We start from the raw sequence: 69,084 nt of genomic DNA on the forward strand, positions 1-69,084 counted from the left end.
CCCTGATAAGAATGGCTCGCTGAGTTTAAACTGTTTGTGCAAACAGTGTGGTTTACGCTGAACACTTGCTTTCCTTCTGGGACTCTGGAATTTTCGTACGTGCTAGGTAGAGGGTGCTTATGTGACCAGCCCCCAGTAAAAACTGTGGGCACTGAATCTCTACTGAGCTCCCTGGTTGACAACACCTCACATGTGTTTTCACAAGTTGTTGTTGGAGGAATGGAGTGCCTGCCACGTGACTTCACTCGGGAAGGCCAAGCTCACGCCTGGTCTTCTCTGGCCTTCGTCCCAGGTGTTTTCTGCTGATTTTGCTTTGTATTCTTTGGCTGTAATAGGTCATAGCTATAAGTAAGACTATATGCTGAGTTCTGTGAATCCTCCTGGTGAATCATTGAACCTGGGGATGGTCTTGGGACCCCTGACACAGGCCCTAATGCTGCAGCCAGGCCCAATGATGTACCTTGCCCAGGGCCCAGGGCATCTGGGACTTTCCTTTGTCTGAAGGGCTGGTTGAATGGTTCAGTTATTATTGCTATCTCATTCTCTAGGACGCAATGCAAATATCATCTCCTCTGTGAAGCCTGTGGTTTCACCTCCTTTCCCTCTGCCTCTACAGCTCTGGTCATATTTAAGAGCTTGTATGCAGGTAGCCTGTGAGGGAGGGATCGTCTCATTGTGGGTAGGAGTGTTTGGTAGAATCAATGGCAGGGAAGCCATAGAGATCTGCGTTCAAATCCAGACTCAGCATTTGCTAGCTGTGTGAACTTCTCCCTTTTAAGCCTTGTTTTTTGTCATCTGCAAAATGGGGCAGATAAGATTAGGTTTGCTTACACGGAACAGAAAACTCAAATAATGGATTAAAGAAATTAGACGTATATTTGTCTTACAAGAAAGAAAGTAGATAATACAGGAGTGCCTTCATAGAAGCCTAGTAATCAGGGATCCTGGCTTCTTCTAACTTTCTGCTTCTATCCTCAAGTTCTCCTCATGGTCCAAAGTGGCTGCCTGATCTCCAGCCATTGTGCCTGAATTTCAGATAGGAAGAAGGATGAAGATGGGAAGAGCTCCCCTTAAAGGGATCTTCCTGAGGCTCTTTCTGGCTTGAGGTCAGCCCTTCTTCCTGAAATGGGGCTCTGCTTCCTCCATGCACACTATATTGAGGTCTGCAGTTGGTGATGGGACAATACACAGCAGTCACCAAACATGGGGTCTGGGTGGTCCCTAAACTAATATCACTACCATTTTGGAGTGCCCACTACATGTCAGGCACTGTGCTAAGTGCTTGTACATCATCTCATTTCATCATTTACACAACCCAATGAAGTGTATTATCATCCTTGTTTTATAGATGTGGTAATTGAATTCAGAGAGGTTAAGTCACTTTCCTAAGTTCACACAGCCAGGAAGAGGCAAAGCTCAGATTCAAGCCCTCCACTCTCTGCCTTCATTTCCACTCTGAACTTGTGCAAGCATCAAACATTTAAGAAGTTCAGCGGCCTGCCCACCCCCAGGGGAGAGATAGGAAAGGTCCAGCTCTAGAATCTAACCATAGTAAAATCACACAGGTAGTACTTCCTACTTGCCCCCAAACTCAGACTTCCTCACCTGGACACAGTTGGCTTGAGGGCAAAACAGTTAGAAGGATCTTAGATGTGGTCTAATTCAATGACCTTGCTTACACATGGGGGAACTGAGACTTGGAGAGAGAGAGGACCTAGAGTAAGGGGAAAACATGACCTTGAGCCCATTTGAGCTGTGCGGTTAGAGTAATCCATCCATCTATCCATCTGTTCAGTTGATGATTATTAGAGGTGTACTACGTGCCATGTGCTGTTCTTGGCACTGGCGCAAGATTGACAATAATCCCACTACCCGTGGGGCACATGGTTGAATCAGCTGAGCTGGGTGGACACAGCAGGTGGTGGGCAGGGTGTGCGTGTGGAATGATTCACCTCTGAGGTCCGTTCCCTTCATAATTTTCTCTGATTTCTCATTTTTTTTTCTCATGACTTGGAACTGGAGACAGCTTCTGTCTGGCAGATGGAACATTTGTGCAACTTGGGACTGCTGGGGGTCTGGACTGTGAGACCCAAGCTGTAAGTGGGGCTTCAGAAGCCCAGGGGTTCCCCCAGACCTGTCACTCCTCATCCAGGCCTGGCCACAGACTTCCTGGGAGCACAGAGGGACAGAAGGAAGCTGGGCCCAGGGAAGGTCCATGATTCAGGAAGCCAAAGGCAGGGATGGGGGTCAAGGGCAGTGGAGCCTACTTTGATGTTCAAGTTCACATCTAGAAATTGCCCCTGAGGAGATATTTGCACACGGAGGCTCATCCCAGCATCACTGATAACTGGGAATTGGGGAAAGTCAAAATGCTCGTCAGCGCTGAATGGTTAATAAATTATGCTGCATACAGACTATGGGACAATGTGAGTCATTAAAGAGAATAATGAAGATACAGAATTGAAATCTTTCGGTTTTAAGTAAACATAACTCAGTCTAACTTAAACTGGCTCAGTTCCTGGAGAGTCAGGGATGGGGTTGGGGTTGGCCTTGGAGGTGTTCTTGTTCTCTCTCTCTGTCTCTATCGCACTCTCATTCTCTCAGTCTGTCTTAGCTGTTTCTTTGTGTGGCTTTAGATGGGTTTTCTCTATAGAGCAGCGAGTCTGGCCACAGGCAGCTCCAGGCTCACGTCAAATTACCTTTGACTTCAGAAAGTGGGCCTACCAAAAAAATTCTCAGGGAAAGATTTTGATTGACTAGGCCTGGGTCATGTGCCCATCTCTGGACCAATCACTGCCACAGTATGGGAGGAACACCATGATTGGTCAGGCCTGGGTCCCGTGCCCAGCCCCAGTGGTCAGAAGGGAGGTGAGGGATAGACATCCCCACCAGAACCACCAGGAGAAGGGCAGTTCCTTGAAGGAAGAAAAACTGAGCAGATAAAAACAGATGTTCACTCTTATTATTTTGGGGTAAATTTTTGTCTTTTCTATTTCTTTTGTTTTTATTATACAGATGACCCTAGACTATATTGATTGATATGGAAAATTATTCTCAACATCGAACTGAGTGTATGTGTCTATAGCAGAGGGGTCAGAGGCAGACTCTGGAGCCAGATTGCCTGGGTTATAATCCCAACATTGCCACTTATCATGGTCTTGGGCAATTGACATAATCTCCTGGAGCCACAGTTTCCTCATCTGTAAAATGGGCATAATAACAGTGCCTCCCTCATAGTGTTGCTATGAGAATTAAACGAGTTAACCCATATCAAGCATGTTTGAATGGTGTTTGGCATGGAGTGGCTTTTTGATAAATGTTAGCAATTATAGATGCCTACAGCAGAAGTTATCAACCTGAATTCTCACAGGGGTCAGGCAGGTAAGTAAAGGGAAGTGGAGACAAACAGGGAATGGTAGGGACTGTGGCAAAACACAGAGGCTTGTCCCATATGAAGTGGGCAGCTGGTCCTCAGCTTTAGCCGACTATTGCCATGAAGACACAGGAGCCCAGAATGGCCAGATCTCTGTTTTGCAAGAATAGCTGGATTTATCAATTTTTGTATGATATTAATAATCAATTCATTTTCTGTGTTTTTTATTGTAAAATGCTGAGCTGGAGAACAAGGTGAAAGCTAACAAAATGGGTGGATCGGCTTCTGGCTCACCGATTTGATGCTTGGGATGTAAACACACAATGGAAGAATGGTCACCAACATAACAGACATCGTCTCTGTGTGTGGGATTTAAGGTGACGTGAACTTTCCTTGTATTTGAATGTTTCATTCAACAACATCAACAACAGAAGAGCTGGCAGGAGCTGTAGGAGGCGGGACGACGAGCACGTGGGAAGAGAAGGTAAAGACGATAACGGCCAGATAGGTGTGCTTGGGGCAGCCCAGGAAGGGTCTCTGCCTCCTAATGGGAACCCGCCTTCATCATGACAGTGAAGTGGCGGAGCAGGGGGGGCCCAAAGCTGTACTCTCAATAATGGGGGCCCAGGAAGGTGAACTCTTGTCTTACTTGAGGAGCCCTGGACATGGGCTCAAATCCCAGTCCTACCTGTGTGGCCTGGGACCTTACCCTGTGAATCTGCTTCTTCACCTGCAAAAAGAAGCAAGAATACCTCCTTCTTTCCTCTGTGGCTGAGGTTACCAAAGCACAGCTGTGAGTACCGTAGTCCAGGAGGCCGGATCACAGATGTGCCGCCCACATCTGAGAATGTCTCCCTTCTGAGAATTTGCCCTTTTGTGCTGGAGATATGTGTGCTCTCCAGATCAGGAGTGCTTTTACCTGAGCATGGGACTTGCGTGGTGGGATTTCAAGGGGAGGGGAGATTTTAAGTGAGAGCTGTCATTTCACGCTGAGTGGACAGGCAGGAGTTCTTGAGTGCAAACTTTGTGCCAAGCCAGGTGCTGGGTGCTGGGGACAGAAAACTGAACAGCCACTGACAACACTCAGTGATAAACCCGAGGGGGCACAGGGTCTCTTAACCCATTCAGCGAGGGCTTCGCAGAGCAGGGTGACTACCTGGGGTCTTGGATATTTGCACAAGGAAGGAAAGACTCCTGTTGAAGGTCAAGCAAGAGTCTGTGCTTTGGAGAAGGAGAGGGGGAGGGTGTTCCAGGTTCAAGGAACAGCCCAAGCAAAGGCTCAGAGGCTTGAGATGGAATGGCGGCTGGGATTTGGGATGAATCCAGACCTGGATCTAGTTCTCCCTCCTCTGCCCCTCCTCCTCTTCCTGGGTCTCCACCCTGCACTCCGCTGTTCTCTGACTCCCACTTCCCCTTTCCAACCCAGGCGGCAGTAATTTCAGAACAGCAGTTTCTGCTAGGAACAGGAATACACCCTGGCACTTCAAGGGCATGTGTACACATCACATGCACGAGGAGGTGGCCCCAGGCTCTACCTCTCTCCCAAGCTCACTGGAGTAGGGGTCTGGGGGAAGCAGAAGGTCTCCAGGGGGCCCATGTGGCTAAGTCAGGGGGTGGGGCAGGGCTGAGGTCTGAGACAAACCAGAGGCAATGGCTCCCTCGTGGTCACCAGATATCTGCGCAATTCCAGGAGGAGTCTCATACCTACTTGACCACCTACACCTGGATGCAAGGGATCCCGGGAAATGATGCACCTGGTCTTTGCAGCATCTAAGTGGGAGGTGGAATGAAGGAAGCTGCAGGTAGGAACCAAGGCATAGGCCTACGGGGCCCTGAAGGCAGATTCCCCCCCAGGGGCCGAGGGGGAGCAGCCAGAGGTACAGGAGTGGTCAGAGACCCTAGATGAGGGGCCTTAGAGAAGTGGTCAGCGCGTCCCCTCTGTGGGGGAGGCGGAGGTCTCTGAGCATCCCGTGTACTAGCAGCCAGGCGCCTGGGGGTGGGAGTTGGTGAGGCAGGGGTATCAGGCAGGGGGCACTGAGGAGTGGAAGCAATGTGGCAAGGAGAGAGCAGAGCTGGGGTCCACCTGAGTGGAGGGGCAGGCTGAGGAGGGTGTTTTAAAGGAGAGAGTGACTTGTCAAAGCATCAGAGACCCAGGGAATATGTGACTGGAGAGGGTCGCTGGGAGAAGGAGAGGAGGGCCCAGAGTCGAGGGGCAGCCTGGGAGAAAGGCCCAAGGGCATCTCTGCTCCCCACTTCACAGACCAGGAAACCAAGGCCCAGAGGTCTGCGGCCGCTGTTCACAGGGGCTGCCCGCAGGCAGGGATCCGGCCTGGAGCTTGGTTCTGAGTTTCTCGCATTATTGTGGTTAAGGCTGACTCATCTTTCTGGGACATGAGTGCTTGTTATTTTGGAGGCCACTCCTCTAGAGTTTTGTCAGTCCTTCCAAAGACTGAAATCTGATACTTCAGTATTTAAACTTGTGTCAGGTTTGGTCTACTGTGGAATCTCATTTTTCGCTCAAAAGTGTAATTACAGAGTTTGAACAAAATAATCTTTTTCTATGTGTTGTCTTGGATACCTCTGGTCCCTTTTCTGTTATTTTGGTCTCATCTCTTCAGCTCCCATGTCCACATTCATGGGCCCTGCGGTATGTGGGAAGATGAGGGCTACCAGCTGGGGTTGCCATGCCATCCAGGATCACCCCCATCCCAGGGCCATGCTGGGGTTCCCTGGGACTTCCTGTTTTGGAAATCAACTGGTTAGAACCATGTCTGTGGGCTAAGAGGGCAGGGTTGGGCGTTTTTAAATGTTCCCTGAGATTTCGGTTTTATTCAGGTGTGGTGAGGCCAACTGAGCAGATGACTACCATGGAAAAGATAGTTTGTTCCTCACAGTTCCTGAGAGGAGAGGACGTGACAGCCTACGCTGGGCCACACAGGAGAGCACTAGGGTCTGTCAAGAGCAGAAGAGTGAGGGGAAAGCATGGACAAGAGCCTTTACTGTGCTTTTCCAGGGAATGAAAAGGCGAGGCAGAGTAAGCAGCTGAGCAGCTTTAGGATTGGCTAGTTGGAATAATTCGAGGCGGGAGCTCTGGGCCATAGGGGTGGTCCCCCGTTGCCTGGTATGTGGCCCTGGGATAACTAGGGCAGAGGAATATTGCCTCCTGGAGTGTAAAGCCAGACAGAGGAGGCAAGATGGGGGTATGGACCCAGAGTCGGTTGGTTTGCATATGAAACGTGTGCTGGCAGGCCAGTCATTGGCGACCTCTAGAAATTAGCTCGCCCTGCGAGGGGCAGCCACTCCCCGGCAGTGAGGCGCCTGATGTCTGAGCATCAAGAATACAGAAAATAAGGAAATATCGTTAATATATAGTTAAATATAGTTAATACGCTGGGTTGGTATGGTTCCCTGTTGTATCCCCGGCAGCTGGAAGAGATTGGCACACAGTAGGTGCTCAATACATGCTTCTTGAAGAAGTAAATATTACACTGTCACATGTGAGACTTGGGCTGTTTGTGAAAGGCTGATGTGTGTCACAGCCAGGGGCACCAGGCTCTTCTTGGTGTCAGCGTGTAGCTCAGTGGATCTTGGTGGGTCATCCTAGCTTTGAACCTCAGTGCCTGCACCCGTGAGCCGTGGCAGCATCCTCCCGGACTCAGCATTCTCATCTGTAAAATGGGGATACTGCGATGTGTCTCACCAGCTTGTGAAGATCAGAGGGCGTGGTGATGAAGCGTCTGGCCTGGAGAGGGCCTCAGTGGAGCCAGCCACTGCTCCCCCGTCAGTCCCTCCACTGCTTTTCTGGTTTTCAACGTGCTCCAGGGCCCCGGTGGACAGTAGGGCCTTGCTTTATTGTCTGTTTTCCTGAGGTTTAAGAAAGATGGTCTTAGGCAGGGGGCCCCAAACCTGGATGTGCACCCCCGTCACCCAGGGTGACTGTTAAGAGACAAACTGTCAGACTGCTTACTCCTGAGTCCGTTCGCTGATGGAGGGGCCTGATATCATTATTTTAAACATGTTCTTAGATGCCTGTGCCCTGAGCAAGGGAGATGTTGTCCTGTTTTCTCCATAAAAATGTCAGGATACGCTCTGGGCTTCAGAGCTCTGGGATCAGCCTTTAGCAAAGAAGTTAGTACAGGAAACAAGGAAACGACATCAGTGCTTGCTTGCTGTTGGAAGCATGAGGTCACTCAGCACCCCTTACACCAAGGGCACACAGAGCTTTCTTCTAGCTTGGTGGCAGGGAAATCCAACTCACCGGGGAACTGGCAAGGCTCCACTTTCCTAGTAAGGAGAACTGAGTCACTTGCTTTGTTTCTCTTTTTACTTCAGATGCCTGGAAACTTAGGCAAATTTGAAGCTTAATGATTGCAACCCATCATCTGGCATCTTTGCTTTCTTTTCTCCTTGGTCCTGATTTTCTACTTTCAGATTCCTAGCTTTTTGTGTGTATGTGTGCTGATCTGGGAGATATAAATTTCTCAATATAAAAGGAAGGAAGGAAAGAAGGAAGGAAGGAAGGAAGGAAGGAAGGAAGGAAGGAAGGAAGGAAGGAAAAATAAAAATCTGAGACAAAGTATTAGTGCAGTGGACAGGGAGACCAGACTTAAAGTTTTGGCCACCAGCCTGCTGTGTGCCCTTGGACCACTCACTCACACTCTCTGATTCCCTCCAACCTCCTGACCACTCCTCGGTCTCCTCTGCAAGCTCCCCTTTCTCTTCCTGCCCTGAAATGTTCATTCAATACATACTTATGAGTTGCCTTCCTGTTCTGCTGTTCCAAAAACTTCTTAGTGGATTAAACAACATGTATTTTGCTCACAGATCTGAAATCCAGGCAGGGCTCAGTGGGGACAGCTGGCCTCTGCTCCACTTGGTGTCAACTGGGGTGGCTCAAGGCTGGGCCTGGAATATCTGCAGGCTCACTCCCTCACATGGTTGGTGGCCGGTCTGGGAGGACTCTAACAGCTGGGGCTCCTCAGGCAGCTCTCTCTTGCTCTGTGTGACCTCTCCACCTGGTCCCTCCAGCATGGTGGCTCCAGGGTACCTGCTAGCCTTGGAAGCCAAGGTGCATGTCCTGAGACAGGTCCAGGGGGAAACCGTGTCACCTTTTGTGACTTGGCCTCAGAAGTCTCTCAGTGTCACTTCTACCAGAGTCACAGGGTCACACTGTAAGAAGAGCATGTGGGATGGCAGATGTTGATGCTGCCATCTTTGGAAAATACCTCCTGCCTCTGTCCCTCAATGCCAAGGAACGTGCCAGGCCCTGGGGACACGGACATCGTGGTGTGTAGGACGCTGGGGTTCCCCCAGGGGCTATCACGGGACCTCTTTCTTTATTGTTCAAGGCCTACATCGCCACACTGATGCCCCCACATCCTTCTTCTGCCCCGTGTTCTCTTCTGACTCCTGACCTACATTTACAGTTTCCTACTGAGAACACGTGAATGTCTCTGTAGCTCTCAGCTCAGTGGGTCCCAAACTGGCCTCTCATTTCTCTCCTGTGTCCTCCAGCTCAGCAAATGCAGCCCTGTCTCCCCAGTCACCCAAGAGGAGCCCCGGGGACTAATGTGGACTCCTCTCTCCTCCCTGCCTAGATAATTACTGTCTCCTAGTGTGTGATGTTTCAAATGACTCTCCAAACCATGGAATCCTCAGGCACCCTTGCTGCCACCTCCCTATTTGGGCCACCATCATCTTTCCTCTTGTGACAGCCCTGTTGGTCCTTTGACCTCCAGCTTTGCCCCCTTTCCACTCAGACTCTTTCCCCTCATAGTCCAGACAGATTTTTCTAAGACGTGAATCATCACTCTACTCTTCTGCTTAAAAACCTTCAGTGGCTCCCCATTGCCTTCAGGAAAGCATTGAGATTCCATAACATGACTCATGCGGCCCTCGGGAAGCTGACTGCTGCCTGCCGCTCTAGCCCTTTTCTCCCTCCCACTCTATGTTACAGCTCAGTGGGCCGTCTTTCTTTGCGTTGATCAGACCATGTTCTCTCATGCCCCAGGGCCTTTGCACATGCCACGCCTTCTACCTGCAGTGCTCTTTCTCCTTATCATCTCTGGCCAACTCCTGCTCAGGCTTCAGGTCTTGGCTTAATCTGTTTTCTCCGGGCAGTTTTTCCTAACCCACGTACTCCTGGCTCCTGGTATACCTTACCAGAATCCTAGGACGTATCACCTTAATTGCTTATCAAATATTTGTTTTCATTTTTTGGATGATAAACTCTATGAAGGATGGGGCCAGGACTATCTGGTTAGCCTCAGGACATGGTGATGCTAAGTATTTCTTGAATAAATAAATGGCTGGGGTGGGGGACAGGGTTTGACCAAACTGGCTCTGAGGACCTTTTGACCCCTGACTTACTATGCCCTACAACAGTAAAGTTCTGTCTAACCAAAAGGCAGATGACCAGCAGGTTCAGAATTTGGCATCTCTGCCCCACCCAGTAACCAGTTTAGGAGGTGGTAACATTCCCAACCTGGCCTGGGATAAAATGAGAGCTGAGGCCATCAGCCATTGTTACCCATTTTCTAGTGTTAAGCTTGGGTTTCTTACCCTCACTCTGACATTGGTCATCCCCATACACAGAGCACATGGCAACTCTGTTAACCAGAACCTTCAGTTATCCAAAAGCTGGGTTCCTTGGCCAGCCTGGTCCATGGAGTCGTGTCCAGGGATGGCGAAAGAGACCGACTTGTCACTGCAATGAGCTTGCAATCCCTGAACCCTGGAGCATTCTTCTGGAAGGGCTCATAGAGTGTCTGAGATCTCTCCCCTTATGGTTACAGGAGAGAAAACCATGGTGGGATGGGAGGTGTTCCCAAGCACCCCAAGTCCTGGTTTTCATTCTCTCCCTGTCTCTTTTTTTTTTTCTTCAAATAAATTTTATTGGGGAATATTGGGGAACAGTGTGTTTCTCCAGGGCCCATCAGCTCCAAGTTGTCCTTCACTCTAGTCGTGGAGGGCGCAGCTCAGCTCCAAGTCCAGTCGCCGTTTTCAATCTTTAGTTGCAGGGGGCACAGCCCACCATCCCATGCGGGAATTGAACCGGCAACCTTGTTGTTGAGAACTTGCGCTCTAACCAGTGGAGCCATCTGGCCGCCCCTCATTCTCTTTTCCTACTGTCCTTTCTATTCTCACTCGCCCTCAGGCTTTGCGATCCTGCCCATACCAGGCTGTCAGCATGCTGGGGAGGAGGCCACATCTGGTTCTCTGCCCAACCCCAGGCCCGCAAAGCCCTGAAATAGACCTGGCACAGACAGGGGTGCAGTTTGCCCTAAGTCAGCATTAGGGGGGAGGGACAAAGGGCTCCTGACTCCCACCTGCTCGAGTTTCCTCTCCGGCCTGACTGAGTCTGTCAGACCAAGGGGCCTCAGGTGGGAGTCACACGGGGTCGGCTAAGGACATGGAAGGTACAGACAGCCTGGGGCTTGGGCTCAGGCAGGCTCCGGCTTCCCCCACTGCCTCTGTCTCTCCCTGCTGTGTGACGGAGCTCAAGTACTCAGCCACTCTGGGCCTTGGTCTCCAACTATACAAAACGGGACTGGAGGCGCATTTCTTCCTGACACCTGCCCAGAATGCTCTCTGTGAGGCCCAGGGACCATGGAGACAGAAACAGAAGTGCAGACCTTTAGAGAGGTGCTTCCTCTCGCAGCCAGCTGCTGCCCACAGGGACTTTCTCTTTCTGGGCCTTGGTTTCCTTTTCTGCAAAAAATGGGATAATGACGGATGTGAAGGGTTTCCTGATCGAATCCATGTAAAGCAGCTGGCACAGACCTCGGCCACAGTCAAGGCTCAGAATCCCTCTGGCTGAGTAGGAGGGCTCCATCCGGGAAGACAGGGAGGCCCAGGATGGCCTGGCCCCTTCCCTCACCCCCTTCCAGCGTTTCCACAGAGACCAAAGCAGCCCGCGGGCTCCACCCTGTGGTGGCCTGAGGGGACACCGCTCATAGAAGCCACAACTTAAGGCTCCCCTGTGTACTGGGGTCCTCAGAGGGCCCTTCACCCGGACACCGAGGGATCTGTGGGTGGTGATCGTAGCCGGGGTCAGGGCTGGATGCTGGGAAGAGCTTGGCAGCTCCGTCTCCCTGTCTTCTTTCTTATTCTATCGCATCCTTCCTGACTCTCAGGTTCCGGGTGGGGTGGTGATGAAGTGGTGGGGTGGGGGCTATGAGTGGGTTGGTAGGGAGGTACTGGGGTGGTAGGTGGGGCCTGGACCAGGGTGAGGCGGATGAGATCATGCAAGTGCTGGGTTAGATCTGAGCTTCATTCAAATTTAAATAAGTAAATCTAACTTTATTTTTGATATTTTGTTCATCACTAATTTTGCATTAATTTTGATTTATAACGATATCACATAAAGTATTATTTGTCTTGATTAGTGAATTTTGGGCCTCCCCTTAGATTCTGTGCCCGAGGCGAGGTGAGTGCCTCGCTTGCCTCTCCCTAGCCCAGCCCTGTTTGGGGAGTAGGTAGGGAGTAGCTGGGCTACAGCTGGAGTACATGGAAAGCCCCTCAAGGAACCCTCCTGACTCCATCCAGTAACTGTTCATTTGTCCGTCCTCCCAACCTGCTGCCATCTTCCACTCTCCATTCTTCCATCTATCCTCCCTACCACGAGTCCATCTGCCCATAGCGTTATGGACTTGCGTTCTGCACTTGGAAGGCCTGAGTTTGCATCCTGCTGCCCTTCCTGGGTGACCGATGACGTCCATTCAGCACCCATACTTTCCATTTGATACGCTTCCACATTTTAAAGTTATTCATATAATACTTGAACACATTGTTTAGAAAATATTTACTGATCTCTAATCTCCACACATTCAGCGACATATATCTGAAGAACTAAGGCCCAGAGGGTAAAGTGTTTTGTCCAGGGTCCCACGGTCTATGAGTGTAGGGATGTGAGGCCCGGTGAGTGTGAGTCACAGGCCAGCCATGTCCATCTTTCCACGTCACTGCTTCTCCACAGGGTGAAGTGACGTTGGCCTGGGCTGCCTCTACCCGACACCTTGCTGAACAAGGCAGCAAACCCCTGCCTGTTGAAGCCCCTGCTGCTGGGTTTCTCGTACCTGCAGTGGAGTGGAGTCCGCTGACACACAGAGCCAGGCAAAGGAGCCCAAAGCAATGCAAGAGGCATGTTTAAGAAGTGCTTGAAAGGGGAGTGAGAGGCCACCAGGTAAGTGATGCGGAGAGGCTGGGAGACTGGGCCTGTGATGGAGCCATGGGTCAGCTCACTTAGCTTCCATTCCATCCGCCCTCTGCTGTGCTTCCTTGGACAGTGGAGCCTGGAAAGCTAAAAATACCGTTTCTCCCAGATCTGGTTCTGGATATAAATTGGATTCTGCCTGTGAGAACTGCTCATGTGAGGTTTGGAAGGTGGCTCTCTTCTTGCTGCTCCGGGTGGGTGTGGGTGTTGAGAGCAGCTAGCCGCAGCAGAGGAAACAGTGGCTGGACTCTGTGTCATAGCGTCCAGGCACCTGCTTTCTAAGGGGCGAGGGACGGGTGCAGTGGTGGCTGTAGCTTCCTGAGCCCTGGTGGCAGCCACAGAGGTGTGTTTGGGGCTGGCCTCTGCATCTTCATTGTTCTGACCGTAGCCTTGGCAGCAGCAACCTTGGTCAGTTCTGTGGCGTTCTGGGGACTCAGTCACTCAGCGTGTACTTCCTAGGATTTTGTAAGCGCCGAGTTCCCCATGTTAAATCCCTTTCTGCTTAAGGTACCTAGAGGGGGTGTTACTTCCTACAGTGAAGCATGCCTGACACAGGATCGAGATGGCCTTTGGATTTGGGGATCTGGAATTCACAAGTGACCCTTGAGAGAGTTGTTTCAGGGGAGTGGTGGGGAGGGCCCATCAATTTTGGAGTCTTACTGGCACCCTCTAAGAACTTGACCTAATTCACTCACAGAAGTGGGCTGAGCCCCAGAACTAGATTATATAGATTTAGCTCCCAAATGTATCCTTAGCTCTCTGGGGTCCCCGGTCCCCAGCCCTTCTTGGATCAGTCCCTGGATGCCCCATCTTTGTGTATTGATGTCTGGCTCTGGTCTTGCCATGAAGGAAAGCAGATTGCAGCAGGTGAGGGGTTTCCTGGGAGGCAAGGGTGAGGAGAGGGCACGGCTGGGAGGGGAGGATGCGTGAGTGGCACTGGGGTAACAGAGAGACCAAGTCCTGGGCTGTTTCTTTGTAAGATGTGCGAGACTCAATGTGGGAAGGAGTCGATGTGAGAAAGAAGATACCTGAGAAAGCAGAACAAAGTGCTAGAGAAGGGGAGCAGGCTAGAAGAGGCAAAGGGAAAAGCCAGCCCCATGACCACAGTAACCCCGACATGACCGGGTGTTTGCCTCTCTTTGGTCATGTTCTTGGTTCCTTACACGTATCACTCACTTGGCGCTCACCGCTCTCCAGTGAGAAGGTAAAGCTCTTGCTGAGGCCATGCGGCCAGCTAGTGGAGGAGGCGGGGTGTGAGCACACAGTTGACTACAGGATCCACGAGTGGGAGAGGAAGGAAGCTGGAGGAGGACCTGAGCCATCTTTAGACAGGTCTGGGTGGAATGGAAGCTGAGGTCACCTCCTGAAGGACAGGGTTAGTGGTTCCAGAATGGCGATGGCAGCGGGGAGGGGAGTGTTGAGAAAGCGCCCTCTAGGGGTCAGCAAGGGGTGGCTGAGAGCTCAGGCCTTGCTGAGCTGAAGGCGGAATTCACAGAAGTAGACAGGGTGGGTCTGGAAGTCTAGGTCCCAAAGAAGAAAGGAATTAAGAGTGCTTTGATTAACCTGTGCAGGAAGAGTGATCTGAGCATGGGCTGCTGGTTGGGGGTGCAGAGGGAGGGAGGGGATGGGGGGCCTGAGCATAGGGCCAAAGCGAGCGCAATGAAGCTGGGTAAGGGGTGGGGCTGAGAGCAGGGCCAGGAAAATCTGGAAAGGGAACGGATATGACCCCAGATATGCGGTAGGAAAGGGTTTCCTTGTCCCCTGTCCCTCCTCCCAGTTCCTGAGGCAGTCCTTCCCCGGTGACCTCCTGCCACTTTAAATCTCATCTACATCTGGACAACTCCATGCTTATGTCTGTACCCTAAGTCCTTCCCTTTCCTCCACACTCACCATCTAACCAAACACTTGACATCCCTATGTCCAAAAGGCTTCTCAATGGAAATGTCCAGAACAGAAGCCTCAGTATCCAACTGTGTAAACCCTCTCCTGCAGTCACCCACTTCCTGCCATCTCCCAAGTTGCTGGGAATGAAACTGGCACTATATTTGACTCCATTAGCAAATCCTACAGACTCTGCAAAGTATATCCTGGATCCAGCCACTTCTCACATCCTCCACCATCACCTCTCTGGTCTAAACCTCTGTCCCTTCTCCCTGGACACCTCAGTGACAGCGGGGTTTCTCAGATTCTGCCTTTGTCCCACTACGGTCTATTATTCCTTGCATGGCCATCAGAGGGCACCTTCTAGATTTGGATCTAGTAGTTTCCCTGCTCACAGATGAATGCAAAGTCCTACTGGTGCCTCCAGGCCCTCCCAGCCACTCTGCTGTGGGCACATCATTCAAGCCCCATGGGCCTCTTGCTGCCCCTGAAAGCACTCTGAGCTCCTTTCCACCTTTGCCCTTGGTGGGTCCCTCCACCTGCAGTGCTCTTCTCGTCTTTGCAGAGGCAGTCTGGTTTCTAAATCAACATTCTCCATCATTCTTCATCATTCTCTTGTCCTCAGCCTCCTTTGTTATTTTTTCGTGGCACTTTGCACCCCCTGTATCATCATTCTATTTATTATCTTGTTTATTGTCTGTGTCCCTGTTGAGACAGATGTGAGCTCTCTGGGGGCAGGAACTTCTCTTGGTCCACCACTTGGTCCACCGCCATTTCCCCAGGGCTGAGCGCCTAGGACCAGCTTATTAAGTATGTGTCGAGTGATGAATAGTGCATGCCAGCCTAACATGGCATAGGCGATTTTCAGGTAGGAGGCCATCCTCCCCATGCCCCAGCCAAGCCCCTCTGAAGGTGTCTTCCCCTCTCTGCTCAGCATCAGAAGCCCCTGGCCCAGCCAACATTGAAGAAGGCAGAGCCAGAGGATGGACACCCATGGCCAGGGCACAAGGAGAAAGGCAGGAGCGAAGGGGTTAAATGGCCTGGAGTGGGGTGGGGCTATGGAAGAGGGAGGGGATGTTGAGAGTCAAAACCAAGCCCCACCCAGTGGAGGAGATGGGGGAATGCACTGGATGGAGTGGGGAAGCTGCCCTGTGCTCCCCGCCTGTCTGGCTAGAGCAAAGGCATGTACACACGTTGGCTTGTTCTGTGCAGTTTGTGTGCGTGCGTGAAGGCGGACGGGCAGGCTGTGGTGGGATCTCTGCTCCTCTCCTTCCATGATAAGGATAGGGCTGGAATGAGGAGTGGGCAGGTGAGCGGACAGTTCTGGGGCCCCAGGGGGAACACCCAATACTGAATCTTGGAGGGAAAATGGGATGTGGTCAGGCAGTAAGGGAGGATGGGGACGTCTGTGTTGAGGGAATGGCAGATACAAGGACATACTAAGTGTGGCTTTCGAAGACCTTCCAGGGCTCTGGCCCCGAGCTGGGAGAAGGAAGCAAGAGATGCAGTGGGGAGGGTGGAGAGGGAAGAGCCCTGAATGAGAGGGGCCTTATCCCAGGGTAAACAGGGTCCCACTCACAGCCCTCCTCCCCCGGCACTGACACTTACATACTGTACATTCCTGGGGAGAAGTGGTGAGTTCTGAACCAAAACTGTGAAGTGGAAAGTGAGAGAAGGAGGTAAGCTCAAGAAACAATGAGGGAGAAACCATGGTGCCTGGGGGGCACCTGGGTGCTGGGACTGAACAGGGAAAATGCCAGGAATGCTGCCCCACCAGGAGTAACTTTTAATACAGCTGTGCATTTAGTATGAAATAAAGGTAGCTTCTCAGCCAGGGGGGAGAGAATACAGTATTAGGGCAAATGGTGTCAGTCGCTGGGTAGCCATTTGGAAAATAATAAAGTAAGACCTGTACCTCACCTTGTGCAAAGGGGTCAGATGAGAGGTATCAAATACCAAATGTAAAAAATTACGCCATAACACTACAAGGAGAAAACATAGAAGAATGCTTTAAAAATGTGATTTCAGAGTGGCGGAGGCCTACGAATCACAAAGAGGCTCGTAGCCGTAAAAGAAAAGACTGATGAACTAAACGACACAAATATGAAGAAGTCTGCATGCCTCAGGCCACTCTGAGTAAAGCCAGTGACAATCTGGGGAAACATGTTTGTAACTTGCGTGATATTCAAAAAGCTTATTTCCCTAATATGGAAATCAATGAACAAGACCAGCGCCAAATAAGAAAATGGGCAAAGGGTGAAAACACAATTCACAGAAAAGGGAAATGCAGATGGCTTTTAGCTCTCTGAAAAAAAGTGCTCACTCATACTAAAAGAAATGCAAATCAAAACTCCATTGCCGTATCATTTTTTTGCTTACTGGAATATCAAAAATAAAAGAGTTGTCTAAAAGACTGTGTTGGTAAAAAGGTGGGACATGAGCTTTCATGCATTGTTGGTGGGAGAATAAATGGGTGCAGCTGCCGTGGAGGGTTTTTGGCACAAATGTCTCACCCTATTACCCAGAAACCCTCCCAAAGGGAGGCAGCCTTCAGATACTCACCCCTGGGAAAAACAGTGCGTGTACCCCGTTACTCATGGCTGTGCAGTTGGAGGAGCAAAGGTGGGGAAGCACCTAACCTTCTCTTCAGTAGGAACTAACCAGATGAATTGTCAAAGGCCCGCACAATGGAATTCTGCTCAGCAGCAAACATGAATGAGGAACCTCTGTGTAAATGAATAAACTTCAAGGTAAATAGTAAATGAAAACCAGCGCTGGGCAGGACACCTGGCATCGTGTGTTCCCTTTTGGGGTGAGAGAAAGGAAACAAAGAATGCTTTCTTCTGCTGGAATATCCATGGTGGGACACAAGAAACTGGCACAGGAGATGGCCTCGTAGGAGGGGCCTGGGTGGCTGGGAGATGGGCTGGCAGGCGTACTTGTCATGACAGGCTCTTTTGTATGTTTTGAATTTTGGACCATGTGAATGTATTCTTTGTTCCAAGGTAATATGAAAATATTAAAATGTAATAAAAAAACTTTTAAAAAATGTTTGCTGTCTAGATCCCCGTTTAGAGGAGTGGGATGGTTGTATCGCATTAGGATGGGAGGTGGGGAAGACTGTTGATTTCAAGGGGCCAATGGGTGTTCCGGGTAGGGGTGGGGGCATCTCTAGCAGGTCAGGGATGGCGATGGGAGCCACGGTTGGCCGAGATGGCCCCTGAGGGTGTAAAGGGAAAGGCCAAGACCATGTCCGAGGAGCAGGTGTATGAAGGAGAGGAAGAGGAAGGTGCGCCTGCGTGGGGACCGGGAGGAGCAGCTCTTGTCAACCTGTCATTCAGAGGGTGGCCTGTGGGGGCTGCAGGGAGAGCTCCCTGGGGTCTGAAAGTGGGAGCCTTGTTGTGCTTGGTTTCTGGGTATGTCTGGGGCACAGAAGCTGACCCAGGGACAGAAGGAGAGCCCCTGTTGAAGACAGGGATGGGCACTCTGCATCCAGGGCTCCCTGGGGATCTCCATGGGGAAAACCCCCTCCCTGAGCCCTGCATTTGCCCCATGGAGCTTTTGGGCCCGAGTTTGCTCCTCTTGCAGGAAGGAGGGAGGTGACTGAAGTGAAGTGTGGCCTGAGGCCATCAGTCCAGGGTAGGGAATAATCATCAGGGGCTGTCTGAATCAGCCCCCCAGGAATTTGTCCCCAGAGCCTAGTCACTCTGGGAAGACCCTGCCAGGCTGGGGACCAGACTGCAGCCACTGAGGAGTGCCTGGAACTGACCACTCCTCTTCTGATACCTCTCTTGTTTGTGACATTGAGCATGGGACTGACCCAAAGCAGAGGGAACCTCTGCCCAAACCGGCTCTCAATCCACCTTCCCGGGGGCCTGCCAGAGACCCTGAGAGCACCCCCACACCCAGGGACTTTTTTTTTTCTTCAAAAAATCTCTTGTTTCTATAAAAATTTATTAAGTATCAGCTCTTTGCCAAATCTTAGAATATAGAAAGGCCATAAAAAACGTTGGCTGCTGTTTTAATAAAACGTTAAAATTTTTAGGAAGCTATAATAATTCTAAAGTTGTACCCTTTTAATGATAGAGCTTAAAGATTTATAAAGCAAAAATTAAAAGTGACTGAATTACAAGGAGAATTGACAAATTCACCATCATGATGGGAGAGTTAACAAACCTTTCTCAGTAGCTTACAGAGCAAGCGAGACAAGTGAAAACCATTTGTAATGATATAAAAGATTTGAGCAGAGTTAACATCTTTGATTTTATTAGACATTTACGGAACGCTGGCTATCTACACATTTATGAAAAAATGAACCCCATACTAGGTCATACATAAAACAAGTCTCAACAAATTTAGAGGAATCAGGCCAAATTTTCTGACCACAATATCATTAAAAAAACAGTAAAAAGATAACAATCCCGTTTCCCAACATTTGAAAATTAAAAACACACTTTCAAATAACTCATTGATCAAAAAAAATAATAATGAAAATTTAAAATACTTAGAATGAAAACATAATAAAATACTGCATATCAAAATTGTAAGTTGTGGTGAATTTTATGTTATGTATATATTTGCCACAATTTTTAAAAAGCTGTAGGTTGCAACTAAAGTAGTATTTGAGGAAAATTAATAGTGTTAAAACAAGGTTGAAAATTCATAAAGCTTAAGTATTCAAAACTGAGAAATAAAGTAAGAACAATGGAAGAAATCCAAAGAAAAAAGAAAAAAGGAAATAATAAAGATAAGAACAGAATTTAAATAAATGGAAACAATTGTATAGTAGAAAGGATTAACAAGGCCAAAATTGGTTCTTTGAAAAGATTATTATGATTAACAAGTTTGGGAAGCATGTAAAAACAAATGTTGGAGGCAAAAATAATTAATATAGGACGAAAAGGAGCAATATAACAAATTAAAAAAGAAGAAATTAAAAAAGAAGTATGATAATACTATGAATAGTTTTATATCAATGAATTAAAAAACCCAAGCAAAATAGAAAAAAATATAAAATATTTCTAGAAAACTATGGCTAAGAAGTAATAGAAATTCCAGGTTGTTTTATATCCATTAAAGAAGTTGAACTAATAGTTTAAAATCTACCTCTCCCTCCTTTCACATAATTCCAAAACCAGGCCCAGATGGCTTTATAAATGTTATAAAATACTCAAGGAAGAGATAATTCTATATTATCCAAACTTCTCTAAAAAATAGAAAAAGAGATAATATTGCCAAGTCTTTTAATGAAACTAGTATAACCTTGATACCTACCCGCCCTCCAAAAGAAAGAAAAAAAGGAAAGAAAGAAAGGAAAATTACTGGCCCGTCTCACCAATGACCATGGGAACCCCACCCCTACTCCACCCCCTATTTTGGCAATTTGAAGCCAGCAGTATATGAAAAGCAACCATGATGACTGCATTCATTAGGGCAGAATCTAAGTTGTTATAACAGAAAGACCCCATAACACAGTGTCTTCAAGAAGACAAAGTATATGTCTCTCTACCATCCAGAGGGGAGTGGTCCTGACCTTCCATCCTCCCGACACCCAGGATTTCTATTTCCTGGCCAGTAGGGAGAGGGAAGAAAGATGCACAGGATAAATGGCTTCGCATTCAAGGAGATGATATGCACATATCACTTGCATTCACCCCCTCTCTCCCAAACTTAGTCATACGGCTACACCCTGCTGTAAGGGATACAGAAATGTGGTCCATTACGTGGAGGAGCTGGCTGGCTACAAGTCTTGGAGCTCTTATTAAAAGAAGCGGAGAATGGCGACAGAGGGTTAGTCAGTAGCATTGCCCGGAGTGACTAAGTTAGGTTTCTGCAGGAATGCACGACATTAGAAAATGTGTGAACCTTATTCACAACATCTCTAGAGATATAGAAAAAAGCACTCAGCATTTTATGAATTTGACTCCAAAGGCAATGGAAGTAAAGCTAAAATAAACGAATGGGACTATTTGAAACTTAAATCTTCTGCACAGCAAAAGAAACCATCGACAAAATAAAGAGGCAACCAACTGAATGGGAGAAGATTTTTGCAAACAGTGCCACCGATAAGCGGCTAATATCCAAAATATACAAGGAACTCATGAAACTCAACAAAAAAACAAACCACCCAATTGAAAAATGGGCAGAGGACCTGAAGAGACATTTCTCCAAAGAGGACATACAAATGGCAAATAGACATATGAAAAAATGCTCAACATCACTAATCATCAGAGAAATGCAAATAAAAACCACAATGAGATATCACCTCACCCTAGTCAGAATGGCTATCATCAACAAGACAAATAGTAACAAGTGTTGGAGAGGCTGTGGAGAAAAAGGAACCCTCATACACTGTTGGTGGGAATGCAGACTGGTGCAGCCGTAATGGAAGGCAGTGTGGAGGTTCCTCAAAAAATTACGAATAGAATTACCATATGACCCAGCAATCCCTCTCCTGGGTATCTCCCCAAAAAATCTGAAAACATTTATACATAAAGACACGTGTGCTCCAATGTTCATTGCAGTTTTGTTTACGGTGGCCAAGATATGGAAACAACCAAAATGTCCTTCGATAGATGAATGGATAAAGAAGTTGTGGTATATATACACAATGGAATACTATTCGGCGGTAAGAAAAGATGATATAGGAACATTTGTGACAACATGGATGGATCCTGAGAGTATATATAATGCTAAGCGAAATAAGTCAGACAGAAAAAGCAGAGAACCATATGATTTCACTGATATGTGGTATATAAACCAAAAACAACAAAAGAATGAGACAAACAAATGAGAAACAGAAACTCATAGACACAGACAATAGTTTAGTGGTAAGGGGGTTGGGGGGTGGGATATGAGGGTAAGGGGGATCAAATATATGGTGATGGAAGGAGAACTGTCTCTGGGTGGTGAACACACAATGGTATTTATAGATGATGTAATACAGAATTGTACACCTGAAATCTATGTAATTTCACTAACAATTGTCACCCCAATAAATTAAAAAAGAAAAAAAGAAAAAAGCACTCAATAAAATCAAACACTTATGATAAAAATAAAAGCAAATCTGTGGTTACTAAGAATAGTGGGGAAACTTTTTAACTGATAATAATATCTGCCAAAGCCTACGTCATGTTCAATGCTGGAACACAGGCACACTCTTTTTTATTTATTTTTTTTGAGCATTGAAAGCTACATTTAAAAAATTTTATTGTTTTAGTTTCAGGTGTGCAATGTAATAGTTAGACATTTACACCCCTCACAAAGTGATAACCCCCCCAATCTCCTACCTCTCTGACATCAAATACAGCTGTTACAATTCCATTGACTATATTCCCTATGCTGTACTCCACATCCTGTATTTGACATTCCGTGTTATTCAGCTTCAGGTGTGTAGCACAGTGGTCAGGCACCTACACAGTCTATGTATGAAGTGGTCTCACTAATAAATCCAGTGCCCATCTGGCACCCTACATAGTCTTTACAACATTATTGATTATATTGATTATATTTCCCAAACTGTGTTTCATATCCCTGTGCAGACACACTCTTTTTAAAATCGGTGATAAGACAAAGATGCCCACCATCACTGATTCTATTCAAGTCAGCAGTAAAGGCTCCAGACAACCCAAGGAATTGAAGCTATAAAAATCAGGAAGGAGGAAATAAAACTGTCATTTTCCACAAATGATAAGACTATCGACAAAGACAGTCTCAGACTCGTTAGTAGCAAAATCTCTAGATAAATTATGATAAAAATTTCCACCTGCGTTGCCATATATAGAAGTCCAATATGCAAAATTTGACATTTTTCCCACATGTAAGCAACAAACAGAAAATGCAATTTAAAAAAGCATTTGTTACAATGACACTGAATGTAATATGGTATCGCGCAATAAATCTAATGAAAAAATGTGCATGACCTTCCTGGGGGGAAATTATAAAACTTGATTGAAAGATATAAAGAAGAAATAGAACACATTAATGGGTAGGCAGACTGAATTTACAAAGATGTCAGTTCTCCTCAAATTCCTCTATAAATTGAACAGAATTCTAATCAGAATCCTGGCATCGTTTTTCTTGGAACTTGACAAGCTTATTCTAAAATTTATATGAAAGAGCAAAGGGTCGGCGATAACTATAAGAATTTTGAAAACGTTTGAGAGAGGAGAATTTTCCCTGCTGGATATAAAGACCTGACACAGAACTTAGGTAATTAAGGCAGTATTGTTCTGGCTCCAGGGCAGGCAAATAGACCAATAGTCAGAGAAGCTAAGAATAGACTACACACAGAGACCCTGGCCATGCGACAGGCAGCTCACCCAAGATAGGGCATGCAGAGCTCCTCAATAAATGATGTCACAGCCATTGGTTATGGAGACAATGTCATTAAATCTACATCTCACAGCATTTGAAGAAGTCTGTATCTCACCACACCCTAACATCCAGCCGAAGTATGTTAAGACCTGATTATGAAAAGCAAAACTTGCAAAGCTTTGGAAGAAAATGTAGGAGCACATCTTTATGAAATTGGAAGTAGGAAAGGACTTCTTAGGCAGGACTCACTCCAAAAGCACAAGTCATTAGGGAAGACATTTAAATTAGACATTCAAATAAAAGTGCTGTTTATTAAAAGTCACAGATGATCAAAAGATAGCCCAAAGACTGGAAAAAAGATTTGCAGAGCAGGCACCAATTTAAGTTTGGAAATCAGAATATATAAAGAACTTCCCCAAATAAACATAAAAGAACAGGGAAATGGACAAAAGATATGAAAAGACATTTTATGGAACAGGAAACCCAAATGTCCAATACATACTTGCAAAGACGCTCAGCATCACTAGAAATCAGTCATGTAAATTAAAACCACAATGGGATTCCAATTCACACCCATGAGATTGGCCAAAGTATAAAGTCTCACAAGACCAAGTGTGGGCGAGGGTGTGGACTGGGAGGACCCCGCAAAATGACTTCTCACCCTCTATTGAGGTGACAGATGGGTGTGCCTACGGTTCTTCCAACCCCCTTCTGGAGAAACCTCACACACCAGCTCCAGGATGCCACGAGTGTTCATAGCAGAACTATTTGCAATGCAAAGATGGCCAGCCTCCTACATATCCATTAACAGGAGATTAGATAAATACATTTTGATAACATTCATTTCATGGAATATTATACCCCAGCAAAAATCACTAAACTACTGTATTTCCCCGAAAATAAGACCAAACTGGAAAATAAGCCCTAGCATGATTTTTCAGGATGACAGCCCCTGAACCAATGCATCTTTTGGAGCAAAAATTAATATAAGACCCGGTCTTATTTTCGAGTAGAGATATAAGTTAAACATTTATCGGCACGTTGCTGGGTGGAGGTTGTGCCTCCCGAATTCTTAGGCCTGAGGTGGGGAGGAAGAAGCCGAGTGGCCCTAGGGCAAGAACTAGGACCTCTGTGGGGACAGTCTAGGGAGGTGGATTTGGGCTGAAATGAAGAAGGGTTTTCTAACAGGCTCACTGTCCAAGGATGGAAGGATCTGGCTCCTAAGGGAATGAGTTCCTCATTATGTAAACAAGGGCTGGGCGGCTACTTCGTGGGCAGTGAACCAAGCATTGGATTCCAGTGGTGCAGGGCAGGCTGGTTCAAGATGGCCTTCACGGTCCCTCTACGCATGCCCAGGAACCCCGTGGTTCTGTGATTCAGTGAGTTTGCCAAGTGTGGTTAAAAGAGGACAGGACTGAGTGAATAACCACGCTGTGACTCATTCCCCTCGATGGATCACAGCTTACTAATAAGAGGGACGCGCCTGGCACATGCAACAACATGGATGAATCTCAAACACACATCGAGGGAAAGAAACTATGTGCAAGAAGCCACATACTGTGTGATTCCATTTATGTAAAATTCTAGAAAATACGAAGTGATCTATCATGACAGAAAGCAGGTCAGAGCTTCTGTATGTGGTGGGGGTGGGGGAATGGACTGCACAGAATGGGGGGGTGAGAGGAAACTTTCCATGGTGATGGAAATGTCCTGTGATCTTCTGTATCTTGGTTGTGGTTGAGGTTTCATGGGTGTGTATCTCTGTCAAAACGAATGGAATTGTACACTGTTCTGTTCTTCCAGGTTTTGTATCCACTGCAGTACCAAGCCCAGAGCTAGATATTCAGAGTGTCTAATCGATGCATGCAGAATGGAGGGAGTCAGATGGCCCTACGTCGGGGAGACGACTTCGCTTGGGCTTTTTTGGAGAGGTGATTGTCTCAGGATAGAGGGCAGGTGCAATTTTAGGGCTGCTATGGCCAGGTGTGGTGGGGCAGGTTGTTTACTGTATAAGGGAGCCCCACCCTGGGGGCGAATGGGGGTAAAACCCAGCACATACTCCCATTCCAAGTCATGTACTCATTGGCTGTGACTTCCCAAAGAGGTGATCATTCTGTTTTCTTTTCTTAAAAAATAAATAAATAAATAAACGTTTTATTTTGGAATGATTTTAGATTTATAGAAAAGTTGCAAAGATAGTAAGAGAATTCATGTACATTTGTCCCTCAGTTTCCCCTATGTTAACATCTTTCCCGTAACCGTGGTGCATTTGTCAAAACGGAGAAATTCACTTTGGTACAGTACCGATCACTGAATTTTGATTTGTTTTGGATTTCACTACTTTTTCCACAAATGTTCTTTTTCTACCCCAGGACCCAATCCAGGATAGACATTGCATTTAGCATACTGTTTTTTTGTTTGTTTGTTTTTAAGATTAACACAGAGTTTGCCCTACAGGATAGCAGTGGTTGGGAAAAGAATGTGGATATGGGGGAATAGCCAGAATAAAGTCCTCAGGCAGCCTTGGTGGGAGGGAGCCCAGGCTGGGTCCTGCGGGGCACACTGGGCCTTCCTGAGCCAGGCTGGGTGCCATGAAGTGCTTTTCACCCGCTCAGCTTGGCCTGTGCAAAGCACAGAGCAAAGACATTGAAGTTCATTGGCTGGTGTTAATACCATGTTTCCCCGAAAATAAGACCTAGCCAGACAATCAGCTCTAATGCGTCTTTTGGAGCAAAAATTAATATAAGACCGGGTCTATAATATAATATAATATAATATAATATAATATAATATAATATAATATAATATAATACCGGGTCTTATATTAATTTTTGCTCCAAAAGACACATTGGAGCTGATTGTCTGACTAGGTCTTATTTTCGGGGAGACACAGTAAGACACGGTCTTATTTTATATAATATAAGACCGGGTCTTTAATATAATATAATATAATATAATATAATATAATATAATATAATATAATATCATACCGGGTCTTATATTAATTTTTGCTCCAAAAGATGCATTAGAGCTGATCGTCTGGCTAGGTCTTATTTTGGGGGAAACACGGTAACTGACTGACCAAGTGTGGGAGCGGCTGCATTTCCCTTTCTGCAAAAGCCATTTGTGCCAACCCTGTAGCTTGTGTGGACAGTTCTGGAAGGGTTCAGCCTCTGGGTGCCTGGGGGAATCCTCAGCTCTGTCCTCACAGCGGGGAGTAGGAGGGAAGCTGTCGCCCAGCAGAACCCCCGCCCCCCTCAGCTCCACACTCTCCCCCAGTTTCCTGGTTTGTCGCGAGTGAGTCCAGGCTGGATGACCAGTGGCTCTGCCTATCTCCTCCCTACCCCTTGTGCCTGGAGCGGGAAGGTGCTGTGTGTGTGGAGCTGTGGCAATCAATATTATAGTAAGGACTAAGTGAACTTGGAGCCCATTGGGGAGTCCCAGTACTACTCAGATCTGAGTCTTCCACGGCTTAGGGGGAGCACTCCATTCAAGAGCTGCAGGACTCAGCCATTGTCCCCCCAGACAGCAGCTGGGGTGCCAGGAGAGTTTGGAGTCACCTGACTTCTCAGACCCTCTGTTTCTGCATCTTCAATGTGGGCCATGATTCCTAGTTCCAGGGTGCCTGGTCCCACAGGACTGTCCCTCCAGCCTAGGGCCTGGCTGGCGTGGGGCCCTGCCCGTCACTTCCCTCCTATTTCCCCTTCTCCATCAGCTGACCCTCGTCTTCCTTCCTTCCTCATCTTCCTCCTCCCATATCTCTCATCCTCCCACCCTCAGGGTTTCCCACTCTGCCCAGTTTGGAGGAGTGTCTATATCGTGCTCACGCAGTCGCTCACCCGGAGTGCCCCCTCTCTGACACCACATTTAAGTGCCGGCTTGAATGCCACCGTACAGGCCCCAGCTCTCCCTCTGTGTAACTCTAGGTCTCCTCCCTGTAGATTCCCTGTGACTCCATCACTTTCTGTCTTGTTTTATGGACAACCGTGATGAGGTCGTATCTTCCCCAGGGCCAAGCTATAGCCCTTGCATCCTGGACTCCCCGGTACCTGCCACTGTGGCTGGCACACAGTAGGTGCTTACTAAATGCTTATTGCTTAGAATTGAGGTGAACCGAATTCTTGGAAACCTCAAGTTCTTGGAGAACAACTCTGGCCATGCCCATGGAAGTGAGTCCCCAGCTGAGAGGGTCCCTAGGTCTCCAGCTGGTGCCCCAGAGCAGGGATGCTCACTGGGGCGGCCAGGACCCAGCCTAGTACCTGAGGCCCCCCCCCCGCCCCCCGCTGGTCTGCTAGACCGCATGCTCCGCCTTCTGCAAACGGCTGTGAGGGCAGCAGCTTAGGCAAGTTCCGCTTCCGCTTCCTCCTGCCTCCTGTCCCCCTGCTGCTGGGCTCTGGGTCCCTCACCAGGCTCTCCACACCCCCGGTGCCCGCAGAAACGCTCCACACCCTGAGCTGTCACCGCCGCCGCTCCCCAGGCCCCAGACACGATGCAGGCCATCAAGTGTGTGGTGGTGGGAGATGGGTAGGTACCTGGCTGAACTTGCTCACAGCCCCCTACCAGGAGCCCTGGTGTCCCTGGGGAAGCCCCCTGCCCCACAGGAGTCCCTGGGAGGCAACCAGGAGGAACTGTCCCTTCTTCTCCCAGGAACCAGAGGTAGCCCCCGGGGGTACTGAGGACAGCTTCACTCTCTCTGCCCACCTCACCCTGGAAACTTCCTGGGTGGAGGGTACAGGACGGTGGGTGGTGATGCCTGGGGTCCCTCACCTGCACTCAGAGAGCTGGGGCAGGTCTCCCATGGGACCTCAGTCTTCAACTCTGTGGATGCAGGTGGGGGTGGGGAGCCAAAAATCTGCCCTTTGTCCCCAGGCTGACCTGGACCCTAGTCACTGGCTTATTCCGCTGTGTGGCCTTGGGCAAGTCACAGCACATCTCTGAACCTCAGCTTGGCCATCTGGGAAAAGGCTCACGTCCTCAGGGTTGATGTGGGGTCACTTCAGGCATTTTCAGGGGCTGTCCTGCACATAGTGTGTGCTCAATAAATGTTAGCGTCCTCACCCCTCCCCCTCACAGCTGCCTGGTTGGGGAGGATGTGGGGGTGTGTGAGTGATGAGCAGAAGTAGAGGACATGAGAGAGAGAGGGAAGGAGGAGGGACGGAGAGATGGGGGTGACTGTGGGGGTCAACGTGGGACCGGCTAGGCTGAGACACCTTCTCAGCTGTCAGATTTAGTGACCTCAGGTTATCCTGTCACCCTGGAGGCCTCAGTTTCCTCATCTGTGAGATAACAGGTCTAAATGCCAATCTCTCATGCCTCCCAGCAACAATACCTCAGGGTCCAGCGCACGGGTCTGTCCTGGGATTTTCCATAGGTGCAAGCCAGGACATCCCAGCATGTTCTAGCTGGGCAGGCCTCTTGTCCACCTTTCCTGTTCTATAGATGGGTAGTCTGAGGCCTCAAGAGACTCAGATCCTTCCTGGCCTGGGTCCCTGTGGCCCCTGCTTACTTTGGCTCTCCTGGGTCGGTGGGGGTGGGCGGCTGATCAGGCCACTCTCAGCTGATGCTGATGCATGGCTGGCTGTTATCTGCCTGCCTGCCCACTTCTGCTTTGTATCTGATCTGAGTTGGGGAGGGCGGAAGCCAAGAAAAACGTTCCAGCATTCAAAGTTACCTTGATGGCAGGCCCTGGGGAGGGCAGGGTGGGGATGAGAGGCAGGCCAACTCCTCAGAACAGGAAGTGACGAAACAGTGGAGCAAGCAGGGAGGGCCAGGGCTGCCCCTTTGGCCTCCACCTGGGCCCCATCCCAGCCCAGCAGGCTGCGGGGAAGAAAGCACGAATAGCATGTGATCACAATTTATTTAGCACTTACTATGTGTCAGGCAATGGGCTTAGCCATCCTCTGTTTTATCCTCCTACCAATTAATACTAGGACCATTTTACAGGTGGGAAAACTGAAGCTCAAAGCAGTTAAGTAATTTAACCCAAGACCTTATGGGCTTTGAACCCCAGTCTCTCAGACTCCAGAGCTCCGAGCTCTTAACTGCTATGCTCTCTGGTGAGGTAGGATGGTAGAGGAGGGACAGGCTTTCCCTGACATCTGCTGGCGGCTATGCTGTGCCCAGTTCTTTTATGGACTTCATCTAATTTACTTCTCAGTACACCTCTCTGAGGATGGACTCACCTTATACCTATCTTCTAGACGGGGAAGTTGAGGCAAAGGGAAGTTAACTGGTTTGCCCCAAATCGTGCCACTGGCAGGTAGATCTGGTGTCTGAAGCTTAGGCCTATGGCGGCAGAGCCCCGGTCAGGCGCCAGGGGCCCTGCAGCATTGGCCAGTCCAGTAGGTCTCCTGGGTACCAACTGCCCTTTACCCTCTGTCCCACATCAGTGGCACCTGGGAAAGTTCTTTCAAAACAGATTTCCAGTTCGCCCCACACCCATGGATCAGCATCTCTGGGGTAGGACCTTAAGTCTGCTCTTTAACAAACACTCCAAATGACTCTATGGCCCTCAGGTTTGAAAACACTGCCACGGGGATCTTCAGATGGGGAAACTGAGGCCAAAAGGGTGGGCCTGGGTCTTCCCTGAGGGCTGGGCTAGGGAATGGGGCAGGTGCTCCGAAACCTTTCCGTATCTCGGACAGGGCCTGTGACAGCTGTCCTTTGGAATGTCTTGTCTTTCAGAGCCGTGGGCAAGACCTGCCTTCTCATCAGCTACACCACCAACGCCTTCCCGGGAGAGTACATCCCCACCGTGTGAGTATCATGGGCAGGTGGGGTGCTCGGAGGATGGCCGACATGCATCACCAAGCCCACCCTCTTTTCAGGCACTTCCTGTGTGGGCACGTGGGGGTCGGGCAACCAGGAGATGCCCCAGCCGGTCTGCCTGGCAGAGCTGCCTGATGATCTGGCCACGGAGGGAGGCCGAGATGAGATGTCAGGCTGAGGCCTGAGGGCTCCCCAAATGGAGAGAGAATGAGTCAGAGTGGGGTGGTGCCGAAGGGGAGCAGGTGGCCTTCAAGAGGGCCGCAAGGAAGAGGGAACTGGAGAAGGCTGGCCTGAGCAAGAGGAGCAGGGTGGGAAGAGGGGCTGGGTCAGAGAAGTAGAGGTGGGGGACAGGGTGGGTGGTGGAGGAGGCAATTCAGGCCTGGGTGACAGGAGCAGAGACATCAAGACATATGTGTTGTGGGGGAGACGTCAGTGCCATCTGAGGCCCCGTCCTCTTGTTGGATGTGGAGGCAAGGTTGTCAAACTCAGGAGGGAAGGATAAGGGGAGAAACACCAGCTCCTCCCCCCCCAGCCTCCAGTGACCCCCATCACTCACAGGACAACTCCCTAACTCTGTAGCGTAGCACTCAAGGCTGTACGTGGTCTTCTCTCAACCTTCCCTTTTAGCTTCATGGCCACCTTCTATTCACCAAACATTCCAGGAGCATTTCCAGCTCAGGACCTTTGCTTAAACCGTTCCCTCTGCCTGGAGTGCCTTCCTTTTCCACACCCACAGGTCTAAGACCTCCAGGCCCAGCTCCAGTGCCTCCTCCTCCAGGAAGCCTTCCTGATCTAGCGTGAAGGGGTCTCTCGCTCTCCAGAGTAACGTTATCTAACCTTTGAACATGGGCCTATGGAGGGCAGTGAAACTTATCCTGTTCATTTCAGGTCACTTCCTGGTCTTAGTGCGGTGTCTATGCACAGTTAAATCTACAGGTTGTCTTAGACACAAGATCTAGCATGTGTTTAGAGTTGACCTGCATTGAACTTCCTGGGGAGGTCCTACAAAGATTGATCATAGCTACCATCTTTTGAGGGCTGTGTGCTGGCCCCTGTGTGAAATGTCACGCATCTGTGATCTCACTTGATCCTCACGGGGAGCTGGGGGGCTCACAGCCACTAAAGGTTCTGCCCCCAAGCTCACCGATGCCCTGTGCTACCTCTACTGATTTTATTCCCTGCAACACTGACCTGGCCCAGGCATCCAGGAGAGGGCAGACAAACCTGGGTAGCAAACCTGGAAAACCAATTTCTACCCCGTCTTGGTCCCTAATTTCCCATATAGCTTGGTGTCAATACACACCCCTCTCCAGACCTCCTCTTACCTGCCCGTTTGCCATCAATCATCAAATGTTTATCAGTACTTCCTAGTGCCGAGGGAAGGCTGGCTCTAGATTTGAGCAGTGAGGCGGGTGTGGACTCAGGTGAGATAGCGCCTGCAGAAGACCCTTGGCACCAGGAGTGTGCTGGCCCTGCCTGTGTTCCTGAATCTTCCTGTCCCAGTTGGGCTGGAAGGCCCACTTGCTGAGGGACCTCAGACCAGTCACTGCCTCTCTCTGAGCCTCAGTTTCCCTTTCTATAGGAGGTGGGGGCTGAGTGGGAGATCCCAAGCTCACTGCCTGGGTGCCTCCCCTGTGCAGGAGAGGGTAGGTGTGTTCTCTGGTGCAAGATGGCGGGACCTACAGCCAGTTGTTCTCAGCACTTTGCAGAGACTGGGCCCTGGTAGACTTGGCTATCCTGGACAACCTTGCAGGAGGACAGACAGAATGGACCAGACAAGGTCTGCCTTCCCAGGATGCTCTGAGGAGTTGGATCAGAGACTAAGCTGGCTTCAGGGGTGTGCCGTCTTTGCAGCTGCACAGCGACCCGCGCTCAGAAGGGTCCTGGACTTGATTTAATGCTCTCATAGCCCCATCTTGAAATTCTTCATTTTTGAACAAGGGGCCCTGTGTTATTATTTTGCATTGGACCCTGTGAAGTGTGTGGCCAGTCCTGCCTGCCACCCTTGTCTTCTAGTACAAGGCTGCTCAGCTCTGGACAAGCCCCAGAGTGGCTCCTGCTACAATCTCTGCACCTCTGTGACCCGGAGGGGAAGATAAGCTGCACTGAGTCCTTGACATTGGAGGGTGGGGGCAGCTGGGGAGAGTGGAGTTGGGGCAGCCCAGATATCCCAGGAGAGCTTCTGGGGCTGGGGATGTTAGGGTTTGCTGGGCCTGGGAAGCACATGCTGCCAGTGCAGGATCAGATAAGCAGAGAGCAGAGCTCTGCTTACTGCCAGCCGATGGGGGTGGGTAAACAGCTCAAGGTCAAATCCCCGTTTCACAGATGGGGAGACCAAAGCCTGCTCTGTGGATGGTTCTATGCTGGGTGTTGCCGATACAAAGACACGGCAGAAAGGCCTTGCCCTCGGGTGCCTGTGGCATAGGGGTCTCCCCCTTCCAACAGTCCTTATAGCCATTTTCAAACGGAAGCCCAGGTGAGCTTTCAAACACGGAAATTAGATGGAGCCACATTGTAACTCAATCCCTTCCCTGGTTCCTCTTCATACTTAAATCCCACCTCCTAGCCTGGCATTTGTTCCAAGCCCTGAATGACATGGTCTCTTCCCCAACCATCCCAGACTCACTAGCTTCCCCCAAGCTTCTGCCCTCCCCCTTCCCCATCATTCAGTTCCCAGCTCAGGTATTATGTCCCTGACCCCCTGTCTAAAGGGTCCCCTCACTCCACCCAGGCCCCCACCATCCCACTACTCTACTTGAGGTAAGGTAGCCTGTCCTGATCTGACTTTCCCTGCCAGGATGGGAGCTCTGGGAGGACAGGACTGTGGTCTGTCCAGTTCACTGCTGTCGCACCAGCTTCTAGAACAGAACTAAGCATATTGCAGGCAAGGGATGCTCTGATCTGCCCCGAGAAGGTGCTAGAACTCGGGCACCCCTTTCACCGGCCCCGATTTTCCTCCTCCACTTTATTCCAGGGTCAGGGCTGGGTTTGCAGCCCTGGGGAATGCAGAAAGAGGCCGCCCAGACTCTGGGTGAAAACACGCCAGCTGTGTGACCTTGGGTCGGTCACTCCTAGTCTCTGATTCTTAGTTTCTTCATGTGTAAAATGGGAACAGTGGTAAAATCTACTTCCTGGGCCCACTGAAATGATCTAAGATTGAAGGACCTGAAATAGCACTTCACACCCCGGGTGCTCAGCAAATGTGAGCCCCCTGCCCTTCCCAGATTTCAGGGTCAGCCCCACACTCCAGCTCAAACTCCACTGAGTCTCCAGCCATGAAATCGTGGTGATGCTTACCACATGGGCTCTGGATTGGGTAACAGGATCTAATCCTGGCCCTGCCACCAACTGACTGTGAGATCTTAGGCAAGTCCCTTCCTGCTTGTGAGCCTCAGTTTCCTCACTTGGAATTTAGAGTGAAGGTGGCCCCCGTGGTAGTGTAAGGTCCTCTGGTCCTGGCTGCCTGTGGGACTCTGAAGAAAGGGAACCCCTGAGAGCTGCAGAGCACTGTGTCTCTACAGCAATCCCTCGGGCTCTGGCAGCTGGTCCTCTGGGGGGGGGGCAGTGTGTGGGGACATCAAACATGAGATCGCTCAGCTTCTCAGCATTTCCCTGTGGGGGGTGGCTTGAAAGTCTCTGTCTCTTTGGATCCTACTAGCGGCCCCTACAGATAGGGCTTTTCTTCACAGTGAAGAAAGTGAGGCTCAGGGAAGCAAGGTGACTTACCCAGGGTCACACAGTCAGGACGAGTCTTCACAGGAACTCTCTGTTCCCTCTCAACTCTGGGTGGCTGTCCCCAGGTTCATTTTCCCATTCGCTTGCTCACTAATGGGTGGCATGGAAGAAGCAGGGCTCAAATCCCAGCTCCTCTGCTTATGAGCTGGCTGGTCTTGGAAAAGTTACTTAACCTCTTGGGGCCTTGGTTTCCTCGTCTGTCTAATGGGAGTAACTTAAGGTCCTTTGGCCTGAGTCACATGGGACTTTAAGACCTAACGTATGAGGAACCGTAGCCTCTGCCTGGTCCCAGGGTAGATGCTCGGTGCTGCCATAAGTCCCAGGACACAGCTTTTTCCCCATGGCCACAGCCCATAAGGCCCTGGGAGTGGCTCAGAGAAGATAGTCACCTTTGGCTCAAGGAATTTTAGAGGCTTTTGGCACCAGAGTTTCAGACTGGACATTAGAGGAGAGAGTATTCCAGCACCCTAAGGTCATCCGAAAGGAGGGTTTCTGGCCAAAGTCAAAGACAACACAGATCCTTCTTTGCCCATCATGCCCAGTGGTGTCTCCCTGGACCTGAAATCCTACGGTGGTATGCGTGGTGCCCAGGGTAGGTGTACAGAGCACCTACTATATGCCAAATGCAGTGCTGGCCTCAGGGTGCAGTGAAGAACAAGCCAGGCTTGGTGCCTCCCTTTTGGGGTGCTGAATTGACCACAGATCGCTGGGTTGGGAACCCAACCTGGCTGGGCATCAGAGACTAAGCTGGAAAGGCTTCCCAGAGGAGATGACTTTGAGATGGGGCTGGAGGAAGGATTGAGGAAGAGTCGGTCTGGCAGTGGGAGGAACAAGAGTGGGAAGCTAGGGACGGGTATTTGCAGGGGCCTTCCAGGCAGGAACGAGCAGGGCCATCTACGGAACGGAGAGGTGACAAAGACACGCTCCAGGATGAACAAGAGCAGTGTGTTAAAAAAGTCAGGCTGCAGAGCTGAAGTGGGCACGGCCCTGCCCACATGGCGGGACAGGGGCACACTAAGTGTCTGCTCATGGTGAAGGTACAGCAGTTGCCTGAGGGACGGACTGATGAGCTCTCTCCTGGAGGTGGCCCAGAGGCTTCCCCACAAAGGAGGAACTGTCTGGGCAGGGTTTTGAAGCATCACTAGGGGACAAGGGTGAAAAGAGGAGGGAAGAGTATTCCAGAGAGAGGCACAGATAGGAGACTGTGGTGGACCGCATGATCAGGGTGGGTGGGAATGTTTGGATAAGGAGAGGTGGGGAGGGAATTCCAGGTGGGGGACACAGAGTGAACAGGTGCAGGGAGGCGGGCAGTGTGCTCAGGAAACGGCCTGGCTGGTGTGTGATGGGGAAGAGTACAGGGAGAAGCTGGAAGAGGCTGAAGTCTCAATGGGCCAGGTCAGGGGATGCAGGCCTAAGTGGGTGACCTCAATGAAGACAGACAAGGTGGTGTCCCTAGCCCCCAGGGACAGGGTGTGGGGGCATCTGAGGAAGCACAGCTATGGCACGGGGCAGTGAACACTCAATGTGGAATCAGATGGAAATGACTTCGCACCTAGTTTGGTCACTCATTGACTGTGTGGCCTTGGGAAAGTCACTATACCTCTCTGATCCCAGTTTTCTCTTCCACAGCATGAGAAACCAGAATCTTGCTCTCAGGGATGTCTGTAGTCAGAAATGCTGTTGGGCTGAATTTTTTAAAAATCTGGAAGCTCATTTGATGGCTCTGGAGGCCTCTCTGAGGGCAAGGAGATTTCAGCAGTCACTTAATGTCCCACCCTATTCCTTCCACATGTGTGTCCCTAGTGTGTGCTGGTGGTATTTCCTGAAGCTCCTGTGACTGACGGCTTTCAATGTGCACTCGGGGTGGGCTGGAAAACAAGAATTAACACCCAGGACATCCCTCTGCCAGTGGAAGATGGGGAAATAGCCCAGCTTCCTGCCCTCTATGGGGAGCACCCTGAGCATAGCCCACACTGTCTCTCAGGAGGCCCGCAGGCCGGAGCCCCAGTTGCCCACAGTAGCAAACGCTCACTGGCATGCCTTATGTTGGCTGCTGTCCCCTCTCTCCTCCTGTAGCTGTCAGGGCTCACTTCCCCAATAAACCACTTGTATCACCTCCTAATTGCATGGGGGACCCAACCTAAAACGGGGAGAAACACTTGTTCAGCAAATACTGGGTGACCAGCCTCAGTGTCCTGCATAGGAGGTGGGTACCTCTATTTTGATCAAGCTTTGGAAGGAATGTTACACTGCTTTGGAAAATCACCTCTCCCAAGGCTAGGTGAGGGCTGAAACCTAATCATCGAGGCAATGGTTTCCTTTTTATGCTTACCTGCATTTACAATTTTGTATGTGGTGAATCAGTAATGAAAAAATAAAATAAAAGGAAACCCAAGTGCATAGTGCTGTGTGACTTTGGTTCCATTGCAGACCCTCTCTGGGTCTCAGCATCTGCCATGAAACAACTCAGGCCTGGCCTGGAAGGGCCCGAGCTCTGGGTCTGGAGACTGACCCTTCCGTCTTGCCTGCTTCCCATAGGTTTGACAACTATTCAGCTAATGTGATGGTGGACAGCAAGCCGGTGAACCTGGGGCTGTGGGACACGGCCGGGCAGGAGGACTACGACCGCCTCCGGCCGCTCTCCTACCCGCAGACGGTGTGCAGCCCCCACCTGCCTTGTGGGCCTGGCCTCTGCTCGCCCTGTTCCCTCTGCATCGGGTGCCCTTGGACCAGCTTGGCTTGGTGCACCCTGACCCTCTCCTTCCGGTCCAGCTCGAGGACTCTGCCTTATCCTCCCTCCCTGGGCACAGCCAGGGACTCCTCCCGTGCCCGCAGCCCTCCCTCAGGCCCCAGTTATCTCTGCCTGTCTTCACAGGCCCCCACCTCATGGGCTCTGGCACCACCTGGCTCCCTGGGGGTGGGGCAAGGAGACCTGAAGCCTCAATAGGGAGCCCAGGCCAGTGAGCCCCTGGTGTGCTGGGTCAGGGGGGAAGAGATCGGGTAAGCCTGCAGGTGGCACTGGGGCTGTTGGGCACCTCTGGGTCCTTGGCTCACCCTCCAGGGCTGGGGCTGGTAACCAGACATTGGACCAGTGAGTGCCTGGTTAGGAGTATGGATTCTGGAGCTCCAGATGGCAAACCCCTTACCTTTGTAGCCTCAGTCTCCCCATCTGTGGAATGGGGGGTGACGGCAGCACTGCTGTAGGGTGCTGTGTGAGGACGAACCACTAAGGACAGGCCCTGGCCTCTGGGAGGTGCTGGATAAACTAACAGCAGCCTGGTGGAAGGGGAAGGCGGGCATCCCTGCTCTGACAGACCCTAACCTCAGCGTCCCCTGGGCTGCCCCACTGCTCAGTGCTGCCTGGTGTGGGAGGGGCCCAGGTGGGACGCCCTTGGGCTTCCCCTCATGGGTAACACTTGCCTGCTCTTTCCCCAGGATGTCTTCCTCATCTGCTTCTCCCTTGTCAGCCCAGCCTCCTATGAGAACGTCCGTGCCAAGGTGAGCTGGGCAGAGGCAGGCTTGAGGGGCCTGGGGAGTCGGGCGCAGGTGACCCTGAGAAACGTAGGGAGGGAAGGAAGGACCCATAACTTGAAGCCTATCTCTGGGGGCAGCAGAGGGTATGAGCAGAGAGGGTCCCCAGTGCCAACTCAGGCTGGGGGGACTCAGGGGATGAGACTCAAGGGAGTCTCAGGGGGGCCTGGGAGTGTCCACTTTACTCTGTGCCCTGTCTAACCTTGTTCTCTCGCCTCCCCGCACAACCTCGTGCCACCTCTTGTCTCTGTACAAAATCATGCCTCCTCTTTTCCTGCAACCATGTGCCTTCCCCTCGCTGCACAACCTCATGTCTCTCCTCCTCACACCTTCATGCCCACACCTTATTTTCTCACAACTCGGTGCCCCTCTTCTTCCCTGCTGTCATGCTCCCTCTGCTCCCCTCACAACCTCGTGTCCTCTCTCGTCCCTGCACAACCTGTCTTCCCCCCACCGCCTACCTGCCCAGTGGTTCCCCGAGGTGCGACACCACTGCCCCAGCACACCCATCATCCTGGTGGGGACAAAGCTGGACCTGCGGGATGACAAGGACACCATCGAGAAGCTGAAGGAGAAGAAGCTGGCGCCTATTACCTACCCACAGGGCCTGGCACTGGCCAAGGAGATAGGTACGGGGCTCGGGCTCAGAGAGGGGAGCTGGGTGCGGGGGTGGGGGTGGCGGTGGAGCCCTGACTCAGCCTCATGGTGATTGCAAACACGGGCTCCAGGCCAGGCTGTGCAGTTCAAACCCTGACTGTGTTGTGTACTAGCTCTGTGACCCTAGACCAAGGACTAAGCCTCTCTGTGCCTATGTTTCCTCATCAGTAAAACCTGGCAACAGTAATAGTTCTGGGCAGTTGGGAGAATTAAATGAATTAATACACATGAAGTTCTTAGAGCAGCACCTGGGAAGCAGTCTGTGTTAGTTATTGTTAGTAGTAGTATAATCCATAATCAGATCTTGAAATAAAGTGTTTTGCACAGACAGAAGCGTGGGATGTGCTGTGGCTGCTTGGAAGGTGAGCAACCAAGTCAAGTTTAGGTATTCCAGGAAGGCTTCCTAGAGGAGGTGCTTCTGCCTTGAGTTTGAAGGGTGAGGCCTTCACTTCTGTTTTCACCTCCTTCTCCTCACCCCCAAGGCTTCTCAGCCCAACTTCTCTTTGCCTCCTGATCACTGCACCAGAGAAGTAAAGTGACTTCTCAAGGTCACACAGCTAGTAGGTGGCAGAACTGGGATTTGAACACAGAACAGCAAATTGCTGGCTGGGGTCCTCCTCGTGGAGGATCGGGCCTGCCTGCACTAGGGAGGTGATGACTGATGGGTCTGGCCTCTCCCATGGCATTGGGACCTGCTGTCCCTGGTCAGGCCCTGACCTGCCTGCAGCCCATGGACGGTGCACTTGCCCAAGAGCCCGGGACTACCAGCAGGTTTGGCCGCTATGAGCAGTGACCCAGCTGCCCATTGTGCTCTGCCTCACTCCAGGGTCCTGCAGGCCCAAAGTTTGGCCCCCAAGTCTGTCGGACCTCCCCATCCTGTCCCTGCCTCAGCCCCACCACTCTTCCTTCCCCCGGAACTGGGAGGGCCCTGGGGACTCACATCTCTTCACAGGAAGAGAAACCGCAGCCACCACCTCCCCCTTCCCGTGACTAGCCTAGTGACAGGGCCATCTTCCCCACGGGACCTCAGGCTGCTGCTTAAGCTGAGAGTCCCATGCCCCATCCTGGGGGCTCAGGCTCACAGGCACACTGGGCTAGCCTCACAAATATCGGGGATTGCACCCCTGCTTTCTCTTCTTTCTCACCAGCCTGTCTCCCTGGACTCCTTCCACCCAACATGGACGCTCCAGCCTGCAGCTGACCCTTTCCCTTTTAAGGCACATATTTTGGGATAAGAACGGGTCTGAAACTCTGGAGTCTGGTCCTGGCTCCGGCAGGGACTGTCTGTGTGACCTTGAGCCAGTGGCTCCTCTTCGAGTCTTGGTCTCCCTATCCACACAAGCCAGCCTGCACAGTCCCTTACCATCCTTTCTCCTCTATAAGGAGGTGACTTGGGGGTCCTGTCTTGGCCTCTAGCCAATTCCTTCTGAGGCTGATCTCAGGCGGTAGTGGGGGCAGGGGCAGGGGCAGGGGCTTTGAACTTGTCTTGGACCAGCCCAGGTCAAGGGGGAGGAGGCCTGGTGGCCTTAGGCCTGCAGAGCCGATGAAGAAGACAGCAGCTGCTGCTGCCCACCTGAGCCTCTCCCAGCCCTGGGGTGACCAGTTGTGGAGGCAGCTCTGATCCCAGCTGGTAATCACAGCGGACAGATTGAGTACTTCCTGGGTGCTGGGCCCAGGCATTTTCCCTCTTCATTCTTAGAGCAACTATGAAGGAGGGACTCATTACCCTCACCTTACAGAGGAGGAAACTGAGGCTCAGGGCGTGAAATCACTGGCTCAAGGTCACCCAGCTAGGACATGGCAGAGACCAGATTCTAACATTGGATGCCTGGCTCCCTCGATCATGAAGATTAGGGTCGTTTGCTGTCCCCTGGCCTGTCCCCATGCCCTCTCTGCAGCTCCCCTGCCCCTTACCTCAGCTTGATAAGTTACCACATGTCACCATGTCCTGGACCGGTGGGCGACTGAGGCACAGAGAGGACTGACAAAATGTCCTAGACCAGACCAGAGGCAGAGCTGAAGCAAGCCCAGACCCTCCAGCACAGGATCCTTGCTTTGGATACCACTGAGCCGAGAAGAGCAAGAGGGTGGTGGGTGCCAAGGAGACAGTTGGGTGAAGACGAGGTAGACACTGGCTATGGTCCCTGGCAGAGAAACAGAAGCCAAATGCCCAGTAACGTGCTTCTAGGCACAGAAGGTTATGGTGACAAGACTCCTGGACCGATCTCAGGGTGCTCCGTTCCTGCCAGCCAAGCCCTGAGACCACTGCCTAGGCTCCCTGGGGGGAGTGTGCTCCCACGTGGGGGGGAAATCGAGTGTGTGACTCTGGGCAAGTGGTATCCTCCCTGAGCCTCAGTTTCCTCACCCCTGCCCCACCCTTTTGTTCTCCCCAGCCTTGGGCATTGGCGGGCTTCCTCTTTCTAGGGGCTGCCCCTCCTGAAATCCTGGCTCCCCTCCCCACTGCTGTATGTTTCTGGGCCTGTGGCTTCCCCTCTCTGGGCCTGTTTCCTCACCTGGAAGTGGGGAATCACAGCAAGTCTTCATAGGGTTTTTGGAAGCGCCTAGCTTGGTGCCTGGCACGGAGCAGGTCGACCATCAGTGTCTGTGTCCTTCCCTCTCCCCAGAAGAGCAGGCTCCCCCAGTGAGGAGGTGAAGTTCCCCCTTCCTGGTCCTCGCCTTCCTCTTGTTTCTGAAATTGACCTCAGGCCTCTCGAAGAAGAGGTTGGCAGTTCCTCCCTTCAGGGCAATAGTGGACACAGGTTCCTTTGGGTTATAGTGGACACAGAACGCACACAGGTTCCTTTCAGAGGTTATAAAACGCTGGCCCTGGGAGTGGGGGCTCGGCCTGCCCTTGTTGTTGTCTGTGCCCCAGGCCCAGCCCTGAGTAGTCACGTGGGAGGAGGCACGGCTCCTTATGAGAGAAAGAGGAGCTTTCCAAGTCCCATTCCTCTTGCTGAGGGCCCCCTGCTGCCCAGAGGTGGAGGACAAAGGTCCAGTGTGTGACCTTGGACAGGTGGCCTCCCCTCTAGGATCCTCAGTTTCCTCATCTCTAAAATGGGGTGATGCTAAGGAATGGTCAGATGACATTTGGAAGGTCCTGGTGAGTGGGCTGTGAGTGCCTCAGGCTCATAGGGGAAGCATGGAGGCAGGTATGTGGCTATTTTCTAGAAGAAACTAAGGTGTGCAGAGATTCGGTCACTAGCTTGAGCCCTTTTCTTCCCAGGAAAGTATAAAACTGCCTGCCTGCCTTCCGCAAATTAAGGGCTTATGTGTCCCAAAACAACAACACAGACTTGCTCTTGTGGGTCTTAACTCCTCCCACTGAATTCAAACTCCCCATTTCAGATATGAGGAAACTGAGGCACAGAGAGGTAAATTCCCTGCTCTGAGTGACAGAGCCCAGGTGGCCCCCACAGCCTGGTGCAGTTGTGTGGTTTTGAAAGGGGTTTTGCCCAGGACCCTCCCCTGACCTAGGCCTCTGCCCTTTTGCTGCCTCACCCCAGACTCAGTGAAATACCTGGAGTGCTCGGCCCTCACCCAGAGAGGCCTCAAAACCGTCTTTGACGAGGCGATCCGGGCCGTCCTGTGTCCCCAGCCCACGCGGCCGCAGAAGCGCCCCTGCAGCATCCTCTAGGGGTAAGAGCCCCTCCCCCATGGCTTTAAGACCCTGTCCACCCCACACCACCACCACACTGTAGGCTCCAGCCGGGAGGCGTCATCCAGCCACTGCTCAGTGGCTCTTGGTTTCACTGGGAGTGGCAGTTAGGACAGGAATGGGAAGTGAAGTGGCCTCAGTTTCCCCATTTGCCTGAGCCAGTCCAGCTCAGTGAGCCCAGTCCCCAGAAGGAAGGTCAAGGTCTGAGAAAACCCCAGGTTACTGAGCTCCCACTCTGCGGGCCCTGCAGGAAGGCGGGAGGAGGAGGGATGGAACGATGCCTCAGTCTCCATCCCTAGGAGGGCCCAGTCCAGCCAGGGAGACCTGACACCCGCATATAGGGGCAGAGGCAGGAAAGACTGAGTTGTGAGACTGTTGGAGCAGAAGGATGGAGAGTACTTGGTGTGGCGAGACTAGCGGGGGGCGGGGGGGGGGCAGTCCTAGGGGGAGGGACAACCTTGAGCAAAAGCCCGGAGGTGGGAATGAGCCGTCTGTCAGGAAAGCTGGCTAGAGATCTTGCCTTTCCCCAAATTCTCACCCCCTGCCTGTCTGCTTTCCAGGTTGCAACCAGTCCTCCCAGCCAGATGGTTCTGACCCTCCAAGGCCTCCACTCAAAGCCTGGTGGTACCCTGGCTGGCCATGCTGTCCCCTCCCTGTGGCATTTCTTAGCAAATGGTTGCAGAGCTTGGTTCATCATCTTCTCTGTGCTGGACGCCCCCTTGGGCCCAAAGGTGTGAGTTTGTAGGTGCCGCGTGCCCATCCCCTCATGCTACTGCCTTCCCAGGGGCAGGAGGGGAGCCCCAGGACTCAATAAGCCACCCTTGCATTACTGTGGTCAGTGCCACATGGCAGCGTTTACCCATTTACTCCTGTCTCACCTGACGCCTGAATCCCCTGCAGAAACCTTGGTCCAGATGGTTGTTGGCCACCATTTGTATAACTTCAGGAACGGGTCTCACTCCTACTGAGACAGTCTACTCCAATACTGATGGCCCAGCTTGTCTGGACGTTCTCCTACTGAGCTAAAATGAGGGTCTCAGAAGTTTGTCCCTCTGGTCTTAGTTCTTCTTTCGAGACAAGATCAAAACAAACCAGATTTTTCTCAATCTCTGTGGGCATCTGCCCAGCCAGTCAAAAGCCTGGGTCCAGCCTGACTCCTGCCGTCTCTCAAGTCTCTTCTCCACTCACAGGATCCTGAGCTGCATTTACCTGTGAGAGTCTTAAACTTTCAGACCCTGCCAGTCAGGACTTTGGCTACTGCAAACAAAAAACCCAATTCAACCTGCTTAAGCAGAAAATAAATGTATTGATTTAAGTTTGGAAATATCATGACTTTAGGTACAGCATAATCAGGGGGCTCAAATGATGTCAGCAGGGCTCGCTTTCCTGCACCTCTTTATTTTGTCTTCTGCTGTCTGGTTCATTCTCAGGAAGGTGACTCTCAGGACTCCACCCTTCCAGGTTCAAGTTCAACAACAACCAAAAAGAGCAAGTGTTTGCCCAGGCAAAGTTCTAATTAAGGTTTGCTCTGATTGGACCAGCTCAGGGTCTGATCGGACCCTTTCAACCAATCATATTTGGCAGCGAGATGCTGTGCCCTGATTGGCCAGGCCGGGATTACTTGTTAGCTAGAGCAAGGAGTGGGGACAACCCTGACAAATCACATACAGCAGGGTAGAGGCCTTGGTCTCCAAATGGAGACCCAGAGCCATGCTGGAATTTGGGAATATGGATGGTTGGCATCCAGAAATCCCCACCTCTACTCCTGGAGGTCACAGGAGAGTGTCCCAAAAGTGTAAGGAAGCATTGCCAGTTCCAGCAGGTACTAACTAAAGGTGAGTTTCTTTAGATGAAAGATGGGGCCATTGAAAAGATTTAAAAAGTTCATCCATAAAGCACAGTGGTTCCTGGTATGGAGTTGGTCGCCTTAGTGTTTCTCAATTTACCAATGCCAGACTCGCCACTCCAGTGTAGAATTACGCACCTCTTTCTAAATTTCATCCATTTATTCAACACACAATTATTGAGCACCTAGTCTGTGCCAGGTACTGTTCTAGGTGGGGGGCAGGTGGCACCCAGGTGTGGGGATTCAGTTCCTTACCTAGTGTGCTGACACTCTAGAGAGGCTAAAATAAAGGAATAAAAAAAGAGATACAAGACCTTGTCCCTTACAGCTCAGAAGTGCCCCTATGCCCAGCCAGTGAAATGCTTTGGGTTTCTGTTTTCTGCTCTCCCAGTGTCCCGGCCACCCCCACTGCCCCCAAAGTCCTGAAGTTCTGAGGCAGGACCTTCCAGCTCACTGACTCCCAGGAGCCTCACCCTCTTGAAAGGGCCCGGGTCGGGGGGTGAGGGTAGAACCCTACGGCCTTGATTACTTTTAGCTCAGATGAGTCTGTTATGTTTTAAAAGTTACTTCTATGAAACAAATAAAAAAACACATGAAAACCAACACATATATGACATAAACACAGATGTGGTGGGTCAGAGCCCACACCTGAATCCATTCAATGTTTAAAAGCCCTGAGGCGACCCCTCCAGTCAACTAGAGTCCAAGGGGAGTCTCTTTTTGCACCCTGCTCTTCTTGTGTCCTGTAACCCATGGCCTGAGAAGCCTGGCCACACGCCGCCCCCCTCTCTCCTCCTGCACTCACATCCCCATTGTCAGACTGAACTCTCATTTCCTCAAAGCCACATTCACCCTTCTTGCACTCTGAGGAGTTTGCACAGCTGTTCTGGTCCCCTTTCCTAGAAAAACTTTCTCTGCTCCTCGAACTTCCCTGCACGCCAAGGGTTGGCTTCTTCCCCCGAACCTACCCCAGTGGACACAGTCCTTGTTTTATTTCAATAATAACGTCAGTAAATACATTCTCTCACCATTGTGGGGGGCTCACCTAGCACATATTATCTCATTTAATCCCCCTAGTAGCCTTCCAAGGTAAGTATAAACAGCTCTTTTTTTTCAGAGAAGGAAATGGAGACACAGGAGGGCACAGGAGTTAGAGAGCTCAACCCACTAAGGCAACACTCTGCTTTTCCACCCTCTTCTACTACACCCATCCTCCTTGCTAGTAGACTCCTAGCTTCATGCAAAGCAGCAATGTATCTAGCCCCAGACAAAAATACTTGTTTTCCCAGCCTGCTTTGCAGCTGGGAGTTCTAAGATCGCACAGTTCTAGCCAACAGGACATAAGTGAAAGTCAGCTGGAGAGGTAACATCTGTGAAAGTTTTTGTTTTCTTCCATAAAAAATGATAGGCCCAGCTGAACTGCCCTTTGTTTTGTCCCCTTCCCTGTCTGGAATACTGATAAGATGTCTGGAGCTGTAGCAGCCATCTTGCAAACTTGAAGCACAACCATGAAGATACAAGCTAACATGCTAAGAATAGAGGAACAGAAAGATAAAAGGAGCCTGGATCTTTGACAATTTTGGTGCGCAGCTGAACCAAAGCCAATGGCTGCCTTATTATGGGAACAAAATGAAAATGAAACTATTAATACCTATTTGTTTACTCGCTGTTGGTCAGGACTTCTGTTACTGTCAGCTGATGGCATTTGTCACAGGTCTTAGGACTCCTAGCCTTGTGCTCTTTCCAACGTATCACTATGCCCAGCGGTTACTGGTTACGGGGTGAGTCACTTGTTTCTGCTCTACAAATTGGCTGAGGACCAGAGGCTCTTTCGATAGGAAAGAGTAAACTGTTTTGAAACAGGAAGAACTGTTGGTTGTGGGCAGGAGCTGACAACATGGTGATTCGACAGCAACCACTCCCGAGCACCCACCCACCCAGTCCAACGTGGCCCCTTGCCATGCAATCATCACCTGGCAGGCGGGAAGGCACTGGCCAGATAAGACTACTTCATTTAGGGCTCTCCATCACGGAGCCTGGCTTCTCCTTGTTTCTTCTTCCAAAGCAGAGGTCTGGGGGTCCCCCTGGCTCCTCCCATTCCTTCAACCCCACACTCACTGGTCACCAAACGTGGACAAGTCTGCCTCTTCAAATCTGTTAAACGCATCTCCTTATCAGGCCCACCACTGCTGCTGCCTGCTCTAGGCCTTGCATCTCGTCTCTGGACAGTAGTTACAGCCTCCTTTCTGGCCTCCTGCCTCCACTCCCTCTGCTGATACTCCAGCCTCCACTAGGCAACTGGGGGATCTTCCTCATTAACAAACACATTTGCCACTCAGATGCCGCAATGGACTCCTGTTGCCCTCAAAAATGCTTATACAGCATTGATTCATTCGATCATGTAATCATTCAGCAAACAGGTATTGAGACTATGTGCTAAACACAGGGTTTGAGGGTGGGTTAAGCGTGGGTCTGCTCTTAGGAGCTCACAGCCCAATGGGGAGCTGCCAAGTCTTCAGAGAGCCCAGAAAAATGTCCCTTCTGCTTGGATGGCTCACCATGACCCTAGCAAGTACGTGATACATGCTGTATAAATGTTTGTTGTTAATGTAAATGAATAAGCAGATGAAAGGATGGACTTTAATGGAGAGAGAGAACCAACCCTTCCAGTGACCCCGCTGAGCCCAACCTTCCCGCCATCCTTGCCAAGGCACCAGTCGTGGGCATGAGCCATCTTGGATGTGCTAGCCCAGTCGAGTCCGAGAATGAATGCAGCCTCAGCCAACGTCATGTGGAGCCGAAGAGCCACCCAGCTGAGCCCAGCCTCCCACAGTCGTGAGAGATGATAAAATGGTATACCGAAACAATTTTCCAACAACAGTTTTTTTCTGACTTTTGGGGGCCTAAGTTCCTGCTGTCTTTTCCTTTGATCTTTTACCTCTCCTTCTTATCCTCTTCATTCCCACACGGCCCAAGAAATGTTCACCTGTGGGGTCATTTGACTTCAGCCGGGCTTCATTGGTTGTGGGAAGCAGGGCACGGTAGGCTCAGTGGAGGGAGATAGAGATCTAGGATTGTTCTAGAAGACTTCTGAAAGCCTCCAGGGAGGTGACACAATGAGCAGTCATCTGTATAATCTGAAGTTCAACTCAGTTACCATGTACTAACCATGCTCTGTGTCAAACTGTGCCAGCAGCTGGAGGTAAAGAGAGGGGTGAGACCCAGCCCTCTGCTCCCCAGGGGCTCAGAGGCCGGTGGGAGAGACAGACGTGTAAGTCAACACCCGCCATGTGGTGTGATCCACATACCACAGAAGTGTATTCAGTATAGAAAGGAAGAGACTCTGGCCTCACGGTGCCGAGGTAGAGAGGTTTCCGCTCCCTCCACCTTGCTGAAAAGCAGCCACCACGATAAGCAGAACATGAAACAGAAACACAAACTCTCGTCTTTAAAGAAACCAGGCGACACCTGTGAGCCCAAACCACAGCACCCAAGCAGAAGAGCAGATGGAGGTGTGGTAAATGATTTAACAGAGCCTCTGCAAGGCAAACGGAACTGCCTGCTGTTCCGTGACGAGGTGGGTGGGGAGGTTTGGAGATGGAAGAGATGCAAATCAACTGGCCTTGCAGAACCCCAGGGAGTCTCCCGGGTTGGGGACCCAGACACCCCAGGTGCCAAGGTAGGAGGCTGAAAGCAGGGGCTTTGTTTGGAAGGCTGTTTAAGGAGCTGTTAGATTCCAGGTCTTCCCCTCTGCACTTTGAAGCTGTGGGACCATTCCTTTCCAACGCGGGCAGGAAAAATCCAGCCAGAGAGCTCTGGACCCAAGGCCACTGGCTACTGAGTGGGCGGGGGTGAGGCTCTAGACTGATTATTGGGGGTGTCGCAGATTTGATGATGCTTAGCAGGTATTACTCCCTCCCAATAAACACTCACCAGGGGAGGAGCGTACTTCTGTTCTCCAATGATGCTGGCCTTGGTCATGTGACTTGCTTTTGGCCAGTGGGTTGTTAGCATATGTATCACAAGGAGAGACCTGAGTGTGTCTGTGCCCTTGGGCATGCTCTCTTGTGCTGACAAAAGTACATGCCCTGATAAGCCTGCTGGCTCAGAGAGTATAAGAGTAGTACCCCTGGGAACTGCTGCTGTAGAAGGAAATTAACTAATTCCATTCTTGCAGCAACCCTATGTAGTAGGTATTTAAAATGGGGGACTAAGGCTCAGAGAGGTTAAGTCACAGATCCAAGGTCACACAGCAATAAATGGCAAAGCTGAGGTTTAACCCCAGTAGGGACTGACCCAGCAGGGACTGATGAACCAGAGGACACCCTTAAAGGGGACTCCAGTGACAAAGCCCCAGGAGCTGGGCTGAGAACACATTTTGGCTCATCTCATCTTATTTGAGAGGACAGACCACAGCATCTGTAGTGGAGGCCTCCATCCTGCATTGTGGTTGGCTCTGGCATAAGCACTGCAGGGCAGAGGAGGCTCTGTCCTGGCTTTCAGGGACGGGAGGAGCCTGAGTCCCAGCTCCTGGAAAACCACCTGTCTGATGGTGGAGGCCCACTTTCTGCACTTGGGGTGACTTCCAGTCTGAGGGTGGAGACATGGCCCTAGTTTTGAGGAAGCCAAGGTGTGATGGGAGAGACATAGCATTGTCCTATCTTGGGGAGTCAGGCCAGGAAGCCCCTCCAGGTTACAAGGCAGACATGACAACACTGAAGTGCCGGGTTCAGGCCTGAGGTTAGAGGCACTCACACTCCAGGAACTCAATGCCGAGCAGGGCTGGGCCACCCCACGGTTCCCAGACACCCAGCATCCCCTGATCCCCAAAGCTCACAGGTATAAAGTTGCACTTCCTCTTTCTGCCCTGCCACTCCCAGGAGGAGGGGCTGGTCAGGGTCACTTCTGCTCTTGGACAGCCCCTGGGTGGGAGTTGTGTTGGTGTCTAACTCAGGTCACACCTGCCCCCAGCCTGGTGCTCAGAACCCCTCCGGCCCCCAGCAGACGCTCAGTCTCCCCTCCTTTCCACCATCCTGCCCACTAACCATCTATCTCTCTTCTTTTCCTCATTAAACATGCAGCAAATGCCTACTGTGCCAGGCTGATGCCAGGCCTGGGGACAGAGTGAGGAACCACAGTCTTCCCCTCCAGAGCTCACAGACCAGCACAGAGGACGCAGGTCCCTGAGCTGAGTCTTGATGAGCTCAGATCAGAGGCCATATGGGGGTGAGAGCTCTGGGAAGTCTCAGGGAGGGGCCTAGTTAACCCAGGGCAGGGATGGCTCAGGAGGAGGCACCTGAAGAGGACTTGTCTTATATGTGGGGATGAGCTGGTGTGAGACACAGTGTGCGTGGGGGTCAGGTGTGGGGTGTGGAACAGCCTGTGCAAAGGCCCTGAAGAGAACACACACTCACTGGGTCCTGACTGCTGAGCCTTTGAAAAACATGCATCAGGTCACCAACTCCTCTGCTCACACCTTGGGAGGCTCCCAACCCAACCAGACTCAGACAACAGGCCCTACATGGTCTGACATGGTGGCCTCCCCTGCCTCCCTCCTTTCCAGCCATACCAGTCTCCTCTCTATCCTTCAAACACACAAGCTTGTCCCCACCTCCCCTTTCCTCTGCCTGGGGCTCTTCCCCACACATTTGCTCAGTCTCTTTCACTGCTTCAGAACGGCCTTCTGAACTCACCCATCTAATGGCGAATGAAAGACTGAATGACTGACTGAACGAACAAATGAATGAATGAATGAGGCTGGGTGTGCCTGGAGCATAGGTAGGCAAGGGAAATCAGCAGAGGAGGAGACAGGGGCAGGTGGCAAGGCTGGAATGGTATAAAGCCTGGTGGGTGAAGAGAAGCCACAGGAGGCCCTGGGCAGGGAAGGGGCAGTGCCACGGAACCCCTCCCTCACTCCCAGGAGCTGCCTCAGAGCTCTCATACTCCTCATGAACTTATACAGACAGAAGACTGAAGCCTGGAAGAAGAGCCTTGCCCTGGGCCCCCGGGGCGAGTGGAAGGACAGCGTCAAGGGGCTGGGGACTCCAGGCGCAAGCAGATGTGTCCTGGGTCCCATTGTGCGCTGCAGCAGCCAGGATGGCAGGCACTTCTGGAGGAATTGGATTCCTGGTTCTTTGAAGACCTGCTATATATCAGCCCTGGGGACCTAGTGACCAAGTAGGTGCAGCCCTGGTCCTGAGGAATGGGGCCTGGATGGTGCCTGGCACACAGCCGATGCTCAACACAGACTCATTTCCTTCCTCCTGCTCTTCCCTGACAGCTACCCGCTTGCCCTCCTGAGAAGGGGTCAGGCCGCTTGGTGGCAAGGTGCTTGGGAGTACACCTTTGGCACAGGCTGTTGGGTTTCTCCACTCCCTGGCTGTGTGATCTGAGTAAACTGCTCTCCCTCTCTGACCCCAGCTTCCTTATCTGTAAACTGGATGCACTAACTCTGCTTACCACGGTGGGTATGGCTGAGAATGTGCGTGAAGCAGCGGCTATAGTATTAACAAAAATAGCCTTCATTACTGATTGACCGTTAGGGGTTTGTAATGCTCCCATTGAGACAGGATCTTAGGATTGATTTAGTCTAACCTCCCGTGACCCAGATGAGGAAACTGAGACCTAGAGTGGGGACATCATGCCCAACGTCACGTGGCCAGTCAGCACAAGCCGGGTGCAGTGACAGGAGCAGCCAGGCCTGTGCTCAGGCCGCAGGCAGAGCATATTAAACCCAGGGGCCAAACCTGCCTGCCGCTTGTATGCAGCCTGCCAGGTAAGAATGGCTTTTACAGATGACCGCTTGCAACTGATTTGATGAGGGGAAAAACGAACTTTGAACTCCAAGAAAGCCAAATGTTATCCCCTGCAAAAGAATTCTATTCTTCTCAGCAGTAGACCTGTATTACAAAAGCTTGTTGTTGTCAATTATTATTATTCTATTTTGAATTTTGTCAGTTTACAAAGGATAGACATTTGTTTTCTCCTGTATCACGTCTTTGATTTTGCCTCCTGGACCTCAGAGCCTGCCGTGTTTATTCTTTACCTTGTCATTCCACGCCTCACCCTGCCTGGCGCCTTCCAGACTCAACCAGTCTCACGACTAACGACCCCCACCTGGCCTTCCTCTGTGGCTGGTGTCTAGCTTGTGGCTGCTGAATAGGACTTTGGACTCCCAGTTCAGTGCTCACCCCATACTCCCAGGCCTCTTGGTGACACTGCTCAACCCCACACCCACCTGGCCTCTGGACCCAGCTGTCACCCTGGGGGATGTGTGCCATGGTGGTCTCGGGGGGTTGCGTCTGGCCCCTGGCTCTCAGTCCCTAGCTCCCCTGAGCACCACACTTCTCTCAACCCCCCGTGGGAGCCAAGGCCAGCGTGGGTGGCTGAAATCTCCCCGGTAACAGGGCCTGCCCCCCACCCCCAGCCTCCTCCCCTACCCTGCTGTCCCTCCTCCCTCACCCCAGCACCTGCTCTCCAGCCCCTCAGCCCCTCCTCCCAGCCCCTCCCTCACCCCCATTCCTGCTCCCTCATTCCCTGGCTCTCCATGTCACCATCTGTGGCACAATCCTTCTCTGTCACTCTCCCTGCCACCCCCTCCTTCTCCTTCCTCGCTCTCTAGTCCTGCCTCTCTCCGCATCTCTCCCTCTCGCCCCTTCTCTCGCTCTCTTTCCTCCTCCTTCTCTTCTCCCTGTCACGCATTTCGCATCACTCCCCCTCATTCTGGCTTTCCACCCACTCACTGTTCTCTCTCTCTCTCTCTCTCTCTCTCTCTCTCTTCCTTTTTCTCTCTCTCTCTCTCTCCCCACCTCCGACTGACACCCCTTTTCCCTCTATCTCTATTGGCTCCTTAATAGTCCTCTGGTCCCCATTTTTCTTCTTTCCTTGGGAGGCTTCTTCCTCCACCCCGACCCCGGGCTCCTGCTTGCAGAACCCCCATCTGTGCCCCTACCCTCCAGGAGGAGTCCTGGAGATGGGGGGTGACGCACCAGGCGCTGGTGGGAAGTCACGGCCGGAGACCAGATGGGAGAGGCGCTGTGGGCAGACGTGGCTACCACAGGCCTAGGAGGGGGCCCGGGCCGCAAGCGGTATAGAAGTGGGCATTGTGTGGGGATCCCAGCTACGGGGTGCTCTGGGGGCACCTGGGGACTGGGCAGGGAGACGGGGCAGCAGAATGATAACCAGCTTGGCAGCAAGGAGGGGAGCCCTCACCCCACGGGCAGGTAAGGAGGCTGGGGCCGGGGTGGGGTCCTGGAGGGTGGGGTCCTGGAGTCCCCCCTCTGTCCAGAAAGAACTTGGGAGGTTGGAGCTGGGGGCTGGGAGAGGGTGGGAAGGCTCAGGGTAAAAGGCCCTCCTGTGACCTCTTGGTGGGCTGCAGGGGTTGGGGGGACATCCATCTTGGAATTTGATGCCATGATTCTAGAATCTTGGATTCACAGCACAGCAGTGTCAGAGCTGGAAGAAACCAGAAGCATCATGTTACTTGGCCCCCTTGGCTCACCTGCCAGGCTTCCTGACTGAGCTCCCTGTCTGTGCTGGGCACTGTGCTCAGCACATTCCCGCGTAATCTTTACAGCAAACCTGGGAGGTGGGTATGCTTGTCTTCATTTTAATAGGAGGAAATTTGAGGTCCAGAGGAGAGAAGTGACTTGCCCAAGGTCACACAGCAATTTGGCATGATCGCTCTGTGGCAGAGCCCAAGCCCCCAACCTAGGGCTTGTGGTGTGTCCCTTGGGGTCAGATTCCAGGCCTGGGATGGGAGGGAGGTCGTTGACATTGACTAGCACAATCTGGGCCTCTTGGGGGAAGGCCCAGGGGAGCAGAGGGCCAGCAGAGTGCAGAGTCGGCCAGCAGAGTGCAGAGTCGACCAGCAGCCTGCATTGTCCAGAGCTGCTCCAGTCCCTGATTCCTCTCAGCAGGGTCAGGAGTTACTGATGGTTTAGAAGGAGGCACAACTGGGTTTGAATGCTGGCCTCCCACTTACCAGCTGGGTGACCTTGTGCAACTTACTGAACCTCTCTGAGCTTCAACTTCCTCCTCTCGCAAAACCCTCCCTCGTGGGCTCTGTAAGGATTTCATGATGTGAGTTTGAGGCCTCTACCCAGGAGCAACACCTCAGCTCACTTGGAGCTCTACTCTCTGAACTTCTTGGTCTGTCCATGACTCTCAATGTTCTGGGTATTGAGCTAGGTGCTTGGGTTAAAGAAATAAATAGTTCAGGATCCCTGCACCTGAAGGCTAGCACTCTAGAGGGGCTGGGGGCAGACACAGGGAGAACCACTGGGGTGTCTGGTGTCCCTGAGGTGCCATCCTAAATTGCTGTGGGGCTCAGAGCAGCCACTCACCCTCTCTGGGCCTCCATCCTCTCCCTAACCATTCTTTGAGGAGTCCGCCCCCAGCTTTCAGGCAAGCTTGTGCCAAAGATAAACCAGACAGGGAGGAAGAGTCCTTCCTCCCCCAGGATGAACTAGATCATGCACAGTATGCCAGCTCCTTAAAGACAAGGTGGCACCAAAATTGCAGGTCTGGCTGTCGCCTACAGAAAAATGTCATTTCCCTGTTTTTGGCACCCTGGCCCTTTGAACCTCAACAGGGAAGATGAGCCCAGGTAAGGGTGGGGGCAGGGCATCCGTGGGGGAGTGCCGGGCTCCTGGAGGGGCTGGGACAAAGCCAGGGCCTGGTGGGTCTGCTGTCCCTCCTCCATCAGGGCCATGTGTGCTTGTGTGAGGGGGTACACATGTATGTGCTCGGTGGGAGGGGGGCCGTCCTCAGAGCTCACGTCCAGGCTTCCGTGGGGGAGGGTATCTGTCCGTACCGCCTGGCAATCAGGTTTGCCTGCTCACTGCTCCTCTCTTGGGAACGAGCACTCTCCTTCCTCCTCCAGCGCTGGGTTGGATTTGGCCACCCTGTGGGGATGCTATAAAGAGGATCTGTGCACAGGGAGACAATTGGATGGATGGGTGACTTAGGGCTCCCTGGCCAAGGAAGCCAGGATGCTAAGGTCCCCGAGTCTGCAATCCCAGGTCTAAAAAGGGCTAATTCCAGCATTTTGGAACTCTAATATTCCTTGATTCAAGGACACAGAGTCTAAAGATCTATGACTCTACAACTCAGTTCTAAGAATCTAAAATTCTATTTTTAGGTCTCCAAGTGTCTAGGGATTTGGGTCCCTGACTCTAATAGTTCAAGCAAGGAGAGCTCTGAACAGGCTGGTGGGAGAGCTGGATGCCAGCTGGGTGCCCTGAGCAGCTGTGACTCTTAGGCAAGTGCATTCCCAGGCCTGGCCTCGTTCTGCCGGCCTGTGAATTGGAGGGGGATGGGGAGAGGGCCCTCCCAGTGCTGCCCCTTCCTAGCTATTTGACCAGAGCATGTGGCCTCACCTTTGTTCCCTGTTTATGCAGTGGCGATGACAGACATTAGTGTCTTCCTTGTAAGACCCCATAAGATGCAGCACGTCGCCAGCTTAGTCTGGAACCTGGCAATCTGGATCAGTGACAGGGAGCTGGCGGCACTGTTACAATCCCATGAGCCCACTGTTCAGATAGCCTCTCTGTTAGTGCCGCTGTCCCCAGCTCAGGAGAGCTGACGAGGGTCTGAGTGATCAGCGGCTTGAGGACAGTCTGGGGGTCTCCCCCCAGGCTTAGAGTAACAGGAAATAGGGGTGCTCTGAGACCAGCCTGGGGTATCATTAGGATGAGCCACAGCCAAGGGTTTCTTTGCCATTCTTGGCATTGCTTGCCTGGTGCCCCAGGTCATTGGGCAGGGGCACCCAGGCACCCCTGCCCACCCTGAGCTGTTTGCTCTGAGTTAGGGTCCCACCCCTTTCCAGGAGCTTTGCATCTCAAGGTGATGTCCTTATAGGGCAATGCGGTCCCCAGTTCCCTCTGGAGGCATTTCAAGCCCAGTGTTGGGATGGCAGGAAGATATTGCGCATGGGGGGAGATTATTAGGAAGAAGTGGGAGGTCCAGGCGCAAAGAAGACACCAGATTTCAGCTCTAGTCTGTCACTGGGCCTCCTGAGAGCCAGGAAGTGCTGCGGAGGGAGGGTAGCAAATCCGGAGGTAGGGGGCCTTTCCCAGCGGGACCTGAATTTCCACTGTCAGCCGTTCATCCCCCTTTTGCATCAAGATTTGTCCACTCTGGTTCCTCTGATTCATTTCACGCCTCCAACACTGATGCGGAGCTTATTCTTGTGTGAAAGGGACAGGAAGGAGCCGGGAAAAGGTTCAAAGCTGAATAAGAGCGTCTCCATACTGCAGGAGAGTCGAGTTTAGCAGGGAAGGCAGGAGTCCTCTCGTGTGTGGGAGGCACGACAGGTGCTAACAAAGTAAGTGGGGATGCAGCTTCCCACGGCGCCATTGAGCAGCTCTTACTCACACTTCAAGACCCATCTGAAATGCCCTCTTCTCAGGGAAGCCTGGCCTGCTGGTGCAGGGGCAAGAGGCTATTCTTGTGCTTACTTCCAGTGTATTGTGAATTTCTCCACCACAAGTTTCCCTCTGTGGGGAGAAAGGGTCCCAGCCACTCAACCCCCAGCAGATTCACAGCCAATCATCCTGGGCAGGGCCTTTGCGGGCACACATTGGATGGGCCAGACTGAGAAGGTCCCCAAGGGCTTGGACCCCCAGGAGAGAGGATACCCCTGAACCTGTGGTTCTCAATCTGATGAAAGCTCTGGCCTCTGCCCAGAAAAGACGCGAACACGTTAACTTTCATCAGAGTTTTAGGGGGTCACGGATCCTCTGAAGTTCATCTAGAGACCTGGGTTCAAGGTTAAGGACCTGTAATCTGCAGCAGTATTTTCAGATGTGAGGGCTGAGACCTGTTGGTGGGTGTCTTAGTCTGTTCAGGCTGTTATAACAGATTACCACAGATCGGGGGATGTAAAAACAACAGAAATTTATTTCTCACAGTTCTGGAGGCTGGAAGTCCAAGATCAAGGTGCTGGCACATTTGGTGTCTGGTGAGGGCCTACTTCCTGGTTCATAGACGGCCATGTTCTCATTGTGTCCCTATAGGGCAGAAGGGGCAAGGGAGCCCTCGGGGGTCTCCTTTAAAAGGGCACTAATGCCATTCACAAGGGCTCCCCCTCATGATCTAATTACCTCCCAAAGTCCTACCTCCTAATACCATCACACTGGGGGTTAGGATTTCAACATGAATTTGGTGGGGGGACACATTCAGTCTATAGCAGTGGGTGATTCAGTTGGGCCTCAGCCAGCTGGGACCATCATATATAAAAAGGGCAAGTGAGATTTTATGAAACACTATGACTTCATTGGGTTGCCATGTAAAATGCACTGGCACCAAAAATATTTGAAAAACATGGGTGTACAGAAAAGGGCCTATGATGTCATCGGCCGACTGAATGATCAACTGATCCCTTTATTGGACATTTGTGGAGTACTCACATTGTGCACAGGCAAAGGGACACAGTGGGGCACAGGCCAGTGCTGGTCCCTGCCCTTTGGAGCCAGACAAGCTTACATCCCACACCACACCCTAGCTGTGTGATACAGGGCGGTCACTCCACCTCTCTGAGACTCAGTTCCCTCATCTGAGAAATGGGGTTACCTTGCCAGCCCGTGCACAGTGAATGAGCTGGTGCATGTCAAACTCTGTCCGGATGCACAATAAGCCACCAAGTTCAGTGTGATGGGGGAGGGGCAGCTGGGAAAAGCCATCCTCTGTTATGACCCTGTGGTTTCCTCCCTCCTCCAGGCTAATAGCTGGCTGCTGACTGCCCTCCCTTCAGCCATGGACACAGCCGGCTATCCTTCATTGGTGCCCACGACCTTGGAAACTGGGAATGCCTCTTCCGCCTGGCCCCTGGATGCCCCCTTGGGAAACATGTCCGTGGCCCCAAGTTCGGCTGGGCTGGCCGTCCGCGGTGTCCTGATCCCACTGGTCTACTTGGTGGTGTGCGTGGTGGGTCTGCTGGGCAACTCACTGGTTATCTATGTGGTCCTGCGGCACACAGCCAGCCTGTCAGTCACCAACGTCTACATCCTCAACCTGGCGCTGGCCGATGAGCTCTTCATGCTGGGGCTGCCCTTCCTGGCTGCCCAGAATGCCCTGTCCTACTGGCCCTTCGGCTCCCTCATGTGCCGCCTGGTCATGGCCGTGGACGGCATCAACCAGTTCACCAGCATCTTCTGTCTCACTGTCATGAGTGTGGATCGTTACTTGGCGGTGGTACATCCCACCCGCTCAGCCCGCTGGCGCACGACACCAGTGGCCCGCACCGTCAGCGCGGCTGTCTGGGTGGCCTCAGCAGTGGTGGTACTGCCCGTGGTGGTCTTCTCGGGCGTGCCCCGGGGCATGAGCACCTGCCACATGCAGTGGCCTGAGCCGGCGGCGGCCTGGAGAGCTGGCTTCATCATCTACACGGCTGCGCTGGGTTTCTTTGGGCCACTGCTGGTCATCTGTCTCTGCTACCTGCTCATTGTGGTCAAGGTGCGCTCAGCAGGAAGGCGGGTGTGGGCACCCTCGTGCCAGCGGCGGCGGCGCTCCGAGCGCAGGGTCACGCGCATGGTGGTGGCCGTGGTGGCGCTCTTCGTCCTCTGCTGGATGCCTTTCTATGTGCTCAACATCATCAACGTGGTGTGCCCGCTGCCCGAGGAGCCCGCCTTCTTCGGCCTCTACTTCCTGGTGGTGGCGCTGCCCTATGCCAACAGCTGTGCCAACCCCATCCTGTATGGCTTCCTCTCCTACCGCTTCAAGCAGGGCTTCCGCCGGGTCCTGCTGCGGCCTTCCCGCCGTGTACGCAGCCAGGAGCCCCCGGTGGGGCCTCCAGAGAAGACAGAGGAGGAGGATGAGGAGGAAGATGGGGAGGAGGGTGGGGAGCAGGGGGCGGGGAAGCAGGGGGAGGGGAAGGAGATGAATGGCTGGGTCAGCCAGATCACACAGCCTAGCACCAGTGGGCAGGAGCGGCCGCCCAGCCGGATGGCTGGCAAGGAGCAGCAGTTCCTACCCCAAGAGACCTCAGCTGGGGAAAAGTCGGGCACACTGCATATCAGCTGTCTGTAGGGGTCTGTGGAGGGCCAGCGTAGCTCGAGGACAGGGCAGAGGCTGTGGGTGCACCTAGGTGCCCCAGGTGCCAGGGGCCGTGATGGGATGTTCCGATCCCATTGCTACTGAGACTCACCACGTGATCTCGGATAGGCCATTTCCCTTCGCCGTTTCCCTTCTCTGAGCCTCGTGTTCTCCTCTGTGACTCAGGGATGGAAGCAATTGGCCTAGACGAGCTCTGCTGGATGAAAAGACTGGAGGAACGTCATGGCAGGGCTGACCTTCCTGAGCAGGGCCCAGATTAAGGCACAGGTGCAGACTGGCCATCCTCTTCAGCGACAGAGCATCCTCATGGATTGATCTGAATCTTGGCCCTCAGAGCGATAAACCGAGGCTGGGGTGTCCTGGGCTCAGAGTCAGGTTCATAGGAAAGGGACTGGGGCCCGGTTCACAGGGACCTGGACCAGGGCCCCAAATAGACGAAAGTCTTACCCCATGGGGAGGAGGGGTGTGAGATTTCTTAGGCCCCCATCAACTCTCCCCTACTTGCTACAAGGCTTTGAGCCAGCTCTTCTCTCTGGGCCACAGGCCTCACCTGCTGAGCAACCCAATATCCTCCAGGCCCTCTTGGCACAGTCAGGCCAGGACCCCTGTGCTCCTGGACATGAGGTGAGGAGGTGGGTTTTCCAGGAAGCTTATTAAGTCCAGGTGCAGGGTCCCTTACTGCCCTTTCCAAGGCCTGAGTCAAATTTTGTACTTGTAATTTTGTATTGCTTTTCTTAAAGAGGGACCCCAAACTGCATAAGCTTAGGCCACCCCAAGCCTAGCTCAGCCCCTTTGGAAGCCAGCCGACCAAACCCCAAAGCAGCTCACTTTGTGTCCTGTGGCGGGAGTAGGGTCGGGGAGGGGGTGGAGTAGAGGGGAGTGTGTTTCTGGGTCTTTGAGAGCTCTGGAAACCTCCTCAGAGAAGAAATCATCCCGGTTCCTCCCTTCACAGTGACCAGGGCAGGGACCTGGCCCAGGCAGACTGGCCTGGAAAGGCAGAGGGTCTAAACAGTGCGGAGAGGAGAAGGGGGAAGAGGAGAAAGAAGAGATAGAAGGCGGAGGAAGTGGAGGGAGGAGGAGGAAGATGGAAGACAGTTCTGTTCCTTGACATTGAGCTGTGCTTGGCCCCTCTGGGCTGAGCTCAGTTGCTGAATCGACGAAACTGAGTTGCCAATGCCAGGCCCAACCAGTGTCAAGGAAAGGATGACATCAGGGTAGAAAAGCAAATGCTCTAAAAGGTACAGGGCCAGCCCCCTTGAGGGCCTGCCAATGTTGGTCAGAAGCGCTTGGCTTTGACGGCAGCCGGAGGGTAGAGCTGAGACACAGGGTCTGACAGGTCCGGAGCAGGCCTCCTGTCTTCTAAGTTCTCCAGGGCTATAGGTTGGGAAGGCCCAGGGAAAACAAGACAAAAGGCGGCTGGAGTGGGACCACAGGCTAGGCCTGGACTAGCCTGGACTCCATCCCAGAGACGAACTCTTAGAGCAACAGTGAGACCGGCCCTAGGGAGAGTGGTACCTCTGGCTAAATCCCCCAACCCTCCACCCCACCAAGGGCAGAGGGTCCTCAGGGAAATCACATGAACCACAACTTGGGAAATCTACATCTTCAACTCACTTCTAGATCTTGGCTAGCCTTGACCTCTCTGGGCCTCAGTTTCCCTCTCATAAAAGGGAGGTGATAGTCCCAGCTTGCTTGCCTCCTGGGACTGAAGAAGGAAAATGGGTCATGCTGGATAAACTGCCGCGCACACTGCAATGGGTGGGGATAGGGTGTATCAGATTACAAAGTAGAGGTGGTCCTCTTGCCAAGCTTGACCTACACCCCCTTCTCCTTCACCAGGGACCTCTTTGTGTCTGGCCCTTGGGGATGAGAACACTTCAGGACATGACAAAGGGGGAGTTGGGGTGTCAGAAGCCAAGGATTAGGGAGGCAGGGCTTAGGAGAGTGTGCGGCCCCCTCAGGGGGAAGTAAGGTCACAAAACCAGATCTTGTGTGGAGGTTGGAGGCTAGAGGCCCAGCCCTCAGTCTGGGATTCCCCTGAGCAGGATCTGCGGGTCTGAGGGAAGAGGGCTCTCTGGCATTCCAGCACTCCCTGGGCAGCCCTGCCTTCCTGATTCCTGGGGCAGGTGAGCTTGTTCTGCAAGGGTGGCTGGGAGGCCCCTAGGGAAATCCTTTGCTGCTTCTACCCCTAGCTCTTGTCAATAAAGACAGTGACACCTGACAATAGCAATGGCCTGGGGCAATTCCTTTGTCAGGTGCTGTGTGTCTAGATCAGGGTGCATGAGTGGGCGTGTGTATGGCTGTCTACCTTTCTCAGGATGCTCCCTCTATCCATCTCTCAGCTCTGCGTGCCCAGGCCTCCCAGAGTCCCAGTCCTCCAGGTGACATGGAAGATACCCCTGACAAGCCTCAGCCTACAATCATAGGTCTTGATCCCAAAGAAGTAGATATACTCTCTTCCCTTGTCCAAACATCAAATTTCATGGAAGAAAGTTGATTGGCTCCAACTAGGTCACATGGTAGCCCCTTGGGTCAATCACCAAAGACAAGGTGATAGAGTGCCATGATTGGCCAGGTTTGAGTCATGTGACCATCCTTCCAGCCAGAGAGAAGGTGAGACACTGATGGACAGTCTGGTCTGACCAGTAGTGTGGGAGGTGGGTGGGGGACAGACGCCAATGGCAAAGGTTGGTGAGAAAGGCAGTAACAACAACAAACTGGAATGGGGGTGGGGTGGATTGTGAACACAGTGCAGGATACCTAGTAGGTACTCAGGACATCTCAAGCCATATCCATGAGCAAGTGTATGTTGGTGCATTAACACCAAGGGCCTGCTGTGCATGTGGCAGGGGTGAATGGGGTGGGAACAGAGGACTGCTGAGGGCTAAGGGCTGCATGGGAGTGTCCTGGGCCAGGGTCCGTCCCCCCCTCGCCCCGCTGATCCCCAGCCCCCAAGCTTCCCCGCCACACTGCACAGGCAGTGTGTCACCGCCTGTGCATGCTCATGTGTATGCACATGTGTGGGGGTCCTGATAGCCTTGTCCCTCCAGGCAGGGCCTTTGCCTGATGCATCTGTTTTTCCAAGGCCTGGCAGCACTACGGGACCTTCATGTGAGTATTTGGAATAAATGAATGAATGAGGAGAATTCTCGGGGGCAATTTGCACACTGTGACTCTAGCTTCCTTTGGATTTGTACAGCGTGGTGACTGCATAAACAGGGGGAAGAGCAAGCGGGATGGAAGGGCATTGGATGGGGGTTTGGGGCTGGAATCTGCGGGTTATGGGAACCTTAGGGGCTGTAGGGCGAGGGGAGGCTCTGGGGTTGTGAGGCTGAGCATGCAGGAAGGGGTGGTGATGACCCTCTCTGCCTGACTCCTCCTCTCCAGACATCCAAGTTGCTCAGACCCAAGACCTTCCCTTGAACTTGTCTCTCAGAGGCAGTTGCTAGGCAACAGCCTATGGCCACCAGGCTCTGGACCAGGACATGCATCAGTGTCAGCATCAGAGAGAGGAGTCAGGAGTCCGCAGGGCCTGGCGTAGGGGTGGCCCACAGTCCAGGTCCTCAAGCCCTCCTCATCTACAAGGAGGCCACTGTCCCACGGGGAAGTGACAGCCTGGTCTCCACAGGACTCCAGACACAGAAGAAAACACTCTAAAGGTGGCGAGCATGCCAGGCTGTGATGTGAGGGGCTCTCCCTGGAGTTATGCAAGACCACTGTCCCTTCAAGTTCTCAGGGTGCTCCCCTGTCACTGGAAGGCCCTGGTGAGACTCTTGGTGAGTCCACTGGAAGGCTGTGGGGGAACTGCATCTCCTAAAAGTCATGGGACCCAAAGTCAGGAGGCCTGGACCCTAGGCCCACTCTGCCACAAACCTGCTTTGTGGCTTTGAGCCATTTACCTCACCTCTCTGGGCATAGTTTAAGTTAATATTTTCCTAAACACTCACTGTATACAAGTCCCTGACACTGAGCTGGAATACAGTGGAGGAAAACAGACATGGGTCCTGTGTTCTTGGCGCTCACAGGTGGCCATACAAGTAAATGTATCACCATCCAGTGGGGAGGGAAATGAAGTTTGTTCTGGGGGAGCATAATTGGGGGGGTCAGTGGGGGGGCTGCACTGGGAGCAGAGGGTGGAGCATGAGCGTGCCAGCACAAAGACCTGTGTGTGCTAAGGTCTGGAGGCTGGAGGAATACAGTGAATGAAAACGAGAAAGGCAGAGGTGAAGCCCAATGCAGGGATAGAGATTGTGTCAGACAGGACCCCTAGGAGGTTAATTACTGTTGTGGGTTGACTTGTCTCGCTACACCCCTCTTCACAGTATATGTTGAAGTCCTAACCTCCAGTGCCTTGGAGGAAGTGACTTTATTTGGAAACAGGGTCGTGGCAGATGTAAGTAGTTAAGATGAGATCATACTGGAGTAGGGATAGAGATTCCCTAATCCAATAGGACCGATGTTCTTAAGATTTGGACACAGGTTCACACATAGGGAAAACGCTGGGGCGATGCTTCTACAAGCCAAGGAACACCAAAGATTGCCGCAAACTACCAGAAGCTGGGAGAGAAGCCTGGAACAGATCCCTCTCTCCACTCTCAGGAGGTAGCAACCCTACCTGACACCTTGATCTTGAACTTCCAGCCTCCAGAACTGACAATAAGTTTCTGTTGGTTAAGCCACCCAGTCTGTGGTGCTTTGTTACGGCAGCCTGAGCAAACTCATATTATAAGTTCCCACCTGCAAAACGGAGACAATGGTCCCTCCACTCCTGGTCTCCAGAAGAACGATGGACTAACTCCTCGCTCTTTCATTCAACCAGTATTTATCGGTCAGCTGCCAACCCCACCAAACTGAAGGCAGAGAAGCACACAGCCTGTCTTTCAGGAACCGAGATAGGAGATAATGAGGCAGCGATTAGGCTCTTGGATTCTGGAATTGCCTGGGTTTGAATCCCAGTTCATTCATTCACTGCTTGTTTGATCTTGAGCCAGTTAATTAAATTTTCGATGCCTCAGTTTCCTCCTCTCTAAGATGAGGATAGGAGCAGATGTCTCTATTGTTAGGAGGTTTACATTAGTTAATATTTATAAACAGCTTAGAATAGTGCCCAGTACATTGTAAGTGCCATGTGTTAAATAAATGTGAGAAGTGCTTTAACGATCAAGAACCCATCCACGGGTGGGGGTGGAAGTCTCCCCAGGAGGGGGTTATAGCCTAGCTGAGTGTAAAGAGGGACTTGAAGTTTGTGCACAGGGAAGGAGGCATGGGAAACCTTCAACGTCCTGAGAATAGCTATGATAGCCATTTTGCAGCTGAAGACAGGGAGGCCTGGGGTAGTCATGTGACTTGCCCAGTGTCACAGCACCAGAGGCAGGACCAAGAACCCTAGTTTCCTAGCCCCCAGTACAGGGTCTGTAGTTTTTCAGAACCACAAAAATGAGGGCTGAGGTGTGAGGAGTGATGCTAGGGGTAGAGCGAGTTCTGAGGCCACTGGTGCCAGCTTCTTAGTGGGTACTGGGCAGTGGCAGACAATGCCCTCAGGCAACACCAAACAGGCATGAGGGGCAGCCCAGGCCCCATTGGGGACCTTGGTTGCCTCCTAGAGGACCAGCCACCCTCCAGCGCCTTTGGCGGGCCAGGGCAGTGTGCACACAGGGGTGAATGACGGGCACACACTTCATGCGCATGTGTGTGCTTGGAGGGCAAGGTCAGCCTTCACTTTTTCACTGGCTCAAAGTAAGTGCCCAGGCCACACTTGGCATGTTCGAGGGTCCCAGACACCTCAGGACCTAGCTAGCTTGGGCACTTGGGGACACAGCCTGTAGGCAGCCAGGAGCTCATATACTCTAGAGCAGGGGTGTCCAAACTTTTTTCAACGTTTTTCACCAAGGGCCATATGCGGTAAAATACACAAACAGCCAGGCCACTCACTCGAGGTGAAGTACGTACTGCTTCACCTGGTTTATTTAAGTAAACTAAATATATTTTTGGAATTTGCTGCAGGCCAATTAAAAGTGGCCCACAGGCCGCAGTTTGGACACCCCTACTCTAGAGCCATCTTGTTAAAGCGGGGGAAAATTAGGCCTGTGGTCAGACATGGCCTCTCTGACCTGCTATCTGCTTTAATGACCAGGAAATATGTCAATATTTGCACATGAGAACTGCTGTCCCTGCCACACTTGGTCAACACGCCCAGATTCTGTTTGGTTTCTCCCCCTGTAAGAGGAAAGGTTGTCTCTGTGCTCTGGCCTTCTTTCTGCTTGTCAGACAGGGCGAGTCTTTCCTCTCTGGCCATAATAAATGGCAGCAATTAGGAGGAGGACAAAACAAACACAATGCCCACCACAGCGGCAGGAGCTCTTAGCCATAGTCAGGTTCAAACCCCAGCGCCACCACTTCTTAGCTCTGCATGCCTTTGGGCCAGCCTTGGAACCTCTTGGAGCCTGTTTCCTCAACCATAAAATGGGCTCCATACCCCCATGTCACAGGACTACTGCAGGATCAGGAGGCAGCGGATTGGCCACGGAGTGGCTGCGGCCCAGGCCAGCGTGTGCTCCGTGTCCGGCAGGGGGCGCCGGGAACCTCCCCCTCGCCGCGTGGCGCCTGTCTCGCTGCTTCGCTCGGCACTCAGCTCTAATCGGCCCCTTTCGGTCAGACTCGACTATGTTCGTCTGGACACGCTGGGCTCGGCCAGACTCGGCTCTGCTCGGCTCCTCGGCGGCACTCAGCTCTGCTTGGCCAAGATCGGCCTGATCCGGTTAGACTCGCTACGCTCGGCGCTGGACGCGCAAAGGCCCCTCCCCCGCGCCACAGCGGCTTCTCCCTCCCACCCGCTCATTGGGCTTCCGGGACTGAGGACTGGAGGCCGGAGCAGGAGCTGGGTGGGCTTTGTGCCGTAACGCCTGCTAATATTCCCGCAGCGGGGGCCCCGATTGGTGCCGAACGTGGCCACCACCGGTGGCAGTCGTTCCCCAGTAGTTGAGGCCGGAGCGGGTGGGGCTGGAGGGTCTCCCCGGGCCTAGGTGGAGGAGTCACTCCCCTTAATTTTGCCGATTGAGTTGGGGGGAGGAAAGGTTGGCTTTGGCCTCCCACGCGCTTTGGCGACTCCATCATCCTGGCTCTGCCACTAGTTGGCCGTGGGGAGGGAGCCAGTTGCTTCACCTGTTTCCCTGAGCCTCTGTTTCCCCCTGTGTAACAACAGGGTCCAGAGGGCCTGAGACAACACTGACTGTTTCCTTCTCTGGGCCTCTTGGGGCTTCGGTTTCTCCTTGAAGTGGGATAAATCCAACTCAGATTAACACTTTGGGTCATGGTTTGCGGAAAGCACAGGATGGAGAAACTGAGTCCAGGGAGCAAAATCCACCTAGCTAGTCAAAGGAGAGGCCCAGTGCAGCCTGGAAGCCCGAAAGACCGAGCTGCTCACAAGAGGGAGGGTCGGGTTGGATCCTCTGTCCACTTTGTGGAGAGTGAGATTTGGAGGAAGAAGTGAAGGAATTGGTGCCGCTAGGGCGTCTCAGTGGGCTCTTCTTTCTCCTTCCCCCTAGTTTCCTAAGAAGGGGATGGGACGGGTGGGGGCATCACAAACCGTGGGTGGGATGGGGGTGGGTGCCGGCTGGGATGCGGGCATCACAGGCCTCCGGGCACGATCGCTCTTCCCAGTAGGTGGCGCTCACGGGTTCTTTTGTTTAGTTTCTTAATTGTTCTTGGAACAATTGGCTCTGTGACCTGACATTCACAACTCGCATATCTGACTCCAGATATCCGTGTTTTCTGTTCTCTCTCACATTTTGACAGGCACATATTTTATTTTTTAAATACACGCAGGGTTCCCGGGGCTTTGTAAGCACTGACTAAATGTCACTATTTTTATACCTTCTCCAAACTCGGAACTCGAAGGTAGATGTGGCTAGGAGCTGGGTTTCGAGAGCCAGTGAGTTTGTGCCTCATTTTCCTCATCTGTGTGCATGAGGAGAATAGGTTCATGCCCGCCCCGTATTCAGGGTTTAGGCAGGGAGAAGCACTGATGGACGGCCAGCAGAGCGTACTCACCATTGGGTGTTCCACCAGGCTGCTTAGATGGCCTTTGCCTCCAAATGTCTCTCATGCCCAGAGATACCAAGGCTCAGAGGTAGAGACATGCCCAAGGTCACACATTGAGAAGGAGGTGGAGCTGAGACATCACCCAGATTTGTCTGCCCCAGGGCTGGAGTTCTGTCTCCAAGCTACCTGGCCCGCTGGGGAGGTCTCGGAATGGCTGGGAGACCACGGGATCATGCACAAATGGAGGGATTTTAGGCATGTGAAAAGGTGGGAGGAAAAATATTAAAGTACAATACTTCTGAGTCCTGCTCTGTAGTCTGCCCTGCTTCTAGCCAGCTGCCCTGGACCAAGGCGGACAAGGGGCTCTTTTTCTGGATGTCGATGTGTCTGGGGGCCAAAGGAGCTGGCCCTAGAAGCTGGCGAGTCAGGTGCCTTTCCAGGGCTCAGCTTTCTCACCTGTTAAGGGGATGACCAGCCTTCTCTTGCAGAGGGGCTGTTGAATGAGACATGGAACAGAGTGCTGGCCACATAATAGGCCCTGACAAAACCCTTCCTGTGTCCCCACCCTGCTTCTCTCCAAAGGGAAAACCTCTGTCCACTTTCCCTTTCCTCACATGCTAGTCTTTTTAAGCCAGAGAGCTCAGAGACAGCTAGCTGTCTCCCCGCTCCAATGTTGCTGACTAGGCCCTTTTCCTGGTGGCAGCAGAGTCGGGAGGCTGGGAGGGTGGCTCCCCTTGGCTCCTTTCCTCTGCAGTCATGGCTCTGTGCCCTGGGAATGCTGCCTGGGGCAGGGCCACATAGAGGGCACAGCCAGTGTGGATTAATTTTCCAGCAGCCATAGTCCTTCCATCTGCTTTCCTTTGGGCCCCCTTGGGCCCCTAAATAGGCCCGGGGGGCTCCAAGTGGATTTGGGAGGGGGACACAGCACAAAGCTAGAAGTTGGGTGTCTGGCTGTCATCCCAGCTTGGACTCCCATCTGCTGTGTGACCTTGAGCCAAAGACTTGTCCTCCCTGGGTCATAGTATCCTTGTGGGACAGATTAAGGAATTGGATTAGATCATCTCTAAGGGTCCTTCCAGGCCTGGATATTCTGTGCTTTGATTATCCCCCAAGCTAATAGGAAAACAGGCCCAGAGATGAGAGCTGGTCAAGAACACACGGAGGCTGTTTCATCCGCCACACCTCGCCCAGCTGTGAGTGGGGACTGGGTGGGTTTAGTGTCCAAACCCCCAGACTTTAGTAAATTCCCTTAGGTCTCTGTACTCCTGCACCTCCCGAGCGCCATCATGTCACCTCTCTCCAGAGGGCAGACCCTGAACTGCAGCCTTTGCCCACAACCATGCCCATTGTGCCATTGTGGGAAGTCCAGTGGGATGGAGAACATTTCTATCCTGTAGGGCGTGGTTCCTCTTCACTAGCTGTGTGACCTTAGGCAAGTCACATCAGCTCCCTTTCCCAAGGCTGGGGTGGGATTTGTTGAAATAATGGATGTAGAGAGCCTTTGGGTACCAAAAGCCCCTGCAAAGAAGGTCCAGGCAATATGTACTCAACAAATGTAGAATGAGAGCGTGCTGGAGGGCAAGGGACATTTGACAGTCTTTGCACAGGGGCCTCTGGCTGCAGAGAATCAGGGCTACGGCCCTTGCTAAACCTCCCACAGCCCAAACTGAAAGAAGCTGAGGCAGGTCGCTGCCCAGGCCAGGGGCACACTCTACAGGCTGCCCTCCTGTGAACTTCTTGGGGGTCATTTTCATAGGGCAGTTGGCTCTAGAAGACCAGGAGGGTGAATCAATCATGGCAAAATTCCAGGCAGAGGAGGAGGACTTTGGCATCCATTGAGGTGGGGTTTTGACCTGGCTGCCACCCTTACCTGATACGTGAGGAGGTAATACCTTCACTGGACAAGCCTTTACTGAGCCTTCCATGAATGGCAGGAATGGGACTGGAGACTGGAGTTCTACAGATACCTAGGGTGTCACTTAACTGCTGAGTGGCAGTGCCAGGATTTGAACCTGAGGCTGCTAGACTCCTGCCGGTGCCCTCTCCACTCTTCGGCTTAAACTGGAGCCGCACCCCCACTCCACCCAGCAGCAGGATTCCAGCCCAGCCTCTCCCTTCCTGAACAACTTAAGGGGCTCCTGCCCCTCCCCCACCCCACCTCAATTTCCCTGCAAGCATATCAGGGGCCTCGGACCCCTTCAGGCTCTGACTTTATTGGGCCTCTGAATCAAACAAGACCCCACTGGACCACCAAAGAGTTAAGCAAAGAAAATCCAGAGCTCCCTTTATCTCCGGAGAACCTAGCGGCTAGAGGGGAGGGAGCAGGGAGGAGGGGAAGTGGGAAGCCAGCTCAGCCCGCTCCCTCAGCCGGCCCTCCCTCCCACTCGCCCTGCCTCCATCCCTTACTCCCTCCTTCCTCGTCTGGGCCTGGGGGTCTGGACCAGCAACAAGTTATTATTGCAGACATGGGCCAAGGAGCCAGAGGCCGCCCCGAGGCCCCCGGTCCGTGAGCCGCTGTGCGAGGCTGCAGGACGCAGGGTGAGTGATGGGATGTCCTGCAATTCCCATGGCAGGGCGGCAGGGCCGAGGAGGCTGGGGTCAGAGTCTGGAATTCCTCTCCTCCCTCCTCTCTTCCCGGACACGTCGCACATCTCAGGCCCTGCTCTAACCCTTTGGCCCTGGCTAGCTCCTCTAGACTCTCCACGTCCCATTCCCTCCTGTGACTGAGACCTTAGTCCCTGGAGAAGGGCTGCCCTCAGCTGCTCCTGGCTTGTGCCCACCCCTGCTGGGACACAAAGCAACTCAGTGCAGCAGGCCCTGACCCCAAAGAGGTCCCAAATAGAAGCTCCCAAATGGAAGCAGCAGGGACCCCTAAATCACCCCCAGTGACATGGCCCCTCATACTGGATCCCTGCCTGGCACTCTTCCCCCAAGGCCCATGATGATCCTGGAGGTCCTTATTATTACTTTTGTTCAAAGCTGCTTTGCTTCCTGCTTCCTGTCCCTCAGGCACAGTTTATGTCTCAGAGCTTTTGACTCCCAGCTGTCTGGGCCAACAGAAATATCTTTAAAGCGACCCAGTCCTCTGAGAGAAGTTCGGCTCTTCCCATTCCTTGTACTATGCTGGGCAGGCACTGGAAAGAACTTGTGCTGGGTGGAGGAAGCAAGAAACTTTTTATTGAGTTTTTCACAAGACAGGCACCTTCCCTGCATTTAATTATTCCCAAACAACCTGGGAGGGAGGTGGTGGTGTCCTCTCCTTGTAAATGTCTAGGAGCAGAAAGCCCAGAGAGGGTAAGCCACTAGCCCTAGGTCACACAACTTGTAAACTAGTCTAGGATCTCAGGTCTGACTAAGACCTCACCTTTTCCCATGAGGTCACATTCTGACCAGGAAAAAGGGGATTTTTTTTTTTCTTTTCTTTTTTTTTTTTCTTTTCTCAAAACCACTGGGATGTGCAATTTACAAATAAAAGATCAGGGTGATTGATAATCCTGAGCAGAGAGGACTTGGTCTGTGAGGCTTTGACCTGCCTTATTGAGCAGAACCAGGAAACCCGACTAGGGTGGGGAGAGAGGAGCCAGGTAGTAGCCCCAGGGGGAGGGAGGTGTTCAGGGGAGGGCTTCTGGCCCTTTAAAACCTAGCTTTTACCACAGTGCTCAGCAGAGATAGGGTGGCATTTAAAACAGTAATAATTTTACCTTTTCTACATGTATTAACCACAGAAAAATATTTTTGAATTGTACTAAATGTTAAAGGAGAACAAAAGGAAATAAACAAAGAAACGCCAGAAGTGTAAAAACCAGTCTGGTTTCAAAAGCTGAGTTTCTGATCGTGTGATAACTTGGTGCCAGCCCCCAAAGACTGTCACCACTTCAAAGGCTTTTTGCCCAGCTTCCTGCCCACCCAGCCCCCTGGCCTGTCTCCAGCTGCTGGTGTCCAGGCTACTTCCTGCCCCTCTCCAGGAACTCTGGATCCCTTCTTGGCCAAGCCCAAAACACATCCTCACAAAC

General features: G+C 52.0%; 3 protein-coding genes and 1 long non-coding RNA gene across 14 annotated transcripts in view; all 4 read left to right on the plus strand.

The window, feature by feature from the left end:
* Positions 1–4,846: 4,846 nt before the first annotated feature.
* On the plus strand, positions 4,847–17,467 carry LOC141570170 (uncharacterized). The gene is made up of 3 exons (XR_012494122.2): positions 4,847–5,175; positions 12,351–12,557; positions 16,497–17,467. It is a non-coding gene; the product is annotated as an uncharacterized LOC141570170 (long non-coding RNA).
* A 9,666-nt stretch (positions 17,468–27,133) lies between these two features.
* On the plus strand, positions 27,134–42,445 carry RAC2 (Rac family small GTPase 2). 2 transcript variants are annotated; one of them, XM_019753013.3, is made up of 7 exons: positions 27,136–27,308; positions 29,469–29,540; positions 35,826–35,943; positions 36,723–36,785; positions 37,288–37,447; positions 40,979–41,111; positions 41,691–42,445. In XM_019753013.3, the coding sequence occupies exons 1-6, from the start codon at positions 27,274–27,276 to the stop codon at positions 41,107–41,109; spliced, it is 579 nt and encodes a 192-aa protein (XP_019608572.1). In that variant the 5' UTR covers positions 27,136–27,273; the 3' UTR covers positions 41,110–41,111; positions 41,691–42,445. The 2 variants fall into 2 exon arrangements, with proteins under 2 accessions (XP_074182462.1, XP_019608572.1); XM_074326361.2 differs by lacking the exon at positions 41,691–42,445 and having other exon boundaries at positions 27,134–27,308; positions 37,288–37,454; positions 40,979–41,054.
* A 147-nt stretch (positions 42,446–42,592) lies between these two features.
* Positions 42,593–59,257, plus strand: SSTR3 (somatostatin receptor 3). Of its 9 annotated transcripts, none has more exons than XM_074326355.2 (6): positions 46,556–46,655; positions 48,058–48,202; positions 48,939–49,439; positions 49,546–51,198; positions 51,415–51,563; positions 55,697–59,257. In XM_074326355.2, exon 6 carries the CDS (start codon positions 55,733–55,735, stop codon positions 57,002–57,004), a length of 1,272 nt encoding a protein of 423 aa, XP_074182456.2. In that variant the 5' UTR covers positions 46,556–46,655; positions 48,058–48,202; positions 48,939–49,439; positions 49,546–51,198; positions 51,415–51,563; positions 55,697–55,732; the 3' UTR covers positions 57,005–59,257. The 9 variants fall into 9 exon arrangements, with proteins under 9 accessions (XP_074182452.2, XP_074182456.2, XP_074182457.2 ...); XM_074326356.2 differs by having other exon boundaries at positions 49,585–51,198; XM_074326352.2 differs by having other exon boundaries at positions 48,939–49,153; positions 49,257–51,198.
* Positions 59,258–63,544: 4,287 nt separating this feature from the next.
* The window catches only part of C1QTNF6 (C1q and TNF related 6), an 11,651-nt gene continuing 6,111 nt past the window's right edge, over positions 63,545–69,084 (plus strand). The window contains exon 1 of one of the 2 annotated variants that reach the window (XM_019753007.3): positions 63,545–63,788. The gene's annotated coding sequence lies outside the window, so the exon portion shown is untranslated. Of the gene's footprint in view, positions 63,789–67,217; positions 67,610–69,084 lie in introns of those variants that run through there. The other variant, XM_019753008.3, reaches the window with a different exon arrangement.

The sequence above is a fragment of the Rhinolophus sinicus genome, chromosome 1, assembly GCF_057876585.1.
Source record: "Rhinolophus sinicus isolate RSI-liver-muscle chromosome 1, RSI-T2T, whole genome shotgun sequence".
NCBI classification, from domain to species: Eukaryota; Metazoa; Chordata; class Mammalia; order Chiroptera; family Rhinolophidae; genus Rhinolophus; species Rhinolophus sinicus.

Excerpts from the sequence above, each read along its gene's own strand:
- SSTR3 (XM_074326351.2), top strand. The coding sequence starts at position 55,733 with ATGGACACAGCCGGCTATCCTTCATTGGTGCCCACGACCTTGGAAACT.
- RAC2 (XM_019753013.3), top strand. The coding sequence starts at position 27,274 with ATGCAGGCCATCAAGTGTGTGGTGGTGGGAGATGG. Across the intron at positions 27,309-29,468 it reads TGTGTGGTGGTGGGAGATGG|AGCCGTGGGCAAGACCTGCC; the intron begins GTAGGTACCTGG and ends CTTGTCTTTCAG. Across the intron at positions 29,541-35,825 it reads GGAGAGTACATCCCCACCGT|GTTTGACAACTATTCAGCTA; the intron begins GTGAGTATCATG and ends TGCTTCCCATAG.